General features: G+C 36.3%; 1 long non-coding RNA gene and 1 other non-coding gene across 4 annotated transcripts; both read right to left on the reverse strand.

Annotated features, from left to right (window-relative positions):
- Positions 1-18,926: 18,926 nt before the first annotated feature.
- Positions 18,927-23,628, reverse strand: LOC133823261 (uncharacterized). Of its 3 annotated transcripts, none has more exons than XR_009888212.1 (11): positions 23,321-23,627; positions 21,432-21,484; positions 21,099-21,204; positions 20,678-20,743; positions 20,450-20,571; positions 20,282-20,366; positions 20,004-20,165; positions 19,753-19,923; positions 19,571-19,675; positions 19,319-19,487; positions 18,927-19,231 (listed from the first exon to the last, which is right to left on the reverse strand). It is a non-coding gene; the product is annotated as an uncharacterized LOC133823261 (long non-coding RNA). The 3 variants fall into 3 exon arrangements; XR_009888211.1 differs by having other exon boundaries at positions 23,250-23,627; XR_009888213.1 differs by lacking the exon at positions 19,571-19,675 and having other exon boundaries at positions 23,250-23,628.
- Positions 23,629-30,023: 6,395 nt separating this feature from the next.
- On the reverse strand, positions 30,024-30,131 carry LOC133827818 (small nucleolar RNA R71). The gene has a single exon (XR_009890469.1). It is a non-coding gene; the product is annotated as a small nucleolar RNA R71 (small nucleolar RNA).
- Between the last annotated feature and the right edge of the window lie 41,958 nt (positions 30,132-72,089).

Genomic DNA, 72,089 nt, shown 5'->3' on the forward strand with positions numbered 1-72,089 from the left:
TCCCTTAATTTTGGATGAACGAGTTATAGACATATAAAAAAATATATACAATCAAAATCAAGGACTAATTGAAAAATAGATATTTAAAAGTACAGACGAATGGTTTCGAGGAAAATAACCTCGTGTCAAGCCAAAAATGGCAGGTTACACACAAAAAAGGAAGAGAAAGAGGTTCTTTAAACAAAAATAATAAACTAGGACTCCCTAGAACCCCTCAAAGAGGTCACCTCCTCGGTATCTTGCTCGCCGGCATCAAAGGTCTCCCCAGTCTCAGAAGGTGGCTCCTGTTGAAGACGGGCCTTGAACTTCTCGAGATAAGGCTCCCACACCTCGGGGGCCAGGAAAGAGAAGTTGTTGTCCTGGTTGAAGGTCCAATAGTGGTAGAGCATCGCCTCCATGGAGGAGTTGGAGGACACCTTCTCTGCCTTGGTAACGGCCTCGGCCTCTAGCTGCTTAGCCCTGGCCTCCACGAGCTCAGCCTTCACAGTGGCCAAGGAGGCCTGCGCGGCCTGCTCGCCTTCTTGGGCAGCCATCAAGGCAGCCTTAACATTTTCCTCTTGTTGTTGGGAAGCGGCCAGGGCGGCCTGAGCAATCTAGAGCTCGCCCCTGAGCTCGTCATTCCTGGCCCTGGACCAAGCTACGCTGCGGTGTTGGGCCAAAGCCGCTTGCAAAGAAGTAAAGAAAGTAAGGCACGTGCTAGGAAGAAAGCAAAAGAATAAATTTAACTAAGTAGGCTTACCGTGAGGTTCATCCCCAGCGCGGACTCTATGACATTCTTGGGGCTCCTCGCCTCGATCTCCCTCAAGTCCTTCAGATTAGCCTTGTAATAATGCTCCACCGTATAGCTCGCAGTCTCATAGACCGTTCCCCGGAAGGTGTCCGGGATTTTCTCCAGATCTTGGGCATTAACCAGGATGCACATGGTGGGAGTAGGGACTGGCGGAGTTCCAGCTGGTGCCACCTGTTCCCGGGTAGGGGCTAGGTTTCATGGGGGAGGTTGAGGCATATTCTCCGTGGCTACGGGGGTCTGACTTCTCCCCTTTGGAAGGGATTTGGAGGTTGTCCCAATGGCAGGAGGAGTTTTCTTGGGCAGTCAGGGTCTCTTTACCAGTGGCCCAAATGGCCCAGAGGAAGGGATCCCCCCCTGGAAGATGGAACGCAGATCGTTGTCTCCGAGCTGTGCCATCTCCTCACCTGAAATAGAAGGAAAAGGGCGTTATTATACATGTAAAGTTGTTTTATTACAAGGGAAATCTAAAGGTGTACTGAAAAAGTCCTACCCTCCGAGCTAGAGGAGGAGTCTATTGCCATGACCTCCGGCCTCGGAGGTTCTACAGGGGAGTCTAAGTTTATTACTTCATGAATCAGAAAGGGTTTTGGGTCCGGATCTACCTCAGGACTGGACTCCTCTATGTATTGTCTAAGTCCTGGAGCGACTACACCCTCAAGAAGGGAGGGCCATGACCTAAGGTTGGTCCTGTACTCTTCAAAGAAGGCTGACCTAAAGGACAAGGTGTTGTCTACTACTAAGATACCCCTAGGACGGCCCATGTCCTGGCGTAATACTAGTTGATCTACGCACTGGAGCAAGGTTATGTTACGGTCTGGGTCGTTTTGGGGACGGTGTACGAGCTGGTTGGGGTTAAACCTAACAAGCCTAAGGTCTGTGGCAGCCCTGTCTAGGTCCTTAAAAGGGTATGGGTTACCTTGGCCAAAGGGGCCAGCTACTACCCTCGATTGAGCCCGTTCCACATCGGGGCCTCGAGCAGCCTCAGGAGCTCGCCTTTTTCGCACGAGTGGCACCTCATTTTCTTCATCCTACTCGTCGCCGTCGCCAACTGCGGCGTCTCCCTCGGGGATAGATGCCATCTCGCGAGCTATTGGGTAGCTAGCCCGTGTCCTCCTCAAGGCCATAGTCCGGCCCACATAAATTAACTTACATGCCAACATCTTCTCATCAGACACAAGCTAGCGGTAGTCCTTCTCACTAGGCGGAAGCCCCACCAAAGTGTCATAGTGACCCCCAAGGGTCACTGATTTGGCCGTCCTCGCAAAAATGGCTGCACGGTGATGCTCCAATCAGCATACACGCGAAAAGACAAAGAAAATAAAATAATATACTGATTTTGTACAATGAGAATAGAAAGGAAACTTACGAGGACAGTTGAAATAATGGTAGTCGCAGTTGCGAAACCCATTCGACATAAAGAACTAGTCTTTGAAGTCATTGGGATGGCTGGGCAGTTCGATGACTGCAGGTGAGTTCGGGAAGTGGGTCAGGTAGTAGAACCCGTCACCTCGTCCCCATTGATCTGGGCTTGCCTTAAGGAAAAAGAAGTAGAGGATATCCGCAGGGGTGGGGACCTCCCACATCTGCTTCAGAAAAAGATACCTCAGCCCGGCCAGCCGACGATTCAAATTCGGAGGAAGTTGAAATGGTGCCAACTTCACATAGTTGAGGAAGTCGGCAAAGTATTGGTCGAGGGGGAGGAAGGCCTCGCCCTCAAGTGCTCGTCACTCCAGGCCGCGAAGTCTTCCTCAAGTGGTGCGCAGCTCCGCTCCCCCTCAAAGGGAGGTCAGGCGATAAGAACGCCAGTCCCAATCTCGATGTTATGGGACAGCATAATTTTATTGACCCTCCCTTGGATCGTGATCTTTGAGACTATCCTCTCTGCCTCAAAGTAGGCATCAGGTCCCACCTCGATCTCCCTCTCCACCATGGGACCGAACTGGGGGATGGGGGATTCAGCCGCGACCTCCTTTCCCCTACTGGATTGCTGGGGCGACGAGCCGGCCACACTTTTCTTGGACACACTCCTTTTGGATGCCATCTAATCGCCTAGCGAACAAGAATGATGAAATACTTAGTAGGCGACCTAAAAGTTATGAAAGGGCAAAACTGTAGAAAGGACAAAGGTTTTTATCCATAAGCTGAGGTAATTTCAGCCCACGGTGTGATGCCACGCGCTGTCGTGGGCACGCACCTAGGTTTCCAATAGACTCCTGATGTTCAGGGATCCGTGTGTCAGGAGGGTCACGCCATTGCTTGCCTTGGGGGACAGGTTTTTAGAGGCATACCGCCTAGGAAGTGTGACCCCTAAGCTACCTGGTTTTATACCCTAGAAACCTCTCATCTTCCATATCCCAAATGGGTATTTTCTACACTTACCCAGAAATTTCCTAACCATGAAAATCACAGTCCTAAGCATGCCTTAGTATCTACTAAATAAGCCTAAAATTGAAACTTATGCACCAGAGTTATTTAGAAACATCCTACTGTTTGTTACTATAAAGTTCAGATTCACATGGCAAAGTGATACAATAAAGAAAAACAAAACAAACAAGCCTCGGAACGGCAGGAAACTAACAATACGTTCTTCAAATGAATGATACAAGCGACGTAGAGAAAAGGTTCCGGGAGAAATTCTTGATGCCTGGGTTTCCGAGGGTTTTTTGGGGAAAGATTATGGAGATTTTGGAGTAATTTAATTAGGAAAAGAAGAAGAGTTTTCTAGGCTCAGAAGAGAAAATGGAGAAAAAATTTGAATGAAAGGTGGTGAACACTGAATATTGGCAGCCCTATTTATACGTAAAAGGCATAGGAAAACGAGGGCCGTCCGATCAAGCTGATGCGAGATACGAGGGTCATGATTTGAAAAATGAAACGGCGGCAAAAAGGTGACCAGACCATTTAATGCAATCCTCGAAACCCGAGTAGACGCCAATCACGGCGTCCCACGTGTCCAGTATTCAAGTTATGGGCAAGGTTTGGATGATCACAATGGGAGTTTAAAAGTCCCCACCGTGTGAGTCAGAAGTAATGTCATGAGTAGGGACTTGGGGTGGGGGGGGGGGGGGGGGGGGGGGCAAATGTACGCCCTGAAAATCAGTACGTACCTTTTGAGGCAGCTCGGGTACAGCTGGCAAGCAAAAGGATATGATTAATGTTCCACGTGGTCATCTTTTGTCTGAGGAAGTTTAGCACGATTCCCTTGAAAAATAGCGCGAGATGATGAGTTTGTGGCAACATATTTCTTGGAACCACTTGTGGAATGCAGCATCCATAGGCACGAGCTGGTAGTACGCTAGCTCGTGTTACGTCAGAGGTCTGACGTACCCCAGGATCTTTATAACGTTGACTACGCAACGTAAACGTGCGTGAAGAGACATCACGTGTCTATTCTATCCCGAATACCCGGATACGCAATATAAACGTGCGTGATTAGATGTCATGCGCCTAAATTAGACCATGCGGCCCATGATTCATTTTACCTAATGATTAGACCACACTGTAATATAAAATGTAAATATTAATCATTGATGTAACAGATATGATGTGAGGGATCAAAGGATCATGGGATGACCCCAACACCTACCCAGGGATCATTCTCCTATAAATACCAAGACCCTGGGTAGGGTTGGGGGTTGGATTCTTCTTGTAATGAAAATACCCTGTAAGAAATAGGAAGGATAGATCAATAATATTGACTCGTAGACTAGGGGGATTTTAACCTCCGAACCACGTAAAAAAGGAGTGACCATCTTTCTCTGCAATTAGTTTCCACATTCCCGATTATTATCATTTTCTGATTACAGTTTATCATCCAGTACTAATCCATCCTATTTATTCATATAATTCACTGTTGGCGAAAAACCGCGTCAACATATTTTTACATAATTTCAAAAATTGCACAAATGAAATAATAAATTGTGCAACTTCTATTATTTTGAAATTGCACATTTTATCTCAAAGAATAAATATTCTCTCAAATAGCTCATTCACGGTTTAATCCTTGTATCAACTCTTACCTTGATTAGTGTTGATAGAACTGCCTCGGGGACCTATGGACCAATAATTCCAATCTTCAATAAATAAAAGATTATTAACCAAAACTCTTTGTATCAATAATCATATTTATTAATCTCATTATTATTCCACTATAAATATGAGACTGAACTCTTGAGAATTAAATAAATATATTTACTAAGTACATTATTATAACCATAAAGTGTCCATTGATATAATCATTGCCTACAAAATAATCCTCTATTGATGATTACATAATTAAATGGGAATAAAATTACCATTTTACCCTTTTAATTATATCTTGATTCCTAATGTACCATCGACTTTACTAGTGAAGGTTAATTCATAATCTGATTATGAATTTGATGTCAAGAGCCTTTTCAGTACCGAAACCTAACCCATTAGGGTATCATCATTCAATCTATAAGAAGGTATAGATTCCATATCAGTTATGCTATGTCCCTAGCCATATACATCATTGAGTCCCAAAACAATAGTTCTTAGCCTGATCATTCTAACAAACTGTAACACGTGAATCAAAGAATTAAGTGACATATATGGGAGTTCATAGTAACTTTAGGATTAAGACCAGTTTGTATATGATCATCAATTGATTTGTTTATAATGCTACGAAACGGTATTTAAACAAGTATTATTAAATCACATATGGTTCAGTTCTACATACTCTTAGCATGCAAAGTACCTCCACTAAAGTGTCCTAATACACTAGTAGCCCGGATCTAGGTCGCATGTATTCATAATACTAGTGGACCGTACTAGCAGTAATTAATCTAAAGATTCCATAACTTTATTTTACTGCGAACTATTTAAGTTCATTATCTCAATCTCGATCCTCTCATAACAATATGTGATTGAGACCACATAGATGAACTTGGGAATTTTGTGATATTTACTTAATATTATTAGAAAATATTATATACAATAATTCAATTAATTTATTTATTTCATTAAAACCATTGTCTACTACAAATGGTTCAAGGGCACAATTCCCAACAATTTCCCACTTGTCCTAAAGCAAATGAGGCATTTCCCTTAACCCCATGCTTCTTACATGTCAATGAACATATTTAATAAATAATGTCTTTGTGAACGGATCTGCAAGATTATCTTCAAAGGTAATCTTCAAGACATCAACATCTCCTCGGTTGACTATTTCTCGGAACAAGTGATATTTGTAACGACCCAAATTTACTAATAAGGCTTAAGGGCCTTGATTAGTGTGCCTGGAGGGCATAATGGGAATTATGTGTGATTTTAATGAGTAAGATGCATGATTATGATTTAAAGCATGTTTTGTGACTACCTGAATATTTGAGATGCATGACTATGTGTATTAGTATGCATGTAGGCCCTGATTAGGTTAGAAGGGCATAATCGTAATTTTGGCCATTATGGGCATAACTGCTTTGATATATGTGATAATTGTCGAGGCCACATTATTATGTGGATATATATGTGATCTGTGACTCGAGACGATCCTAGTGAGCAGAGTAGCGAGAAAGTCATGGCAGGGATTTATACTTGGCTCGGGGGGAGCCTAGGGGTATAAATGGGAATTTAGTGAGTATATTGGGGTCTATTTTGACATCAAGGAATATAATTGGTGATTAGTTGGGTATCGGGAATTAAGCGGTAAATATTGGCGACACTCGAGGAATTAGCGTGAATTGGGTAAAATGACTAAAATGCCCTTAAGTGGACTAAAGGGTTAGAAATAAAGGGGAGGGCATTAAGGTAATTTGGCTTGCAAGGGATAGATATGCTGAGGCTTTATGTTAGTGGGAATTGTAGAAAGTAATAGAAGTCTGAAAGAAAGGAAGGAAGGAAAAGAAGGAAAAGGAAGAAAAAGAAAGGGAGAAAACAGAGAGAGTTTTCTAAGGTCGGTTTATGCTTCCTTCATCAGTTTCTTGAGGATTTTTGGAGCAAAGTTCAGAGGAGAGCTGAGTTAGGCAGAGCATCAAGGATCCTAAGCTAGGTTTGAGGAATTGGCAGAGGTTTAGCAAGAACTCACCAACATTTGAGGTAAAATTCTGTAAATTCCTTCAGTTCTGGTTTTGGTGTTTAGCAAAGATATCTAAGCTGTGTTGATGGGGAATTCTAGGGAAGTTGGAGCCAAAGGTTGAGGAAAATCAAGCCAAGGAGGTCTAGAGACAACTTGAGGTCGAAGTTCCATCAAAGGTATAAATTCTAAGCCTCAAACTCTGATGTTTTGACTGGTTTTGCTGAGTTTCTGAGCTTAGGGACAGCTATGGTGAATTTTGGGATTAGAGATGCATGTGATTGGGTTTTGAGTTTTAGGGGTGCTTGGGATGAGTGGAGTATGTTTATAAGGTTGTTTTTGAGGTTGGCAAAGGTTTGGAGAAGTTTTGGTTGAGCTTGGTTCGAGGGAATCGCAGGAAGAGAAATTTGGAGTTGGCATGTCTGTGACTAGCGCTACAGCGCTAGCCTTTGGGCGTTGTAGCGCTAGGCCATGCATGTTGAGGGGATTTTGCTTCTGTTTGTAGCGCTGCCCTGTCTTCAGAAAGGGATTTTAGGGTTGTTTGCAAAGGTTTTTTACCAAGGGTTTGGGGTTTGATTCCACCACCTTGTTTGGTGGAACTAGGACTTCCCGGGGGCTTGGGATTGGCCCCGATGCTAGGTTTTGAACTTGAGGATCGATGATGAATTTGGCCTATGGTTGTGTTTAGGTGAGCGCTAGGGCTCAAGAGGGATCGTGCTCAAGGAGTCGAGTGATCAGAGCTAGAAAATCGAAAGGTAAGAAAACTGCACCCGGTTATATGTTTGTGATGGGACTAAGTGGTCCCGATATTTGTATCGTGTCAATGATGGTATTATGCCATGGGACATGTGAAAGCGGTCTAAGAGTGCCGTACATAATATTTGCGCACAGGGTGCGGCTTGGCCACTGGTAGCCGAGGACAACTTAATATTCACTGAGCTCGGTTTAAGCGGGCCGGAGTCAGTGGGATAATGGAGGGAGCGGCCTGAGGGCGCTAGCCCTAGTTATCATCTGTGAACTAATATATGATATGAGTTGATATGTTTAGTATGTTGAATACTTGATTATACTGAATGATTATATGGCTGAGAATATGTGATGCAATATGAGATATTAATTTGTCTATTGATTGCTTATGCTCTGTTGTTGTGTTTTCTTGCTGGGCCTTGGCTCACGGGTGCTTCGTGGTGCAGGTAAAGGCAAAGGCATGCTGGACCAATCCTGAGGTGGAGAGATGCAGGGTTGAATGAACATAGACAGCTGTTCGATCGCCATGGTCGAGGAGTGGATCAGGACAGGGATTGCCTAACTGTCTATTTTGCCTTAATATGGCTTGTTATTGTATCTAAACCTTATGACTTTTGTAAACGGTCTTTAAACTTGATATTTTTGGGATCCCGTGTAAACAGGAAATGCTTCTTAATGAAAATGTGGCTTTTGAGACCAAAACATTTTTAACCCTAGTTCCTTTATAGTTTCGATGACATGTTTTTCACTGAAGGACTTGATTAGCAAGTCTGACACTTTATAAACGCATAGTGTAACAGTCTTGGCTATCCAGGGCATTACAATATTTCATCTTGATGTGCTTTCCCCTTGTGTGACTTCTTGGTTCCTTTGAATTAGCTACTGCCCCACTGTTATCATAGTATAGAACATGTGGTTGATCCATGGTATGTACAGAACATCCAGATCAATATAGAACATCTTGAGTCGCACAGCCTCTTTAGCTTCTTCACAAGTTGCTATGTATTCAACTTCCATGGTGGAGTCCACAATACTAGATTGTTTAATACTTCTCAAAGCTATAACACCTCCTCCAAGTATGAAAACTGATCCAGATGTCGACTTTCAACTATCTTTGTCTGATTGAAAATCAGAATCAATATATCCAGTGGGGTTCAGGTTGCCGCCTGAATACACAAGCATGTAATCTCAAGTATGTATAAGATACTTGAGAATATTCTTTACTGCTGTCCAATGACTCAATCTAGGATTGGATTGATAATGGATGACTATCCCTACTACATAATAGATGCCAAGCCTGGTGCATAACATTGCATACATTAGATTGCCTACTGTAGAGGCATAGGGATACTGTCTCATGTCCTCCTCTTCCTGAGGTGTTTGTGGACATTGTTCTTTAGATAATTTAACTCCTAACCAGGTAGGCATAGTGTTCTTCTTGGAGTTTTGCATGCTAAAGCGTTCTAGCACTTTATCAATATAAGTTTCTTGAGACAGTGCCAAAATTTTATTCTTTCGATCTCTACATATCTGAATTCCCAAAACATATTTGGCTTCTCCCAAACCTTTCATTTGGAATTGCTCAGCAAACCATTTCTTTACTTTTGATAATGTTTCTATGTCATTCCCAATGAGTAGAATATCATCAACGTAAAGAACGAAGAATACCACAATCTTACCTTTGATCAATTTGTAAACACAAGGTTCATCAACATTTTTTTCAAAACCAAACATTTTGATTTTTTCATCAAATCTAAGATTCCAAGATCTCAAAGCCTGTTTAAGTCCATAAATAGACTTAAGAAGATTGCAAAAAAATTTCTCTTGACCTTTAACTTTGAATCCTTCTGGTTGAGACATGTAAATGGTTTCGTTAAGATAGCCGTTCAAAAAAGTTGTTTAACGTCCATTTGCCAAATCTCAAAATCTATGCATGCAACTATGGATAAGAGTATGCAAATAGATTTGAGCATGGCCACAGGTGAAAAAGTTTCTTCATAATAAACTCCTTCTCTCTTTGTGTAGCCCTTTGCTACTAATGTTTCTTTGAAAGTCTCTACTTTCCCATCTGCTCCTCTCTTCTTATAGAATATCCATTTGCAACTAATTGGTTTAACATTCTCTCGTGGATCATCAAGAGTCCAGACTGAATTGGAATACATCGATTCCATTTCAAGGTCCATGGCGTTTAGCCATTTTTCTTTATCAGAATCTTCCATTGCATCTCTATAAGTCAATGGATCATCTTTGTTTGTGTCAGACACAAGCATCTGAACTTCATGTTCATAGCGTATTGGTTGTTTACCAACCTTCCCACTACAACGAAGCTCTCTATTGTTCTAACTAGAACTAGTGAATTCTTTGGCTGTTTCTCTCTTGCCATTGTTGGTGGTTGGTCTTGTTTATTTGAGACCATTTCCTCAAGTACAACTTTACTTCGAGGTTTGTGCTTATTTATATAGTCATGCTCCAGAAAGGTAGCATTCGTAGATACAAACATTTTTTTATCATTAGGACTATAAAATATACCACCTTTTGTTCATTTGGAATAACCTATAAACATGCACAATTCAATGCGTGATTCCAACTTACCAGTCTTTCCTTTAAGCACGTGTGCAAGACAACCCCATATACGGAAATGGCGTAAACTAGGTTTAGTACCATTCCATAATTCCAATGGTGTTTTCTATATAGACTTAGATTGAACAACATTGAGTATGTATAGAGCACATTTTATTGCATAACCCCAGAATGTCAAAGGCAATGATGAGAAACTAATAATTGACCTAACCATATCAAATAAGGCTATGTTCTGTCTTTCTAAAACACCATTTTTTTGTGGCATTCCAGGTGTAGTGAGTTGGGATTGAATTCCATGCTCATGCAAATGGTACTCAAATTCATAATCTAAGTACTCACCACCTTGATATGATAGAAGTAATTTTAGTGATTTACCTAATTGCTTTTAAGCTTCTGCTCAGAATTCTCTAAACTTATCATAGGTCTCAGATTTCCTTTGCATTAAGTATAGGTAACCATATCTTGAATAATCGTCAATAAAAGTGATGAAACATTCCTAACCTCCTCTAGCTTGGAAATTTAGTGGATCACAAACATTTCTATGTACAAGTTGAAGTGGTTTTGTGGCTCTTGAACCTTTATAAGAGAAAGGTCTCTTGGTCATTTTGCCTTCTAGGAGGATTCATAGACTGACAGAGAACCAATAGATAGTTCTCTTACAGGACCATCCATTGTTAGTCTGTTAATTCTGTCTAGACCAATATGTCCCAATCTCAAATGCCGCATATATGTTTCACTATCAGAATATGTCTTTTGTCTTTTAATATATCTAGGATTTTCAGTTTTAAATAATTCAGAATTATAAACATGCTCGACATTGGACTCCAACTTGTAAAGTCCACCCTTTGACTTTGCAGAACAAATTTCAAAATCATATTTCGAAATAACAATCGCATTATTATTTAAAGAAATATTAAAACCTTGTTCATGCAATTTTGATAAGGAAATTAAATTTCTAGTAAATCCAGCAATAAAATAAATATTTTCCAACACAATAAATTTATTGATATAAAAAACTAGGTGAGCTTTTCCAACTTCTGCTGTCGAGATCTCCTATTCACTTCCAACTCTCATGGTCACCTCTCCATGAGCCAACTTCCTCGAAGTATTAAGACTCTGCGAAGAAAAACAAAGATGATTAGTGGCTTCGAAATCAACTATCCAAGATGAAAAATCACCTTCCACTAAACAATATTCTAAAACAAGCAAATCAAATTTACCCTTCTTTTTTTCTTTCAGTCCAGCCAAGTACTTAGGAAAATTCCTTTTCCAATGAACGTCAACTCCAAAATGAAATCATGCTCCTTTCAGTGCCTTCTTTTTGGAGTTCTTTGCAGAATTATTCTTCTTGGAAGACTTGTTGGTCTTCTCTTGATGTTTGTCCTTTTTCTTGTCCTTTCCTCGGGCACCCTTGCTTTTCTTTGAATTATCATTTGCAGAGGAAGGCTTGGATTAAGAAACATTTTCCTCCTCAACTTTAGTGGAACTTTTGTTTAGAGATTCAAAAGTTTGCAACTCATTCAGCAGTTGGGTCATATTGTACTACAACTTGTTCATAACATAGTTGGTAATGAATGCCACAAAAGCTGGTGTGAGAGATTCAAGTATTAGACTTACTTGTGTTCTCTCATCAATGGTAGCACCATGTATTTCTGTATCGTGCAATATGTTGATCATGTCTAGGACATGTTCTCTGCAGAAAACATTTTTCTTCATTTTCATATTCATGAAGCTTCTAGTAGCATCATGTCTGCACTTATTAGATTGCTGGCCAAACATGCCTTGTAGAGATTCCCAAATCTCATAGGTGTTTCAACAGTTTCAAACTTCTTTCTGAGCACATCGCTCATACTAGCAAGCATATAACATATGTCCTTATTGTTAGATAAGATCCAATTGTCATACTTCTCTCTAGCAGTTTTGGCAGCATTGAGAGCAGGAACCTCAGGACATTCCTCATTAAGTACAAACATGTGATTTTCAAATATCAAAAAAATGTTCATGTTTGATTTTCATTTCATGTAGTCATCACCAATCAATTTCTCATTAACAAGTAAAGCAATAATAGAGTTTGGATTGGACATATTGCTGAAAATTAAATAAATAAAATATAATGAATTAATGCATATAATAAATATCAGTTAATGAAACACATAAAAAATTAATTACTAGTCCACGATAGATTAATTTGAAAATTAATGAACCGCCTTAGGGTAGGTCAGACTAATCACAAATTAACCTTGAGACAAGATCTCAACTCCATTAGTGAAAACTTAAAAACTCCTTTTTCTCTTTTCACCTAGCAATTAACGATATTTTGTTCAAGATGCACTAGTTGTGCTCGAAAGCCTAGATACACCTTCGGAGTGTGACCCATTATTTTTCGATCAATGACTTAACTCAAGAGTGTGCCTTAGGATTAGTCAAACTTGAAATACATCACTAATCTTATTCTCATAAAAGAAGTCAACATTGAGATAAAATAAACATATTCGGAAGCCTTTCCTTAGGGATGCCGCAAACGGAGGCGACACGAGGCCCTTCCTATGCATCTCGGTGTTCAACCGATAATGGAGACCATGAGACTTATTGTCATAATTCCCCCACCCACTCAATATTTTAAAAATTGTGTTTTTCTCAAAATCAATATTTTTTAATTAGGTTGTAAAACTAATTAAATTAATTTTATCAAATGATATTATAATAAATACTAATCATATTATGCAAAATAAATAATCATGCCCTAGATTTTATTTTGCCTTTTTTAATAGAATACCATTTTATTTAATTAAACAATATTATTAAATAGGAAAATAAACAACTTTAAATTCTTTTTACCATCTAAATTAATTAAGACTAAATTAAGTATATGATTATCAAATAAAAAAATATATAATCAATCCTTAGCATGTTTATAAGAAAATACATGCTTAATATGTACTATGTGGGTAATATGTATGTCATGTCATAATGCATGATAAAGTATTAAACAATTTAATCATGTTTAAGTAAATAAATGCGGGTTTGGCGTTTTGGGTATTTCAAGAAAATTACAACACTTGCAAAAAAAATACAAAAATAATTAAACTAACTAAACCCTAATAAAGAGCAACTCCTTTGATCTTGGACCTTCTCTTTTAGTCTTTGGGCCATTACCATTTTAATTAACCATCATGAGTTAAATAACCTTTTAATTATTTTAACAAATTTAAAATAATCAAAATTTAGGTTTTAATACCCAACAAGTTATTGAGGCCCAATTGGAATTTGGACTCACCACAATTAACTCATAATTATAATTCAAACGCTTTTAATTATATTGGGCTTAAGCATGACCAAATGGATAATTACACATTGATTAGGGTTTGCATGACACAAACCCTAATGGGTGTGTCAATGGTGGTTGGCGGCTGGTAGAGGTACGGGTGATTGGCATGGAAGCGACTGGGCGCGGCACCGCAGGGTGCACAGGCACGCTGGAGGCTCAGCGTGGGCACGGGTGCAGGTGCATGGCGTGTTGGGCGCGCTGGGGTGCGCAGGGGCGCTAAGCCCGAGGGTGCTAGGGGTGCTGAGGCCGAGAGGTGCGCATGGCTACAGGGGCAGCAGCTCGGGCCTCAGGTGTTTGGGCCATTGCAAAATTTTTCCAAAATTAAAAAAAAAATTATAAAATTCCTATGCGTCATAATGGCTTACAATTTTTGTATATCTAGAAAATTTAAGAACTTTTCCTAACCCAAAAACATCATGAAAACCAATCCTTAAAAGCATAAACGATTCATACACTAATATCCATCCATTCATATATTACACATAACATAAAAATGCATATGATACCCACATAGTAATTAACATATTCAGGGATTAAAGATTGCTCTGGTACTAATTGCTAGGAACAGTTCCTAGTGCGCAACAGAAATTGTGGTAATGGTATACAACAAAAGAAATTTATATAAACAACTTTATATGAGGATCCTTAAATATGCAATATGTTAATCAATATATAATATGAATATAAAAAATAATACGAAATTTTTTACCTCTTGTAGCCTATCAAGAATCATTGAATCATTTCGTATATATTTCGATCTTCTCATCCTTGTTGGAGTACTCACACCTAGATCTTCGAAGACATTCTATACACCTCAAGACGTGGGTGGCCACATAGAGAACAAGATAAATTTTTTGAATCAAAAGTATTATCAAAACATGAGACTTTTATAGGCTAGAGAGAAAATGCTTTTACTTTGAAAAAGATGATAGTTTTTCTTCTCTGTAAAAACTTGTAAATACTTTTTTTTTTCTATTTTCTATCATATAGAATATACAGACCTTATAACCATAATAATAATAATAAAGAAAATCGATCATCTTTTTATAATAATAATAACAGATAAAGTCTAACATTCTATTTTAAAATATTTTATCAATTAATTAAAAATAAAAATAAAAAGCCAACTTCAGATAACATCAGAAGTGCCACACTCATAGAGCAGTCCAAGCCCTATGCGTGTGGGCTATCTATGAAAAATGAGATTTTGATTTTTTTTCATGTGTTTTTATTTTAATTAATTAATAATTAGATATCCAAATAATGTATCATCTTTTTGAGGAAAATATAACAACTTAAATTTAAAAATTCAAATTTGAATTTCCATTATCATATTATTATTAATTAAATAAATATAATAATCAAAACCAATTTTGACTATCCATATTTATTTATTCACACTTAAAAAAATAATTGATTAAAATCAATTTATTCTATTCGTACACAATTTCAAAAATTGCACAAATGCAATAATAAATTGTGCAACTTCAATTATCACATAATTGCACATTTATCCTGAAGAATAAATATCCTCTCATATAGCTCATTCACAGTTTAGTCCTTGTATCAACTCTTCCATTGATTAGTGTTGGTAGAGCTGCCCCAGGGACCTATGGACCAATAATTCCAAACTCCAATAAATAAAAGATTATTAACCAAAACTATTTGATTCAATAGTCATATTTATTAATATCATGATTATTCCACTATAAATATGAGATTGAACTCTTAATAATTATAGACATATATTTATTGAGTACTTTATTGTAACCATAAAGTGTCCATTGTTATAATCATTACATACAAATTAATTCTATATTGATGATTCACAATTAAGACATAATAAAATTACTGTTTTACCCTTTTAGTTATATCTTCATTCCCAATGTACCATCGACTTTACTAGTGAAGGTTAATTCATAATTTGATTATGAATTTGACGTCAATAACCTTTTCAGTTCTAAAAGCCAATCCAATAGGGAATCATGACTCAATCTATATGAAGTTATAGATTCTATATCTGTTAGGCTATGTCCTCAGTCATATACATCATTGAGTCCCAAAAGCTTTAGTTCTTAGCCTGATCATTCTGACAAACTGTAATGCATGAATAAAAGGATCGAGTGACATATATAGGAGTTCATAGTAACTTCAGGATTAAGCTCAGTTTGTATATGATCATCAGTTGATGTGTTTTGTAATACTACGAAATGGTCTTTAAACAAGTATTATTAAATCACATATGGTTCAGTTCTACATACTCTTAGCATGCAAAGTACCTCCACTAAAATGTCCTACTACACTAGTAACCAGAATCTAGGCCACATGTATTCATAATACTAGTAGACCGTACTAGCAGTAATTAATCTATAGATTACGTAACTTTATTTGAATGCGAACTATTTAAGTTCATTATCTCAATCTCGATCATCTCATATCAATATGATATTGAGACCACATAGATGAACTTGGTAATTTTCTGATATTTACTTAATATTATTAGCGATAATATAGTACATAAGCTACATATAATCAATAATTCAATTCATTTATTTATTTCATTAAAACTATTGTCTACTACAATTGCTTTAAGGGCACAATTCCCAACAACACTGTCTAGTGTGCACAACGTATTTCATATTTCCATGCTGAGGAAGTATGTATCAGATGGGACACATGTGTTGAGTTATGAGGATCTGGAACTGGAGACCGATTTATCCTATGAGGCGCAGCCAATTAAGATTTTAGACAAGAAGGACAAAGTTATGAGGAACATGACTATATCTTTAGTTCAGGTATTATGCAGGAACAACAAGGTCGAGGAAGAAATCTGGGAGCTAGAGTCAGATATGCAGAATCAGTATGCCGAGCTATTCAGGTAAAATTTCGAGAAAGAAATTTCTGTAAGAAGGGGATGGTTGTAACGTCCCAAATTACCTAATAAGGCTTAGGGCCATGATTAGGGGGCCAAGATGACAATTTATGGAAAATTATGTGTTTATGTGATATATATATGTGTGTGTGTCATAATATGATTATGCGAGTTATATTATAATATGACTAGATATGCATGTTTAGGTGTATTAAATATGCACGTGGGCCTATTTCTTATTAGAAGGGCAATTTTTCGTAATTTGTCCTATTACACGTATATTTGGAATATATGTGCATATATGTGTATATGTGTGAGACATCATTATTATGTGGATATATTTGGATTACTCGGCACGATACGATCCTAGGGAGCAAGTTAGCGGGAAAGTCACAACGAGATTACTAGGTTATCGGGTAACGGGAATAAATATTCGAGGATATATTTGGAGTTAGTGAGATTAGGAGGGAATTTCAAGGATTTTGACCATTTTTCCTTCTGGGGCATTTTTGGTACCCCGATCCTAGGGATTTGCTTAAGGTTAATTAGAGTCTAAGTAAACCGCACAAACACTCAAACAGAAGTAAAACATGTTCTCTCTCTCTCTCTCTCTCTCTCTCTCTCTCTCTCTCTCTCTCTCTCTCTCTCTCTCTCTCTCTCTTGTTTACACACACACTCTCTCTCTCAAATTCCTTTGTAATTCTTGCGATTTAGGAGGAATCGAGGCTAACTTAGGCTTGGGATTACTTGGGGAAAATCTTAGCAATGATTGAGGCAACTGAGGTATTGATTTCTAGCCCTAAATCTCTGTGTTTTTCTGGATTTTAGCTGAGTTTTTGGAGTTTTAGAATTTCAATTCTGAGTTGGAGATTTGATGAGGTTTTGGCCAAACTTTGGTTTGGGATATGATGATATTAAGCTGCTGAATCGATTGGGAACATTACTTTTGGGATTTAGATATGTTTGGATAGGTTTTTGGTGAGATTTGGCTTGAAGAAAATAGGGAAAATTCTTGGTTTTCATCTCGAGCCTCGACCCTGCTCTTGGGGTGCCTCGGCTCTCATGAACAAACGAAGAAGGAGGTGTTGGTCTACCATTTTGAGGTACGGCGCCTACAGGGAGCACCGCGACACGTGTGGTCCAGAGGAGAGCCCTTGGGCTCTTTGACTTGAGGTGGGCCGCGACTCTTGGGCCTTGGGCTGCGATGCTTGAAGGGCTTTTGATCCCCGGGAAGGTTTTGAGTGTGGGAACTCAAACCTAAGGGCTTGGGATCGATCCTACTACCCAGATTAGTTACATTCGACGTCTCGGAGGCTAGGAATCGGTCGGGAAGCCTTTATTCTCTCATTTTTTTTACGAGATTCTCTATTGGTTGTGACTAGGTTATCGCTAGGGGCTTGGAACCGGGATCGTGCTCGAGGGTCGTTCTTAATATACATTGCATTTGAACCTAAGGTAAGAAAACTACACCCAATACGCTATATATGTGATTAGGGCTTGACTTGGCTGTTGATTATAATTATGAATAGGACTCAGCACCTGAGAATGAACGTGATTTAGGTTATGCTTGAATGCTCTGTGTCTGGATAATTGTTTAATGAATGCTTGCCTTGTTTGCATAGGTAGGGCTCGACCCCGTTAAGGAACATGGTTATTATCGTGTTTGTGTTTGATTGGTTAAGATACCTTGAATTATATGTATGCATACTTGTATTGTTTGAAGTATACTTATTTGTATTTGTATCTGTTTGTTTGGTTATCTGAATGTCTGATTAAAGCCTCGACTTATTAGTCAATGGCGGCAATAGTGCACTGCGCGCAAGTCGAGAAGCCTAGGCCTAATCATAGATGTACTTTTACATTGGCCGACTCTATGGTCATTGGAAAGTAAAGCGCTTGGCTAGCTCTATGGTTAGTTACTTGGAGCTAAGGGCAAGGGCCCCAAGTGACTCTATGGTCACATAGCTAGGGCATAAGGCCCCAGGTTGACTCTATGGTCATCTATTCAGGGCATCGGGCCCTAGAATGATACAATGATCATTTATTTGTAATTGTCTGCATGCATGCATGAGTAGGTTATTACTGCTGGGCATTCTAGATATGTATTTGGAATCTATATTTACTGTTCATGCACATGTTTAAGTTTTCTTATTAAGCCTTGGCTCACGGGTGCTATGTGCACTACTACAAAAATTACATGATAAGTCGGTTAAAAACTGACATCTGAATGTTCATAAGTCGGTTGGGAACTGACTTCCCATGCAGTGACTTATGATGTAAGAACGTGGTAGATCAGTTGGCACCAAACCGACATCTGGTGTAAGACATGGTACGTCGGTGGAAAACCGACATCTGGTGTAAGAAATGGTATGTCGGTTGCAAACCGACCTCTAGTGTAAGACATGGTAGGTCAGTTGTACACCGACCTCTGGTGTAAAATATGATATGTCGGTTCACAGCCGACTTATGGTGTAGACATCTATTGTTAGTTTTAGTAGAACCGACTTATGGTGTTTTTTTCTTAAAAAGTATATTACGCCCAAAACAAATCATGCTTTTTATACAAACAAACTGAACAAAACAAAACATATATCACAATAATATAAAATACTAGAATTTGAACTAAGTATCTAAAATAACGAGTCTTAAGTTAATTACAAAATGACTCATATAAGCATTGTAAACTATAGTTGGACAACAAAAGTGTGTATATCTTCAAGAAAGTTTAAGTTAACATTGTAAGTATATCTCATTAAAAGTCTAAGTTAACAAAAGTAGGTGGACCTATGTAGTACTCATCAAATCCATAACGCATTGTGCCCATTCTTCACGTACTTCATTGATCTCATCCTTTGTGTAATAGTTCTTCCCGCCACACTAAAACAAAATTCATTGCATGAGTTGAATTAATTTACTTAATCTTAAGGTAAAGCTAGAACTTTAATAATGAATATTTTCACTTACGTTACTAGTTAGCCATCACATTGAAAACTCATTTGTCACGAAGTCCTTCATCATCCTCATAACATAGAACCCACATTGTACTGATTGTAATGGTTGACGAGGACACTTAACTGTTCTCCACGCGACTTCCTTAGTTTTTGCATTAATTGTGCGTAAATGTTGAAAGACACTAAATAATAATAACATAAACATTTAGATGTTGTTAATTTTAAATGAATTAAAGAGTATGCAGTTACTTGGTTAGATTTTTACCGAGAAATGAGAGATTTGATTTCATTTGGTGGAAAATTGTGAAGAGAATCCAGGAAATAGCACAATTGGTGATCAAAATCAATTATTTTAAGCATCCAATGCTTTCTAACATAAACACAAAAATATTTCATTATTAATATTATATATATTCACTAACAAAATACTAAAAGTAAAAAACTTACCCCTTATGATATGGCAACAACCACATCTGACCCGGATTTGAATCAATCATACGCTTTGATACCCATTCAACTCGTTCTTCTTCAGTGGATCCAACATTTGATAACCACATTAGCTCAACAAAACGAAAAAAGTGACTGATCTCTCTTTTCACTAATTGGAAGTATAAAATCCTACATAAAAAATATATCTCTGTTAAATTTATAAAATAAGTTATGAACAAACTTATAATTATTTTAAAAATATTTGATACCTGATATATAACGATACACATGATGCTCCAATCTCTTCCATTAAGCCAACATGGACTATATCTTCTTGTGAGATATATAAATCATTCTCAATTAAAATAAAGAGATATAGGAATGATGGTTGAATATAGAGTAATAAGAGTGAACATAGTAAGAATAGCAACCTGTATACCAATAAACATAATTTAGCAGGCAAAATAGAACAAACTGTCAAGCAAAGTAGCAACTACCAACAAAATATCATTCTATAATATAGTTCATTTCTGTATAAATATGTTACCACAAAATGTTTTTGAGGATTGAACTGATCTTATACACCTTCATTTAGACCCAAGTAGAAGTACTTGCGATTGATGAATACACCGCTGCAGAATATCAAAAGCATACATTTTCAAGCTGGCAACTACATATTAAACAACAATGAAATATAGTCTAGTGGGCATCAAACCTGCCAATAGCTCCAATGAGACACATGAGAAAGAGGGTTCCAAAAAGTGTAAGTATAAGTTTGTCAAGTTTTCTCTCTAGTGTACTTCTTTTGGAAGGAACATTCATGGCATTCATCATTACCTGCAAAAATTCAATTGAAAGGTAAATCAAATTGGCAAGTGACAGAAAAGACGTATAAGGAAGAGGTACCACAGAAAGAAAACAACAGGAATTCTTGGAAACGAACCTTTGTTTCATGACCTGAGAACATAACAGCCCCAACAATATACTCAGTGTTCCTTAGACTGCATCCCTGATTACACATGATAAAGTCCCAATGTCAATTCATAGTAATTATATTAAATTAAACCCGATATGGATAAAACTCTGGGACAAAGAGACCAACAAGGTACTGCTTCCAGATTAATGACTGGCTTATATAAACCAAGATAAAGTATCTTCTACATTCTACCAATATCAAAAAATTTAGAAGAATTTGCGAGCAACATGGTGCTGCTTCATAAATTTTCCTGTCCATCATTCAAATACATTTGCAACAAACATTGATAGAATTGTAAGCAAGGGCAAAAACACAATCTTAATTAACTTTCTAAACCTCATATTGAAAAGAAAAAAAAATGCAAGAGGAGAAATTAATCATGTCTTACTCTCAGCAGGAGTTGGTTTGGGTGAGAGGTATAGTTTGCTTCTGAAAAATGAGATTGCCTGTGAAAGTGTATAATGAATTGTTTGGCTGCTCACACTGCACTTCACCTGCAATTTGGAAAAAATGCTTGTTTAAGTAGGTTGGTTGCACATGACTATAATTAGTTATATATTAAACCACTACAAAAATTAAAATCAATAGTAAAATCTACAGGTCTCATGGTTTTGTGATTGCCATTTTGTTTTTCTTTGTGATCAAGATTTATATAGCTAGTTTTAATGATTTAAGTTTGTAGCAAAATCTGGTACTATTGTCTAATTATGTGGGTACTTACAAATTTGCCAGCATAACAGGCTCCAATATCACAGGTCTTGCTGCTGTATGACACTGGTTTACAAGAAGAAAATTAAAATAAGTACCAATTCAAATTTTAAGCTGGAGGAGAAAGCAAGATAAAATAGAATACAAAATTACATATGGTTGTCACAATCAAAATACAAAGACTGCATATAAAAGAACCTTTCTAAATGCATATATTGCAGCTAACTCTCCATCTGTTAAACATATACAAATATTTTCAACTAGTGTCCAATTAATGACCCCCTGAGCACATAAAAGCAAAGACCAATGTGATCCTTTTTAATATATACTGAATCCTTTTTAATTTAATAGACCACATGCATTAATAGTATTAATCTAATATAATATAGATTTGATAGAACATTTTCTTTCCCATAATTATATTTCTGATGACAGTCATTATCAGCAAGTTTATGAAGAATAAAGTCCACTCTAAATAGTAATCAAGTGGTAAAACAGTCCAAATTCAACATGTTATACATATGATGTAAACTATTGTACTTAAATGTATACTCTTCACTGTTATAACTTTTTGTTTTAGCAGTTATAGGTTTCTAACAATCCATTCTCAATTGGTATATTCAACTGGATTATAAATATAGCAAGCCTTTGCTGTTCAGTGCCGACCGTGTCAGTTTTTTAAAACACTTCATTTTCTCCAGATTAGTCTTCTCTCATTTCTCTGTTTTTCCTCTGTTCTAACATAGGACCACCGTTGAATCTATTAAGTATATATATACTAATTACATTTGCCTTCTCTATATATATATATATACAAAAAGAATATGTGTAGATGTTTGTCCTCATTATTATTATTATTATTAGACATAAAGTGAGCATAAAAAATAGATGTTATAAAGACTCTTCTAGAAGTCTCTACCTTCTTTTCTACGTATAGGTATATAACAACCAACTTTTATGAGTTCTATTAGCTAAATATCTATATCAGTATCTAAGCATATGAATATGTGACTTTGAAAAGATTATTTGAGATTAAAGACAAAGATAATTTGTTAAATAACTAACTAATAATTAATATTTATCCATATATGTTGATAGTTTGTAAACAAAATCCCCTTCTAAAGTTCTAATTATACAAGTAAAATTCTGTAGAGAGAGAGAGTGGAAAAGCTAGAAAGCTTCATTTTCATCACATCTTAACTTTTTTCTATCCTCCATAAGAAAAATAATTTGATCTCTAGATATTAGTGATTTTTATAAAAAAAATAATAATAAAATCTGTGATATTTCTGGTAAAGAACAATCATGCATATCTTACTATACTATATATCGAAATGATTCACATGTTCATATGAATATATTCACATATATATATATAGATTGATATGATAATGATGTGATTCAGTATTGGTTAATTTCGGCACTGAATATCGACCAGTACCACACGTTTTTCTTTCCTAAAGAAACGTCAACATGACTTTTGATCACTACTACTTATCCTTTGGAGGGATCCAAAGGACAAAACTTAATGATGGTAATACATATCCTCACAATCAAAATCAAAATCAAATTCATCTCCATATATATAGACAAATTAAGAACAACCCAGAAATAAAAAACAGAAATAAAATCGATTAATCATTAACATAAATCTCAACATTAAAACTTATTTCACGCTTCCAACACTCTGCAGAATGATAAAAGCAATCAAGAGAAGCTATTTAAACTATCCATTTCAGTATCTAAAAGTTAAAAAGAACCATAATATTGTATATAAAATATAGATCATATAAACATAAATAAATTAAAAACGAATTTAGAACTCACGTACCGAACTCAATCTCTTAATCCAAATCTATGTACCGAACCAACAGATTTTCCAATATCTAAACCCAAGCGCACCTTTACGATTGGCCTTTTGTTATGCCCAAACCCGTGCGATTGCCGAGGATGCCGAAATTTGAAGAAGAAGGAGGCGATTCTAGAGAGGTTACAGTGAGAGTTGATGCCGAAGGGAGCTGAGATGATGAGATCGTGAAGCTGAGTGACCGGAGTTGGGGAGGGAGAGTGTCTGCAGTTTGGGTTGCTGGCGGAATGAAGAAGACGAGAAGAATTTTTTTTCGCGGGGGTGTACAGTGAAGAATAAGAGCGCGGGATCTTAATTTTATTTTCCACCCTAATTTTAACTTGCTATGTCTCCAATACCAAGCGACATATGATGAAGTATCATAAGTCATTTCTAAAATTGAACTTATGATATTAAAACTAAAAATATATAATTTTAACATGGTAAGTCAGTACATTAGCAATTGATATATGATGCAGCATGATATGTCTATTCTAGAACCGACTTATGATGTTAAAATTAATAAATATATAACTTTAATATGTTGATATTTTATTTTAAAATTATAAATCTCCAACTTATTTAGTTTATTTTTTTTCAAATATTTATAAATTAAAATATTTTCTTATTAAAAACTAAATTAAATTTTTTTAATTTCGAATAATTAATTAATTAATATTTAAAAAATTATAATATATGTAATATTAATAAGTATATATTTTTTATACTTATTGCATTCACAAATCAATTACATATATGTATTGTTTAATAAAGTAATATATTTTAAAATTCAAATAATACAAAAACAAATTAGACTATCTTTAATAATATATTTTTATAATGACATGATAGGTCAGTCCATAGAACCGACTTACCATGTCACATGAAAAGTCAGTTCCTACACAACCGACCTTCCATGTCATTTAAAAAAATATTAATTAAATACATTAAAATATTTATAAAGTTTTTTTATTTTAAATTATAAATACTATATTCAATTAAAATATTTTTTCATTATAAAATATAATTATTTTTTATATTATAAATAATTGATTAATCTGATTCATCTATTTATATTTCAAAACATTATAATGTAGATTGACAACTATAAAAATTTTACATTTATTTCATACACTACTAAATAAATTATTGTATTTTAAAATTCAAATACTTTAAAATAAATAAAAATGTGACATGATAAGTCAGTTCATATAGTACCGACATACTATGTTAGAAATGTAGGACATAGTAAGTCGGTTCACACAGAACTGACCTCCCATGATTAACATGGCAGGTCAGTTTTGCAGGAACCGACTTACTATGACATCTTCAAGCATGGGAGGTCGGTTCAATGTGAACCGACCTACCATGTCAACATGGTAAGTCGGTTCTTGCGTAACCGACCTCCCATGCTTACCTTTGTTATACATGATAAGTCGGTTCTGTGTAAACCGACTTATGAACATGTGGTAAGTCAGTTTAAGCAGAACCGACCTCTCATGGCCGATGACTGATGTCCAGATTGTAGTAGTGGTGGTGCAGATAAAGGGAAAGGAAAGCTAGACCAGCCATGAGTTGGAGAGCGTCGGTGGCGGCATGTATATATGCGGTTGCTCATCCACCACAACCGATGATATCTCAGAGGAACATGGGTTGTATCCCTTATTTTGCCACTTAGGCCGCCTGGTTGTAACTTTTGATTGTATATACCTTTTCAAACATCTGTTTGTAACCTTTTGGATCCCATGTATGTATTAAACTTTTAAATGAAATGTTTCCTTTGACCAATATTTTTAACCCTAACTCTTTACATTAACCTTAGTTACACGTTTATAACCAAATGACTTGATTAACAAATCTAACACTATCTAAAGTGCACAGTGTAACGGTCCATGAATAGGAGGACATTACAATTACACTAGGAATGATTCCCGCCATATCTTCGTGCAACCAAGTGAAGACGTCCAAGTTCTTTCTCAAGAATTCGACGAAATCTTTGTTCTTTTCAGCTCCAAGGGTTTTCCCAAACTTTTACAACTCTTGAAGGTGTTTCTGGGTCGATACTAATTTCTTTGAGCCGAGCTCCTCTAGGGCTTGGAGCTAAGAACTGTCTTCACCTAATCATGGATGTCCTCCTATTTGGCAACCTCGTTATTTCCTTCTTGAGGTTCTCCCCCTGGATAACTTCCATCATCCGGGGCTCCTCATTTCCTTCACTTTTGACCATTGCTTGTTGTCCGGGTTGTGATTTTCCCTTCATGGAAATGTTGTAGCATTCTATGGTAGTGAGGTGGTCTCCTCTTACGGTACATATACCTGAGGCTGAGGGAAACTTCATCGCCAGGTGTATGATCGAGGTGATGGCCTCAAAAGTCATCAGCACGAGTCGTCCCAAAATCGCATTATACGCGACCAGATAATATATTAAGATGAACTCAAGTATTTTAAAAACAACTCACGTATCATCTCCTAGGGTGATGATTTGTAATGACCCAACTACTCTAGACTTTGGACCATTAATGAAAACTACACATAGACCATAATCCTTAATAGAACTTACAAGTGAAAAGATCATAACTTTATTAAAAACTTGTAAAAGTAAAGGTTAAACTTACATAAAATTTAAGTTAGGATATGGGATCCCATTGTTTTAAAATCAAAACATAACATAACTATAATTAAAAGAGATTACATAAATAAATGCGGAAAAATACACATAAAACCATAAGTAAAGACTTCATCCTCGAATCAAAACTTTCGGCTCTTTGAATCCATTCAGCCTCAATACACATTTTCCAAGCTTCCAAGAACCTTTCCCGCCACTAAAGCTATTTTCCTGCACATATGAACAAAAAGGAGTGAGCCTAATGCCCAGCAAGGAAAATCTAACACATAAATCGTATACATAAATTTCATAAAGAAACATAAAACATATCATAACACTTATGTCACATACATACTATAATGGCCATTATTACTTGGGGTCCCATAAACTAAACAAGTCATATGCCCATTAGATTAGTGGGGCTTGCTAACTAAGCAAGTCATATGCCCATAATCTATTTGGGGCTTGTTAGTTGTATAGGTCATATGCCCAAGTCTACAAACATACTTAACATAGCATATTACATAACATAAAATCATAAGATAACATATAAAATCATATAACACATAAATCCTATCCTATTTTCCTTACCAAAATTACCGGGATATGAGAATAGATTTGGAACTTTGGAACACTCCTAAAAACCATTTATAACAAGGTGAGTATATTGAAGAAAATGGATGAAAGTGATGAAGGAACTATACCATTAAAATACACTTACCAAGAATCGTATGCTCAAGAACTTAGATTTCCTAACCAAGAATAAAGAATAAGGTTAGAATACTAAGTAGAAGACTATGGGAACTTATAGAAAATAATACAGAAATGGACTAGAGTTTGGAATACCTTGAACCAAAATGTGAATAGAACCTTAATAAATTTATTCCTCAAAATACTTAATCATTATTAAACATATATATGACATGTGCTATTATCTTATTGGGTCTTATCTAAACCTTATAATATAATAAATATTACCCTCAATATCAGTCATATTAATCAAACCTTAGGTTAAAATTAATATTCTTAAACTATAGGTTAAACTTAGAAAATCTACAAGTGTTACGTACTATGAGTGTCCAAATAAATCCCGGTCTAAACCAAAAATCTACAGTCATAAAGATAATACTATTATTACTATTATACTACTATCTAACTTAGCTAAGTAAAGTTCTTTGAACTCTACATGATTAGTGCATGAAAATGCACTTTTGCAAGTAAAAATATCTAAATAAATTACATTTTAATTATATATTTTCATGAAATTAACATAAAATATTTATTTGATATGAAAATTTGTGATTTTAATTAATTTGTTTGATTTTGTTGAAAAATGTGAAAAAATTGCAAAATAATTAAATGAAATGCTCAAAGAAATAAAAGCCAATAAAGAAGAGCCCAAACCATTGCATTAGAGTCTTGTCCTCAAGCTAACAATTGCTACAATGTGACGTTGAGCTTTGCCAGCAGTTAGTGTGCACCGATGATATTGCAAATTGTCTTCACGTGTGACCAAATTCCTAATTCAACATCAATTACTTGATTGATTTCCACGCAATTCAAGGACTACACCACCATATTCACATTTGAAAAATGACAGAAATGAATTTGTTAAATGAGTTTCCAAATCTCTTTTTATTTATATTAAAGGCAAATTAATGAGAATTTTAATTCTAATTAATTAGTATTTCATTTTCCTACTGAGCGGTTTTGGTCTAGTTTTGGCTTGTCAAATACTATATAAAGGGGACCTCTTGTACATATTAGAATGTAATTTTTTATTAGCAAAACTATAGTAGAATTTAGTCTCATTTTGTCTAATTCTTTTCATATTTTTTCTTTAGAATATTGTGAAAACGACTAGCATTCTAGGCTAATTTCCTAAATAAGGTAAAAAATGATCTTATATGTGAGGTAAAGTTTATTTGTGTTTTGTTTCACCAAGTGCCTAAATTATATAAATTTGAGTAATATCTTTTCGTCTATTTTTTTTTCTCAATCTCTATATCAATATATTTATTTATATAGTATTATATAGAAATAGTCATGCTTTTCTATGTGAATATAATTAGTATAAATATATTGACATATATTTTAATTTTATGATTAGTCTTTTATTACATTATTGATAATAATGTATATTATCATTCTTAAATTTTTCATAAGATTATTTTCTATGTTCTTAAGGTGAGAATTTTTATTACTCAAATATATTTTAGTATATATGTTTTTTAAGTTTAATCTTCTAATTAAATTGTTTGGAAGTGAACAATTTAATTGTGTTATATGTGTGAATCAAAACTCAAATAAATGAGCTAAACATATAGGTGATTATTGAAACCTTATCACTTTTGTTATTGAATTTTCCTATCAATTTTATTATCAATATTTTCTCAAAATCTACCAACTATTTCTTTACTTTTGTGCTTTAGTTCTACTAATTATCTTTTGTTTAAGATATCTCTCTGTGGACACGACCGCTCATACTATACTACAACTACCGCTTTGTGAAGACAAGTTTGAGCGTAATCAAAGTTTGGCGCCTTTACCGGAGAGATAGAAATCAAAAGTTTAGTAGAATACACGACCAAGAGGTAAGTAATTTTAGTTTTATTATTTGTTTTCTTTGTATGTAGTATTGTTGTTACCACTTTATTTTATTGTTAGTAGTGTCTTTTATTTGTTTGAATTATTTCTCTTATAAAAAAAGTGCCTAGTGATTCTTTGTTTATTTTGCATTTTTTTCGTCCTTAATATATATAATTACTAGTAATTTTTTTTTAGTCTGTTGGCTTAATAAAAAAAATTCAGTTGCTAGTTTTACGACTACTTGTCTACAATTTTAGTTTGTCTTTAGTTTACATACAAATTTTAGTGATTCTGAAAAAAAAAATGATCACGTATGCTAGTTTAAAAAAAATTGTCAATTACTTGTTTAGTTTTTATGCGTTTTATTTTAGTATATTTTTTATTTTTTTTTAAAATTGATTGCCTCTAAATTATCATTTATAGTTAAAATTGTAACTATTTGCCATTTAATTATTTTGTTTCTATTTTTATATTTTAACTTTAAATTTATAGATTTCAAATTTGTAGATAATAGCTTAGGTCCAATAATTTTTGTAACGTTAGGTTTTAGATTATCTTTAATTAGATTGTTTTTCTTCAACTCTTGTTTTGAAAAAAAAAATCCTCATAAAATTCTTAAAAAAAAGCATAAAACAATTAGTATTGGGAACAATAGTGTAATGCTACAAGTGGTAAAAACTGAGAGTAATTTGTCTAGAAATATTGGCTTTTAAGGTTTGTGATAGCGTACCCTCTACACTTTCTTGGGAACCTTGATTCTGTCTAGAAAAGTGTGGGACGAAGTGGTACCTTGGCAACCTTCCCAATCGGCCTGGGAATTTTTCTTGTGTATGACCTTGTATTATTACATTTTCGAACTTGTTACTATTTAAAAGACCAATCTTGTTCTTTCAAAATAATTAAATTTACTTTACTTATATATGTAATTTCGTTGAAAAGGTTTGAATTTTGATTCTACATACTCATCTAGTAATCTCGGGGAGTTCTGGTGAAACATGTGAGATTATTCTAAAACCTCCAATTCTACCAAGGAACAAGTTTAACAAAAAAAATAATAAAAAATTCTCATTTTTAAAAGTGGATGAATCGTTATAGTGATGAACTAGGGAGATTTGTAAGGAGACCCGACACCCCTAGAGACAACTCTTCCGATACATCCAACACTGCTTTTGCTACTTCAACAATTGCTCATAATCCTTTCGCAATGGCTCATAACGAGGAAATTCAACAGAGAAGTCTTAATGATTATCTCCACCCTTCTTGTATAATCTTTCCGCCTAATATGCCTAACTTTGAATTTAAACCTAGCATGATTCAACTCCTGCTAAATTTCCATGATCTAGAAAATGAAAATCCTTATGTGCATATTAGGAAATTTGAGGAGGTGGTAGCCACTTTCTATAACCAAGCTAATATCACAGATTCTGTGCGATTGAAGTTTTTTCCCTCCCTTAGAAGGATAAGGCTAAAAGCTGGTTATACTATCTGAGACCTAGGTATATTGGAACATGGGATGAAATGACATAGTCATTCTTTCACGAATACTTCCCTAACCACAAGACCAATGGCTTAAAAAGACATATTTCTACCTTTTCCCAAAATGTTAATGAAACTCTCTATCATGTCTGGGAAAGGTTTAAAGAACTCTTGAATCTTTGTCCCCACCATGGCTATGAAAAATGGTGCCTAATCAGCTATTTCTATGAAGGTCTCACTATTCGTGAACGCCAATTTGTAGAAATGATGTGCAACGTTGAACCCCTTCAAAAAGATCCAAAAGAAGCATTTGAATCTCTCAATGATCTTGTTGAAAAATCGCACACCTTGACTGGTCCAAGTGCTACTGAAAGCACCAACAGAAATCGACCAGCACAAATTTACCAATTGAGGGAGGAGGATAGTCTCATGGCCCAAGTTGAGTCCTTAACAAAGCAACTTGAAGCATTTAAGACAAAAGGTTGTCAAGGACAACATATGATTGCCAGTGTAGAAGCACATGAGCCATGTTTTATATGTGGAGGGATGGATCATTTAGCTAAGGACTGCTTAGATTTTAGTGAAATGAAGGGGGTTTATGAAGAGCAATGCAATGCCTTAGGGGCCTATAATAAGACATTCTCTCATACATACAACCTTGGTTGGAGAAACCACCCAAATTTCAGTTGGACAGATCCCAACCAAGCACAATCTTCTGAAGTGCAATGGAGAAATGAGCACCAGTCTCAACCATCAAAAGCTCAGTTCACTCCACAGTACAATGCTCCACCACAGAGGAGTTCTCTTGAGAATACCCTTCACGCATTCATGGAGGAGCGAGCCAAAACAAATTGCCAAATGAAGGAAGAAATCAAGGAAATAAAAAGCCAATTTTGCAAAACTGACTGGATCCTTGGCTATTTCTGAAAGAGGCAAACTTCCTTCTCAGCCTCAATTCAATGCACAAGGGCAGCATATGGCTAAATCCTCCAGCTCTAACAATCAAAACATTAAGGAGGTTAATGCCATCACAAATAGAAGTGGTAAAGCTTTGGAAGATCCACCCATACCAACTACTACTTCAAAATCTCCAAATGTTGTCCCTGAGAGTGTGCCATCCAATGCTTCTGCAAAAATGCCATTTCCCCAGGCTCTAACACCTGCTGGGAAAATTCCTGAAAAATCAAGGAGAAATCCTTGAGCACTTGACACAAGTGAAGATAAATCTTCATTTGCTTCACATCATCAAACAAGTGCCAGCATATGCTAAGATCATCAGGAATCATTGCACTGTAAAAAGGAAGCATCATGTCAAGAAGACTGCTTTCTTGACTGAACAAATATGTGCGGTGATTGAACAAAAGACACCGCCAAAATACAAAGATCCTGGTTGTCCTGCCATTTCTTGCCAAATTGAGACTTATGAATTCAGCCAAGCTTTGCTAGACTTAGGAGCGAGTATCAATCTCATGCCTTATTCTGTCTAGTCGCAACTTGGTCTTGGTGAAATCAAGCCTACTTCTATAGTCTTACATCTGGCTAATCGTTCTATTAAGAAGCCTCAAGGTATTGTTGAGGATGTTCTTGTTCAAGTTGACAAATTCTATTACCTCGATGACTTTCTCATTCTCTATATTCAATCCGTGGTTAACATGGAGTCAAAAATCCCTATCATACTTGGAAGGTCTTTCCTTGCTACATCTAATGCCTTTATAAACTGTTGGAATTGTCTCATGAAAATATATTTTGGGAATATGACTCTCGAGGTCAATGTTTTTCATGTTGCAAAGCAACCACATGATGATGACGAGTGTTATAAGACATTTTTGATTGACACGCTCATTCCTAAGGGGATTCAATTCTAAAGAAAATTTGATGATCTTGATGAACTCCTCTCTGTTCCTGAAAGTTATGGTTTTGATGACTTAATTAATGAAATTGCCAATTACAAAGACTCACAAAATGGAAGAACAAAGTTTTGGAAACCTCACTTCGAAGAGCTACCTAGTGAAAGGGAAAAGCCAAAACCTTCTATTGAAGAAGTTCCCATTGTTAAGTTAGCCCAACTGCCTAAGGGTTTAAAACATGTCTTCCTGGGAGATGGTGATACCTTTCCTGCTTTCATTTCATCCAAACTTGATCCTTCACAAGAAATGTAGTTAGTTAAGCTATTGGAAAAGCTTAAATATGCTTTATGTTGGACAATTCCTAATATTAAAGGTATTAGCCCTCTAATTTTTTCCCATCAAATAAATTTGGAGGACGGGACAATCCCTCAAAGAGATCCTCAAAGAAGACTAAACCTCACAATGAAAGATGTGGTTAAAAATGATGTACTAATACTTCTTAACGCTGACATCAATTATCCAGTTGTTGATAGCAAATGGGCCAGTCCAACTCAAGTAGCACCCAAAAATTCAGGTGTAATTATTGTTGAAAATTAGAAAGGGGCCCTTGTCCCCACAAGAATTGTGACGGGTTGGTGCATGTGCATTGACTATCGAAAGTTGAATTATGCCACCCGCAAAGATCATTTCCCACTTCCATTCATTAACCAAATCCTTGAACGTGTTGCTGGTTATCCTTTCTATTTCTTTGTAGATGGTTATTCAAGCTATTATAAAATTGAGATTGCTTTGGAGGATCAAGATAAGACCACTTTCACATGTCCCTTCAGTACTTATGCTTTTCAGCGTATGCCATTGGACTGTGTAATGCACCAACCACCTTCCAAAGGTGAATGATGAGTATTTTCAACAACATGGTTGAAAAATGTTTGGAAGTATTCATGGATGATTTAACGGTCTTTGGAAACTCTTTTGACACATGCCTTCTTAATTTAGAAGCTATCTTAACAAGAAGCATTGAGAAAGGTCTTGTGCTCAACTGGGAAAAAGGCCATTTCATGGTATCATCAGGCATAGTCTTGGGACACATTGTCTCTAAAAGAAGAATTGAGGTTGATCAATCTAAGATTGATCTCATTTCTAAATTGCCCACTCCCAACACTATCAAAGATGTTAGATCTTTTCTAGGGCATGCTGGTTTTTATGGGAGATTCATTGAAAACTTTTTAGCGATTTCTCGCTCGCTATGTAACCTCCTAGCCAAAGATGCTTCTTTTGAGTGGATGCCTAAGTGTGAGGATGCTTTCTACACACTTGTTTCAAAATTGACTTTCGCTCCTATTATGCAGTCACCTGATTGGAATTTTCCTTTTGAAATCATGTGTGATGCAAGCAATTTTACTGCAGGAGCTGTTTTGGGACAACGAATGGAGGGGAAAACCTTTGTTGTTTATTATGAAAGTCAAACTCTTAATAGTGCTCAAATGAACTATTTTATTCCACTACTGAAAAAGAGTTGCTTGCTGTCGTCTTTGCTCTTGACAAATTATGAGCTTACTTGATTGGCCCACCTATTATGATCTTCACAGATCATACTGCCCTTAAGTACCTCCTTTCTAAAAAGGATGCTAAGGCGCGCTTAATACGGTGGATCCTTCTTTTGCAAGAATTTGACATCACAATCAAAGACAAGAAATGTGTTGAAAATGTCATTGTGGATCACTTGTTCTGACTTGAATTTAGCGATTCTGCTGATGGTCCACCTATTCATGATGATTTCCATAATGAACATCTTCTTGTTGTTACTAAGATACCTTGGTATGCTGATATTGTCAACTACTTAGTAACAGAAAAACTACCTTTTGAGTAGAGTTCACAAGATAGACATAAGTTTCTGGTCAGAGATGTGTAATTTCTACTGCAATGATCCATACTTGTTCAACTATTTCCGCGACCAGATCATGCGAAGATGCATCCTTGATGATGAGATGTCTAGTGTTCTAAACTTCTATCATAATGATGCTTGTGGTGGTCACTTCTCTGTGAAGAAAACTACTGTGAAAATCTTACAATGTGGTCATTATTGGCTTACTTTGTTCAAAGACACCAATCAATTGTGTCGTTCATGTGTGAGGTGCCAGAAGTTAGGTTCTTTGTCCCACTGTCATATGATAACATTGTACCTAATTCTTGTGATCGAGATATTTGATTGTTGGAGCATAGATTTTATGAGACCATTTCCATCTTCTTCTGGTTACCTTTACATTCTCCTTACTGTGGATTATGTTTCCAAATGGGTTGAGGTTGTACCCTGTTGAACCAATAATAATGCAATAGTTTTCAAGTTCTTGAAATATAATATATTGTCAAGGTTCGGTACTCCTCGTGCTATCATTAGTGATCAAGGCACCCATTTTTGCAATAAGTCTTTTGAGGCTCTCATGCGCAAGTACAGTGTACTTCATAAGGTTGCTAATTCCTATAATCTGCAAACCAATGGGCAAGCAGAGTTAGCCAATAAGGAGATAAACAAATTCTGGCCAAAACGGTAAATCCCGACTGAAAAGATTGGTCTTCTCATCTTCTTGACGCACTTTGGGCATACCGTACTGCTTTCAAATCCCCTATTAGGATGTCTCCCTATCGGCTTGTTAATGGGAAAGCATGTCATTTTCCTGTTGAACTTGAGCATAAGGCTTATTGGGTTTTCAAAGCCCTTAACTTTGATCTTAGTACTGCAAGCATTAATTGTAAACTCCAGCTGTCAGAAATTGAGGAGTTGAGAAATGATGCATATGAAAATTCAAGGATCTATAAGGCAAAAATGAAATCTGCTCATGATAATCAGATCCTGCGAAAGCATTTTGAAGTGAATCAAAAGGTGCATCTTTATGATTCTCGGTTGCATTTCCACCCAGGGAAATTGAGATCGCGGTGGACTTTCCCATTTGTGGTAAAACAAGTTTTTCCCAACAGTTCTGTTGAGGTCGAGGACCCAACCTATGGGAGAAATTTTAGAGTCAATGGCCATAGATTGAAGCATTACATCGAGAGTATCAGTCATGTTGAAGAGGTCCTTCTAGAGGACCAAGTTTATACACTCTAAATGGTTTGTTTTTCCTTGTTTTTATTTTATTTTATTTTTCTATCTTTCCTTTATTTTTGTGTGTTTTCGTTTTTTGTTGTTTTGGTGTTGTGTTATTAGGTTGTTTCAAATATCACCCCATGGATATTGTCATCTTCCAGGTATTCTCTTTCCCTATCTTTTTCATTGCATTTTTTTTTTTACATTGAGGACACTATCTGATTTTTGGTTGGGGTGGTGAGCTTTGGTGAGCATTCAATTGGAGAATTGCATGGTTGTGTTAAATTTTTATGTCAAATTTTCTCAAATATTTTTTAGCATGATTGAAAAATCTTTGGTTTGAGTTGTTTTTTTGCTATGTTTAGCTATTACAAAGTGATTTCTAGAGTTCTTTAATGCACTTTCCAAACATGTGGTAAGATGGTTGTTAACGCGAATAGTTGAGAAAAAAATTTCAAGCTTAAAGTTTTCCATTTCTTGGTGAGTTGTGAGAGTTGATAAAACTACTTTTCGAACTTTTATTGATCATTTGAGTTGGTAAAATCAGATTTTGGGAATTTAAAGCATGACATGCACTAGAGGGATATTCAATTTGTTCAAAAGAGCCTTTGTTGTAATTTTATTGTCTTGCTTCTTTTTGTTTATGTATTTATGTGTTGCCTCTTGTCAAAAAAATATAAAATAATAATAATAAAAAAAGAGAAAAAAATAGAGAATAAGAGCACCATTTCCTTTATAATATTATTTTTTTAATGTTATTGTTAGAATTTTTTTTTTTTTTGCTATTTAAAAAAAATTGAAAGAAAGAAACATCACCTCTTATGTTTCTAAAAAAAAAAAAGAAAGGTGTTCTTTTCTTTATTTATAATTCAATTTTAGTTTGCTCTTTATTCTTCAAGTTTCTTTTGTAAATCCCAAAGGTTGTTTGTCATTTGTTGTAACGACCTGGATTTTTAAGACTCGATAATGCGGAAATATAAATGTTTTCATTTGTTCAAATGTCTCAAAAACCCGTATAAAAAAAAAAACTTTTTAAAAGTCGTATGACCATACTTAACATTTAAATACAAACATATTTTATAAAGAGTAGAGTGACCTAGTTTATAAAAATAACACAACATTTCCAAAAATAAAATGACTTCCCAAAAGGTTGGTCCACATGTATATTCGCAAGGTAGACTCCAGCGCTCACTGCTCTGCCTTGCCCTTGTTCTTACCTACAATAGGAAACAACTAGGTAAGCGAAAATTCTTAGTAAGTTCAACTTTAAAACAAAAGCATGTAGAGAATTAGGGTTCTGGATTCATCCGGACCCTACACAATCAATTTCAAGAACGCAAAAGCGTCCTGACAAACTTATGGTCATGCCTGATAACCAATGACAAATTATTTCATATAAACTGATAAATTCATGCACTCAGAAAATCCCAGAACAAGCAGATATATTATATCACAACTATTTCTTATCAACAAATAAATCCCTGCACTCAGAAAATCCCAGAGCAAGCAGATATAATATATCACAATATAATTCGAGACCAAAGCTTGATAACTTCGAACAATTTGGGCATAACACACCCTCCAACATAAATGCTAATCTGTAAGAGAGGACTGAGTCTCAACACTAAGAACTAGCCAATAAATATCCCCATCAAGGGTAACTATCGTGTTACCTAGGGCATCACTACTTATCCAAGGTAAAAATATCACAAGGATAACCATCAAGTTACCTAGGGCATCACTACTTATCCAAGAGTGTAATCTAAGTTACATGGTTTTACAGAGACTTCTATGTTAATCAGTGATGCTGGTGAGCAGTTTCCCCTAGGGTGTTCAGTCTCACTCAAACTTGGCAACCCCTAGTATCTCTAGGCACTCTCACTGAATGGCCAATATTCATGGCTACTATCTGGGAATAACTTATCAGAGCACTTTCTCGGGTTCTAACCGTTCACTGATTAAGTAAGCATGAGGGCCCCTAGGTCCCATTCATTTTTGGCGTCTCTAGGTTTAAACCAGAAATCCTCACCTCATGGCCACTCATCACAGTAATGAACTGGACATAATAAAATCAAGCAGTGTGACAGGGATCAGCCGTCTAGGATATGACAGATATCTACCGTTCATATTTTCTAAATCAGCACCCACTAGACTAACGTCTCTAAGAAACTTTCTACGACAGTGTATATATGTGCATGTGTCTCTATACTAACATACAATATAATAGTCGTTTCATGTTGCAGCAATACAATAGAAGTTGACTTACTTTGAGTCCCTAGCTCTCAGCAGGATTTCACCCTCCAATGTATAGTCTAGTTATTCTTAGCCAGTACTGTAATTATCCATACAATATACTCAGATTAATTATGGCACTTCATAATTCATTATTATTATTATTGGCAGTTTGGTCATTTTAAAAATCATTTGTAAGGATTAATGATACTTATTTGGTTTTAAGCGCATTCAAGAAATCCATACTCAAAAATTTGAGACTAAACCCTAAGTCTCAGGGAGACCTATCCTATTGTCTCGACACCTAGGCTTGGCTATCACAATAGTATTTTCCCACAATCCGCTAAAAATCTTAAGTATCGCTATTAACCCATACTTTCACAAGTCGGTTAACCCATACTTTCACAAGTCGGTTAATTATATAAAAGATTTTAGCCGGTATTATATCCAGAAAATACTAATTAAATTCCTTAATTATTTTTCAAGAAAATAATCTCTTAATTTTCCTTTTATTTTTCTTAAGGTTTTAATCTCTAAAAACTGTTTTAAGAAAGTAGCCTAATTTTATCTTAATTAGGAAAACTATTAAAAATTTCTCATCTTGACTAGTTAATTTTTTCGAAGTCAATTAATCAAGTTTACTTACTACAAAAATAATTCACTTAATTATTTTATCAAAATATAGGGTTTTAAACCCTCTTTTCATTTATTAACTTATTAATAAATTAATTCTTTTATTTTTAGAAAGAATAAAAATTCTTTAATAAAAATAATTATCACTAAACTCAAAGTGGTATTTTAGGTCAAAATATGTTTTCAAGACTTACCATTTTTTTATCTCGCAATAAGCAAAATTTTACTTTTTACCGTAAGTTCCAAAATCTCATTTTTACACTAAGTGTGAAAATCTTATTTTTCACATTTTGAACTACATACTTTGTTAGGTCATAACTTGAAATTTACTTACCCAGTTGTTACCAAAATTTCCCAATTCCATTTTTGGTATGCCATTTAGTTCTTTGTAAAATCTTAGGTCAAAAGGAACATTTTTTATTGGTGAAATTATTTTCCAACAATAAGGTAAAAATGACCTTATTTTCAAGTCCTTAATTTTTCCAAAATTTGGCACTTAATAACTTTCAAACTGTTTATTATTTTGTTATCAAATTTTATAGTGGAATACTAAGTTATGCTAACCTTATGTCCACCAAATTTTAGAAAAAACTAGATTCATTTTCCCTATAAAGTGGCTGTCCAAACTTGGTCCCGAAATTAAGAATACGAAAAAACAGTTTTTTACCTAAATTTTGAAATAGCGTAACTCACTCATTTTTAAACATTTTTGAGTGTTTCAAAAGCTCAATTTTATGTACTCAATCTCAAAAACATCATAGTACAATTAAATTTTACAAAATCAATATACAGTGGATGCTTGACCCCTTAGAAGTCACAGCTCAAAACTTGTATTTAGTTTTAGGGTTCTCACTAGAACCCTTAGGGATTTTGGTCCCTATTTTAAAAAATTAACACACAAGCATCATAAAAATTATAGAGAAACTACCATAGCCTTATTACATCACCAATAAGAAACTTTAAGCATTAAATATACAAAATAATGCTCAAAAATAAAAACCATACAATAACAACCATAAAAAGTAAACTTTTTACCTTTTGTTGTTCTTGCTCTAGGTTTTGATGTTCCTACTAGCTTTGAGTCCTTAAAAAATCTCTCAATAGCTTAACCAAATCCCCCAACAACATAGATAGTTAGCTATTGAAAGACCTATTGTTAAAAACTTTACAAAGTCAAGTTTTTTGAAACTTTACCTTAGGGAAACCATTCCTAGGCCAAAGCTTAATGCTTCCAAGCCTTCTTAGTGTTCTTGAGGTTGAAGATGGAGAGAAAACTTGAGTGAGAGTTTTCAATAAAAGATGAGTGTGAAAGTGAGAGAGAGTGGTCGGCTTCGGGGGGTTAGGTGGGTTTAGACTTCTCTAAAATATCCTTAAAACACTTGAGTGTTTTACTATCAACTTGTCTATTTACCCTAATATTTAAAAATGAGATTAAACTTAATTAATTTGGTCTACCTAATATTTTTCCCTCACATGGCCGGCCACCCTTTATTTATATATGTGATTATATTTTTTTATATATATACGAAGGTTAATAATTATTTCTTAAGAAGAAAAATTCAATTTGACTTCCTATAACCTTTTTCATTCGTATTAAGTTTTTAAAACAAAACTTAACACATAATAATTAAATTAAATGTCTCTCACATTTAATTTAATTAATCACACAATAAATTTTAACCTAAGGTCCATTCATAGAATAAAATTCCCTAATTCGGTAAAATTAAGCATTTAACACAAAAATGCCCTAAAATTTCCATTTTCTCTTTGGTTATTATTTTTGACCAAAATTTAATTTTTATGAATGTATTTTATGCTCAAAATATATTTTCCATAGTTTTTCATTTTATTTTCTGAGATTTTTACCCGATTAGGGTTTTTGTGTCGGTCCAAGACCGAAAGTCTTATCTTGACTTTTAAACACAAATTCATAATTTGGCTAGCAATAACTCATGGAAATAAATTCCAAACAAATATAATATTATTTAAAATAATATTCTTAACTCGGGGAAAACAATCCCGACCCGAGTCGTTTCAAGGTACCCAAAACGCAGGACGTTACATTTGAATTCTAATTATGTGATTTGCCTATCTTGTGATCAATATTTGTTCAGATTGTTTGTCCTAAAAAGTCTATCCTCTCTCATTTGAGCTTTAATTGTTACAATTGCAACTCCAAGAGTGTCATCTCTCCCATAAAAATACTTTCAATACATGTGAGAAATTTGGAGTTGAGGCCTTTATGATTTTGAGATTTTTCAATACTATTTGTGTTATGGTTTGTGGTAAGAAATGGATATGGTTTGGTGCACACACACAACTCTGGAAGTACATTTGAAGTAGTTTGCATAGTAATATCTGATTCTTAGTGAGATTTTGAAAATTCTTGGATATTTTTTATTGGTTTGACTTGATTATTCAACTTGATAATTTTATTCTCCACTTGAATTTCTAGGGACTAGCAATAAGTTAGTTGGGGGTTGTTATTAGTGCATGAAAATGCACTTTTGCAAGTAAAAATGTCTAAAAAATTACATTTTAATTATGTATTTACATGAAATTAACATAAAATATTTATTTGATATGAAAATATGTGATTTTAATTTTTTTTTTTGACTTTGTAGAAAAATGTGGAAAATTGAAAAAGAATTAAATAAAATGCTCAAAGAAAGAAAAGCTTATAAAGAAGAGCCCAACTCATTGCATTAGAGCCTTGTCCGCCAGCTAACAATTGCTACAGCGTGACGTTGAGCTTTGCTAGTAGTTAGTGTGCACCAATGATATTGCAAATGGTCTTCACGTGTGACCAAATTCCTAATTCACCATCATTTACTTAATTGATTTGCGCGCAATTCAAGGAGTACACCAACATATTCACATTTGACAATTGACAGAAATGAATTTGTTAAATTAGTTTCTAAATCTCTTTTTCATTTATATTAAAGGAAAATTAATGAGAATTTCAATTCTAATTAATTAGTATTTCATTTTCCTACTGAGCCGTTTAGTCTAGTTTTGGCTTGTCTAATACTATATAAAGGGACCTCTTGTACATATTGAAATGTAATTTTTTATTAGCAAAACTATAGTAAAATTTAGTCTCATTTTGTCTATTTCTTCACATATTTTCTCTTTATAATATTGTGAGAATGACTAGCATTCTAGGCTAATTTCCTAGATAAGGTAAAATATGATCCTATGTGTTAGGTAAAGTTTATTTGTGTTTGGATTCACTAAGTGCCTAAAGTTTATTCATTTAAGTAATATCTTTTCTATTTTTTTCTCCATCTCTATATCAATATATTTATCTATTTAGTATTATATAGAAATAGTCATGCTTTTTCTATGTGAATATAATTAGTACAAATATATTGATATATATTTTAATTTTATGATTAGTCTTTTATTGCATTATTGCCAATAATGTATATTGTCATTCTTAGATTTTTCATAAGATTATTTTCTATGTTCAAAATGTGAGAATTTTTATTACTCAAATATATTTTAGTATATATGTTCTTCAAGTTTAATCTTGCAATTAAATTGTTGGGAAGTGAAAAGTTTAATTATGTTATATGTGTGAATAAAAACCCAAATAAATGAGCTAAAAATATAGGTGATTCTTGAAACCTTATCACTTTTGTTATTGAATTTTCCTACAAATTTTATTTACTTTAATTTTATTATCAATATTTTCTCAAAAACCACCAACGATTTCTTTACATTTTGTGCTTTGGTTCTACTAATCATCTTTTGATTAAGATATCTCTATGTGGACATGACTGCTCATGCTATACTACAACAACTGCTTTGTGAAGACAAGTTTGGGCGTAATCAAGTGACTACTAATTCGATCGTCCCTATGGTTGTTGTTCCTTCACCTAAGAGTCCATACATTGTCATTGAGGTCGCCTTAAGATCAGTTACGGACAATCCTATCATTTCTAAGGTGGACCTAAATAGCACGTTTACCGAGCTCCCATTATCAACCAATATCCTTCTTACTCTTTATTTGGTGAATGGTTACTACCGGTGGATCATTATGCGGGAACTGAATGTAACCAGCGTCCTCTTCTGTGAAAATGATTGGTTGTTTCTCCAAACATTGTTGTTTTGATAATTGTTGGTCTAGGGAAATTCAACATCGTTGTGGGTCTTCAGCTCCTATATATACCTTTTTTGGGCCCCATTGCTCGTGCCTACCAAAATGGGGTCCTCTGACAATAGTAGTTATGTCCCATCCTACTATTGAAGGAGGATCAACTTGATTCCCCTGATCTGTCTGAGCTCTGGGTTGGTCGACCGCTATTTTCGGAGCTAGATGAGCATTCTGCCAGGTTGATTGATTAGGAAAAACTTGATTTCAAGCATATTGGGCTAACGGTCCAGCTCGAATGAGAGTTTCAATCACATCATTCAATTTTCGGCAATAATCAGTGTTATGGCCGATGTCACTGCAATATTGGAAAAAATTAGAGGGATCTGACTTCGCCCTATGGTGCCTCAATGGCTCTGGTTTTGTTCCACAGAAGGCGATTAGAGTTCGCCAGGAAAATAAGTTCCTGTGTATCGGTCAGATTAGTGTAGGTGGCATAGATGGGCTTTAATTTATCCCTGGACATGTTCTTCTTTGTGCCACTCTGGTCGCCCTCCCCATTCCCTTTCCTTTTATTGTTTCCCACTTGGTTATTGTGGGTAGTAGATTGAGTTGTAGCTGCAACATCTGTCACCGCTCCAGCAGGCTGAATGAGGACCTGGCTGGTTCCTACGACAACAAATCGCGCCTCCTCCAAATTTATCCATTCCTAAGCTCAGGCCAAGAACTCATCTACACTTTTAACTCATTTTCTCTGGAGCTCCTGCCATAAATCACCTCCTACTGTGATTCCCATCCTCATTTCCATGAGCATGGAGTGATCATCAGCATCTCTAGCTCGTGCTGCAGCGTTGGTGAACCTGCTCAGATTTTCTTTCAAGGACTCACCAGGTTGTTGTTTTTTGTTGGCCAATGAGGTAGCCTCAATATGGGTTTCCTTCAAAGCCCGTAATGATCTCTTAAATTCAGAAGACAATTTCTTTCACGAGGTGATCAAATGTCTTTTGTATTTATTGAACCACTATCTGGCAGGTCCGGTCAAAGTTGCAAGGAACAAAATACATTCTAGGTCTAGCCCGACATTGTGGGCCATCATTAGCGTATTGAATGTCCCAAGGTGGTTGGATGGATTTCAGTTTCCATCAAACCCAAGCATGGTTGACATCCTAAATCCCACAGGATATGGAGCTATTGCAATGTTTGCAGTGAAAGGCTAGAGCTCCTCATTGGAATCACAATCATCTAGTCCTTTTCTAGATACAAGTTTCTTCATCTGCTCCTCCATCAATGCTAGTCTCTCAAGGGTTGGATCTTTAGTCTCTAGGTTTGCTGAGAGCTGATCGCCAGCCCCCATCCTATTCTATGCATTAGAAGGGTTGTTTTCCCTCAAAGTTTGAGCTTGGTTAGGTGGGACATTCCCATTGTCGTGCATGATAGACAGACCTCCCTCGTGCTGAGTATAACTCATATCATCATAGCGAGATGGATACCTCCTTTGTGAATTCAAATTATCACGCAGATCAGGATGTGGATCAGAATGAGGATTTTGTGTGGAACTCAAATGACTCCTCAGGTCACTTTAAGACCTGCCTCCAAGCTGGCTCCCGTCCAGTAAATTCCGTTAGCGAAACTTATGACCTAGGCTGAGATCGAGGACTTGGATTATCAGCGTGAGATCGTGGGACATAGATGGCCTCTGACGGGGGAGGATTCCTCCTACTATCTCCTTGAATTGGAGTGTTTCTTTGTGGGCATGGTGGTAATGGATGTCTAACCAGTGATGGTGGGTGCCTTATCAACGAGCCTATCCTTTTCCCATTAGGTCATACTAAGTTAGCACGTCTCGGTTCTAAACCAATCTCTCAAGTCCTCTATGCGTCTGGCTTGGATCGCAGTACAGATGGATTTTTTGGGGCATTTTGTCTCTGTGAATTGGTCCTAGCTCTCCCTGTTGGGTTGTTGTGAACATTCCTTGGAATTTGTTCGTAATGCACAGAGCTGGGGGTTACATTTTTAACCGATCGTCGAACATGGGGATGATGGTTCCTGTGATGATTAGCAAGTTAAGCACTTTGTTGATTTTGCTCTGAAGGTACAGAGCTCAGAGTTGCGGTTCTGACAGAATAGCTGGGATTGGATCGGTTATTCCTATGGGACCTATGGGACCCACTTTGCCTCTTTCCAACATTGATGTCGGTTGCAAGAGGGGGTAAATGAGCCAGGACCTGCTCGATCTGCCTGTTAGCTCAAGCGAGATGGCTCCTAAATTAGGAATTCTCCATATCAATGGCTGTTAGATGTCCTTGATTAGGCTTTGGTGGGCGTGATTGTGAACTCCTAGTATCGTCTTGGCCCACATGTTGATTTCTAGGGAGTTGCTGAACATCTAGGCCTTTTTCAGTGGGAACGCCCATATGATGCGCCTCTTGGTCACCGGGCTGCTCCATTTCATTGTCGTGCATTGATCAGGTTACCACCATGATAAATGTTGAGTGAAACTTGTAAGGGATTAAGCACTAATGAACTCTCAACGAAAACACCAAACTGTTGACGCGGTTTTTCGCCAACAATGGATTAAGAAATTCGATAACAAAGATATTAATGCTCTTTTCTAAACCATAGTTAACTAGATGAACAATTTCTCACACTCACACTTTTACGTTTTTCAGTGGTTAAAACCCCACCTAGTCCACAAGGCAATATTATTGATCTCTTACAATTTCTACAGAGTTTTTGTATCATAAAAAAAGTAGCCCCTTTTCCTGTCCATTGTCCTTGATATTTATAGTGTATATTCTTGGACAGGTTTGGGTAACCGTGTGCATAAATATGGTAAACAATCAATCAAGATAATTCCCATTTACATAGGGATACAATTGCCTATGGAAATTAGTCTAGTTATATCGAGCAATAAATATGTAATACAGCCTGGGCATTAATCAGCGTATAAGGAACCTCCAAGTCTTTCAGGATCCTTCACTGTGCGTCATGACCAGGTTTCCACGAACTAAACATATTCCTCGAGCTGGAGATAGAAGAGTGAACAAACTTTAGTTCAGAACAAGTTCAAAGTATCTGGAAGGCAGCCTAATAACCATTACAAGTCTCGAATTAGGTTATTGTCCTGAGAGGCAATCTGGACTATCTGCATGGTGCACTATCAAGTCTTATTTCGAGCTACTTACATCAAAGTTAGCTAGATATTTTACTCTCCTACATTCTCCATGTGTTTATTCGCCAGCTGTACCCCCTAGCTGAATGATTTAATCCACACTTATTTTGGGGTAAAACATGTAGCAAGAGCTCTTTCTTTTCAATCAACTCTTCCTCTAATTTATTGGAGTTTTTTTTTTATTAAAACAGCAATATATTTGATCAATTGCATTCCTTCAAAGGTGGTAAAACATAAAACTCCCATTGAGTTATTAAATAACAAGCTGCCTCATTATGGCCATCTAAAATCATATGGCTGTTTAGCATATGCTTCAACCTTAGTAGATCAAAGGCACAAATTTACATCTCTTTCAAGAGCTTGTGTATTCATTGGATATCCTGAAGGCATGAAAGCATATACATTGCTTAACCTTCAATCCAATAAGATATCTCATTCTCGTGATGTTCAATTCTACGAACACATTCTACCTCTACAAGGCACTAATCAGTCCTCCACGTCCGGAAACATTTTTTCGTCTACTATATTACCTAACCATGTTTCTAATGAAGGGAAACTACTCATAATATTGATTCATCTCATCACCAAAATACTACTCCCATTTTTTCTATACAAGAATCATCTATACAGCCAGCCACCGAACCTATATTTACCAAAACAGGTCGACATGTAACAAAACCCTCCCACCAGCAAGATTATGTTTGTACCTATACAACTGCCTCATCTTCCACATCCCACCCTATAGCAAACTATCTTTCATATTCCAAGTGCACACCTACTTTCCGAGATGCTATTTTAGCAACAACCACTTCTACACCAACAAGTTGCTCTCAAGCTTCACAAATATCTGAGTGGAAATCAGCCTTGAACACAAGAATTTCAAGCCTTAGAGGACAACCATACTTGGGACATAGTATCATTAACAAATGGTGAACATGTTGTAGGTAATAAGTGTTGAGAATTTACGGCTTTACATGATATTAATTAACAATGCATAATAGGAAAAGTTCAATATTATAAACCCTAGATGCTAATCAAGAACCTTATTCAGAGTATGAATGGAAATATTGATAATAAAAGAACCATGCTCATGGTATGAATGCAAATCTTGATTATAAAAGATTAAGAGATTAAATGATTATAAGATAAAGTTAGAAACATTTAATCATCAATACTAACAACATAAGCACAAAAGAATGACAAAATACAAATTAGGGTTAGAGAGATACAACCTTTTGTATTGAGCAACTTGAATCTTCAACTTGGGGAACTTCTAAGGCTTATACTCAATAAGAATATTGTTGTCCAAAATCTCTATTCCAAGTCTTCCCTTATTGCTTGAAGCTTCAACCAAGATAGAATGAGATTTGGGATTGAACAAGCCTTTGAAACTCACAAATTCAAGCAATACTTATTGAGTTTCTTGGTGAAAACTTACGCTCTTTGAAAGCTAGAGAGAGAGTTGAAAAGTGTGATTCAAGCTTTACAACTCAAATAACCATTAGTTATAGTGTAGGCACTGTCATTAAGTCCAACCAATAGGATTAGAGCTTTCGAACACATCATTTGAAGCTAAGTCACGCAACTGTACGGTCCTGTACGGACCGCCCATGCGATGTGCCGCCTACTAGGTGGCGATGCATCGTCTGCTGAGGGGTTTTTCCTTCTAGGCCCTTTTAGGTGATGTGTCACCTCCCACAGGCGAGGCAACGCATATGACTTTGTAATAATGCGCTACGCATGACCCCAAAATATGTCCAAATGTCTCCAAATTTTTTGGGAATGGTTAAATACCTCATTGTATCATTTTAGACCCATAAAAGTCAACTTTAGTTGCCTACTACAAAATCTCATGTTTTCACTTCAACTTAAGTGAAAATTGTTAAGTGTTTTGTACCTTATCGTGTAAACAACTTAACTATTATGTTTAACAAATCTCTACATTCACACACTTGGTTAAATATAATCCTCTCTTCTTAACACATACAATATTGATGCATAAAATAAAGTATCTTTCGATTTTAACTTTACCTTAGTGAAAATATTACAAAGCCTTATCGAAGTCATTGGTGTCTTAAAGATTGAACCAAGTACTCCTTAGTGATAAAACCAATAAGACCTCACACACTTCCACTTTATCATTAATTTTCCCACTTTTCTCGCTTATCACTCATTGATCATGTGCTCATCCATTTCATGAACTTTCTAGGAAGAAACTCCAACTCCCATGAGAGGTGGCACCACCTCTAATTTCATATAGGTGAAGTTATTAAAACATCTTTGCTACCTTTAGAGATGCTTGTTGTACACAATTGATTTCATTATAAGCCCTAGGCTTAACCCTCAATGGGTAGCAACCAACACTAGCCATCTTTGGATGGAACTCATGATTATGTTAGTGTTGAAACTGTTCACTCAATGACATGTTCTTACCCATTGAACTCTTGCCCTTGATGTTTACAAGTTTGGAGTTGGGTTGCCATTATTGATGAATATATTATTCTAGGAGTTTCAGTCTCATCCCTTTTGAAGTGGAACTTACTAACCTTTTCGCAAAAGGTTTTGTAAATGGACCTGCCAAGTTCTCTCTTGTCTTAACATATGAGAGTGATATGATTCCATCTTGAATCAATTGTCTCACATACTCATGAATGATCATAATACTAACTATTCAAAAAAAGCGAAACAAAGTAATAAAATAGAGAATATACATACGACACGGTGAGGTGAGGTTTTCCTAGTCTTTAGCATGTATGCGGAGGGGTTCTTTGAAACATGAACGATCGGCTTTGATACCATTTGTAAAATGCCCTATTCTACTATACTTTGCAAACGATAACTAATCGATATTTATTTAGAAAAATACCACATTTGTTTAAAAAGTTCAGCGAGGCCTTATTAAAACATGCATTATGGGCCCATTTGTTAAAATCAAAATGTAAAGTCTTTCATGAAAAATTTTAAATAAAAATAGTAAAATCTCATTGAAAATATAATTAAACAGGATAAACTCATAAAAATGTTCTTTGGTGTTGCTAGATCATTTTTTGTTCATCAGCACCCCACAAAATACATACTTAGGCCATGGAACGCCCCACATCACCATGCGTGCCAATGCAAAAACCAAATGCCTACCTGAAAAGGGGAAAAGTAAGGGCATGAGCAATAAACCTAATAAGGAAGTACAAACAAGAAACAACAAGTCACTTAATTATAATACAAAATTATTCTCATCGTACAAAAGTTTAAAATGGCATATCATAGACACATCATAATTTCATACACTTTATCTTAAAAATTCATCATAACAAATAAAGCAAATAATTCTATGAGGTAACAAAAAAAGCATAACCCGGTAAAACCTCCTCTTGCCCTCGTGGGCCTCTTTGGCGCGTCTGCCCTATGAGTTACGTCATACCTTAGTAACTCCTTTCTTGTGTCGCATTTCAGCACGCTAACAACACTTTGCTTTTCATACATTCAGACAGTACATATATAGATATTAACTTATCTCACAACTGATATCTCATACAGTTCATCATAATAGCATAAGAATTCTAGCTAACTTCCTTACCTCAGTCCAAGCTACAAAAAAGTGAGATGGATTTCACGGCGAGCCTAGAAAGTCAATCAAATACTCGTCTTAATACCAAATAAAACCAAACACACCTTATAGACATACTCCACATGTGCATGGGCCATGCACACATGGTACAACTTGCATCTCAATTCATCCATACAATAATCTCACATAAACTCATAAAGAATAACATCATTTCTTCTAAGAAAATCTCAATAGTTTCAAAACAAGGATCGTGCACTTAATCAAATAGCGTATATTTGAACATAAAAATAAACTTGCATGTAACATGCATACGTAAGAAGGTTCTTAAAACCCACTTTGAAGTTGGTAAATTGTATTCCTTTATCTTCTTATTACTTTCATAAAAGAATTTACCAACTTTATTAATATTACTATATTATTTCTTTAAATCACAAAATTTCATTCTTAAATTTTATTACGAAAAGTTATCTTATTAAACTAGTTCTTTCGCTATATCTGTACCAAATAATAATAAACCCATTTATAATTTAATAAAATGTGACAACATTGATTATTTCTCATAACATATTTAAATATTTGACAACATTAATAAATTTCATAAAAAATAATCTATTTAATTTGGCAAAAAAATTAATTAAATAATACAAAAACGTGACATAGTTTAACCCAATACAAATACAACCCTAGCATGCATTCTATTAATACAACATAACCATACACCCAATTCTGTAAGCATGTTTATCAACATCCAAAAGAAGCAACAACAAGAACCTTAAAACATGTACTAGGCCGAAACATACACCATATCCCATTCTTATTTCCATTTTCCAATTCAAACCCAACATGCCTTTATTCACATTATCTTGCCAATGTATGATATCAACATCGCAACATAAAAAAAAATAAACTAGAACCTCTACACATGTTGTCTGAAACCCACCATCAAAACAACCCATCAAGACTACCAAAATCAACATATAACCATATATCATAATCATGTATTCTCCACACAACAAAAAGCACCATAAATCATAAACAAAGAAATTATAACAACAATAACGCTAGAGATTTCGATTACCTCCTTTCATAGAGATCAAAACTCAAAAAAAAAAAAAAAAACTATGGTCACCCTCTTTGATAAACCTACGGTTTTCGAATACCACAACAAAGAAAAAGAAAAAAAAAATATTCCTAGCATCAAGAAGATGAGAATATATCTTAGACGATTGAAACCACTAATTCAAGAACACATACTTAGGTTTCGAAATCCTCCTCCTCTTCTCCTCCTTCTTTCTCTCTCCCTTTCTCCCCTTCTCTCTTTCTTTTCGTTTTCTCTCTCTCTCTCTCTCTCTCTAGTGTAGTTGGCCAGCCCCAAGAATGAGTCTCCAAGGATCATTATTTTCCTACTTAACGTGGCAAATCCCTAAGATAAATTACCCAAATCAATCTTATCCTTTCTTTTAATTCCTCTCCCAAAATCAAGCCTTTGACCTCAAAGAAATGGAAACTCACTCTTCCCTCTTTGATAGCCGACCGCCACTCTCTCTCTCTCTCTACTCAGCCACCAAGGCCTCATCACACCCTTCAAATTCATTTCTTCACTTTCCCAAAATATCTCAAGTCAACCAATCAATCCCTTACCTCTTTCTTCTATTATTTTCTTTTAATTTTTCTCTATCAAGTTAAATTAAATAAAATGAAAAAATCTTTCCCATTTACACTTGTGTGAGCATAAGTGTTCTCGAAATATCTCATTTTTAATTAAATAATAGAAGCTAAAATGTATGGTAGTTTATTGCATGCTCACCATGCATACCATGTACATGCACACACACAAGTACACAAGTCTATCACTACTAACCATGCACTCTCATGCACACAATCAAAACTCATGCATAAAATTTACAAAATAATTTAAATAACTAAAATAAATTAAAAATATGTAACGACCCCAAATTCGCTAATGAGGCTTAAAGGCCTTGATTAGTGTGCCGGGAGGGCATAATTGGGTTAAATACGGTTTGCATGAATATATTGATTTAAATGAATAATTGTATGATTAAAATGCTTGTATGATTATATTGGTGTTAATATGATATATATATATGGTATTTGTGAGAACCACATTATTATGTGGGTAGGTTTGCAGAGCACAACTCGAGGCGATCCTAGGGCTAGATAGCGGGAAAAGTCACAATGGGGCTTAGCAGTTGACTTTGGATAAGTCAGCGGTATTTTAGGTACCGGGTAGTTATTTAGATTATTGGGTTATGAAAATAAATATATGGAGATATATTTGAGGTTAGGGAGTCTAGGCGGGAATATTGGGGAATTTTACTGTTTTGCCCTCGGGGACGTTTCCGGCACCCCGAGCCTCGGGATTGACTTAACGGGATAAGGTTAGGCTAAATTTGAAGGAAAAGCGTAGAACAAAAAATTAGACCGACCCTTTATTCTCAGCCTTGTCTTCTATTCTCTCTCAAGGAAAACACAAGGAAAAAAACACTGAAAATCTTAGGGGAAATTCAGTTGGAAATCAGTGGATTGAAGGAGTGATTTAGAGGCTTAGCTCAAGAATCAACCAAGGAACTTAATCAGTACTAAGGCAAGCATTGAATTTCCTTCTTTGTGGTTAGAAATTCTGAGTTTTGGCTGGGTATTGAGATAATTGTAATTTTGATGTTAAGGGCAGAATTAAGGTGGAAAAGCTTGGGAATTGACCTAGATTCTCCTTAGAGAAGTGGTTCAGCAGAAGAGGTAAGATCTAATTCATGATTTAGAGGTTTCAATCTGAGTTTGTATGGCTGGTTTTGTTGTTTGAAGTTCTTGAGTTTCAGAAATTGAAAATGGGATTCTAGTGGGTTTTTGGGCAGGATTTTTGTTGGGATGTGTTGTTAGAGTCATGATAAAAGTGTTGTGATTAATGGGTTTTGAATTAGGGAGCTTTGGGATGGCTTTGGATGAGGTTTAGATGTTGGAAATGGTGGGTTTTCTGGGCACGAAGGGAAGGGCCGCGACTATGTTCTAGAGCGCTGCGGCCTTAGGATGAAGATGAGCCAAGAGGGCTCGGCCAGGGGTGAGCGTCGCGGCGCCCAAAGCAAGGGCCGCGATGTGTGTCTTCTTCCAGGGATGCCTTAGGTTCTATTTTGGGGCAGGGCCACGGCTAGGATTCAAGGGCCACATCCCTTAGGTGTGTACTTGAACGTTTAGGGTTTTAAAGCACGGGAATCTAACCTAGAGTGCTCGGGATCAATTTCACCACCATGCTTGGTGGAATTCGGATTCCTAGAAGTTAGTTTTGTATCCGGAAACCCTTATTTGAATATTAATGGAACCATATACCTTGGTTGTGACTAGGTGATAAAAGCTAGAGCTCGGGAACGGATCGTGCTTGAGGAGCGTTGCTCGTAATCAATAACCGCAAAGATCAAAGGTAAGAAAACCGCACCTGGTTGTATATCTGTAATGGGACTAAGGGTTCCATATTGTGAATGCTTGACAGTATGGTATTATGCCATGCAAGTTAATCAGTGAACCAACGGCCTAAGAGTGCCAAGGGTTACACTAGCGCACAGGGCGCGGCTTGGCCACTGGTAGCCGAGGACAGCTTAATATGCACTGAGCTCGGTTTAAGCGGGCCAGAGTCAGTGGGATAAACAGAGAATGCAGCCTAAGTTGTCGACCCTGATTATTATGTGATATGAATGTTATAAGTAGTTAATTGCATCCTTGATTCTGAATATATGTTGAATGGTTAATGTGGATTACTTGATGAGAGTTCATGCTTGGTGAAATTACTATCTGTTATTATAGTTTGTGTTGCACGTCATGTTTTCTTGCTGGGCCTTGGCTCACGGGTGCTACGTGGTGCAGGTAAAGGCAAGAGCAAACTTGATCAGCCTTGATTTGGAGAGCTCTATGAGCAGAATGTACATGGCCAGCTGCTCATCCGCCACGGTTGAGGTTTAGGCGGGAACGCGAGACCCAGAAATTGTTCATTTTGCCTTAGTATGGCTGAAAGTTATTTGTATTATTTTGGGAGTCTGTAATCCAACTTTTAAACTCTGTTTCTTTTGGGATCCCATGTATATAACTGCTTAATTATATAAAATGAAACTTTTGGAATCAAAACCTTTTTAACCTTAGGTCATACATGTTTAATGACACATTTTTAAATTAATGACATGATTAGCAAGTCTTGCACCTTTATAAGTACATAGTGTAGCGGTCTTGGCTATCCAGGGCGTTACAACTTGGTATCAGAGCATCCTAGGTTTATGGTTTAATGAAGACCGGCTGGACATGTACATTCGCTGCTAGAGACAAGCTCAAATCAGGGTTCGGTATTGTGTATATGTGTTTATATGCTTATATGCCTGAAATGAGTTATGAATGCTGTTATTTATTGGATTAATAGGAAACATGAGATGCTGATGGGGCCTGGCCCTTGACTGTTGTGTGAGAATATTGAGGCATGTTTATTAGCATTGCCGTGCATGTAAATGAATATTTGGGTGATTAATTGTATATTATGCATGGATGAATGCCTGTTTTATTGCTATTGTGTAATGAGATTGGAGGTTTTCTTATTAGCAGCCAGTGCGTGAGGATGGATGCCTATATGTTGATTGTATGTGATTGGTTATGTTCTATTGGTGGATCTTGGAGAAGTTTTTACCCTGTCATCATGGTCTGACTGTCGAGTCGTTATTTGCAGATTGACTTGGATATATATGCGACCAAGAAAATCTACGCGACTAGCCGGCACTAGGTCTGGGACCGGGGGTGATGACCAGGGCCAGATTCCTCCGCCAATCCCTGAGAACTGGCAACAACTTAAGGCCGATATGCAAGTTCGATTACAGAGCCAGGATGAGCAGATCCGTATTCTGCGACAGCAGGCTCCATCAGGGAGTGCTGTCCCTATTGTACCACCTATAGTGGTACCAGTTGTGCAGTCAGGGGAGGTTGGAAATAGGTGAGAGCCATTGTATGAACGGTTCAGGGAGCAGCAACCTCCAATCTTTGAGGGTGGACTGGATCCATTAAGAGTCGAGCAATGGCTGACCATGATTACTACAATTCTGGATTTCATAAGAGTAGAGGGGCATGATAAAGTGGTCTGTGCCATGTATATGTTGAGAGAAGATGCCCGCATTTGGTGGGAAGTGGCATCGCAGACCAGGGATGTTACTGCTTTGAGTTGGGAAGGTTTCAGAGACCTGTTCAGTCAGAAGTACTACAATGTTGCCATCAGGGCAGCAAAAGTCAATGAGTTCGTGAGTCTGGTGCAGGGCAATATGACTGTTACTGAATATGCCCTAAAATTTGATAGGCTTGCAAAGTTTGCACTAGATCTTGTGCCTAGTGATGCTGCTAGGCAAGATAGGTTCATCAGGGGGCTTAATGCTATGATAACCCGGGACGTCAGGATCACAACGGTACCTGGAGGAACAACTTATGCCCAGGCCGTTGAGAAGGCTTTTACCGCTGAGGAAGCAGAGAACAAGATATGGAGGGAAAGTGCAGTGAGGCGTGAGGGTCGTAGAGTGGTGCCTCCTTTTTCAAGGATAGGTAGGGGCGGGGGCCCCAGTGACTTCAAGAGAAAGGCTCCTGACACTTTGACCGCTGTTGGTCCTGATAGGAGGGGTCGGGGTGGTCAGGGTGGCCGTCAGGGTGGCAGCGAGGCATGGCGGACCTATCCAGAGTACCCGAGGTGTAGAAGACGCCATCTGGGAGAGTGTCGGGCCAAGGCTTGCTTTATGTGCGGAACAGTGGGGCATCTCAGGAAAGACTGCCCAACGGTAAAGAAAGGTGATGCAGGGAAGGTGGATAGCTTAACTCTAGCTCGAGTATTCACCTTGACTCAGGCAGAGGCCGAGGCTAGTCCCTCGGTAGTGACAGGTCAGCTTTCTAGCACTGGCTCTCCTTTTATAGTATTGATTGATTCTGGTGCTACACATTCCTTTGTTTCTAGTAGAGTGATTGATAGATTGTGTAGACCTAGTGAGTATCGGACTGTAGGGTTTGGGACTTTATTACCCACAGGGGAACTGGTAGTTTCTAGGAGATGGATTAGGGCACTGCCAGTGATGGTTGATAGTAGGGAACTTTCGGTAGATCTGATTGAATTAGATATGGAGGATTTTGACATGATTCTGGGGATGAACTGGTTGGTCAGATTTGGGGCTACGATCGACTGCAGGACGAAGATGGTTACTTTTGAGCCTGAGGGCGAGGACCCTTTTGTTTTTGTGGGTGCGGTATGTGGACCCTGCGTACCCATGATTTCAGCATTGTGAGCCAGAGACTTGTTGTGGGGAGGATGCATAGGTTTTCTGCCCAGTGTAGTGGATACTACTAGGGCTATGCCAGCAGGGCCGGGAGAGACCAGATTGTTGTGTGAGTTTTTAGATGTATTTCCTGAGGATCTTCCAGGGTTTCCGCCGCGCAGAGGGATTCAGTTTGAGATTGAGTTAGCATCGGGGACAGAACCAGTATCAAGGACACCATATAGGATGGCTCCAGCTGAGTTGAAGTAACTAAAGATACAGTTGCAAGAACTTCTGGATTTGGGGTTCATCAGGCCTAGTTATTCTCCATGGGGCGCTCCAGTGCTGTTTGTTAAGAAGAAAGACGGGACTCTGAGGATGTGTATAGACTATAGAGAATTGAACAAGTTGACTATCAAGAATAAGTACCCTCTACCAAGGATTGATGACTTGTCCGATCAGCTGCAGGGAAAGACGGTGTTCTCAAAGATTGATCTTCGATCTGGTTATCACCAGCTGAGGATCAAAGATGAGGATATACTGAAGACGACCTTCCGGACACGGTATGGGCATTATGAGTTCTTGGTCATGTCTTTTGGTTTGACCAATGCCCCAGTAGCCTTCATGGACCTAATGAACAGGGTGTTCAAGGACTTTCTGGATCAATTCGTTATCGTTTTCTTCGACGACATTCTAGTGTACTCCAGTTCAGAGGCAGAGCATGAGCTTCGTCTCCGACAGGTTTTTCAGAGGTTGAGGGAGCATCAGTTGTATGCCAAGTTTAAGAAGTGTGAGTTTTGGTTGCCAGAGGTGACTTTTCTTGGGCATATAGTTGGTGCAGAAGGGATTAAAGTGGACCCGTCCAAGGTGGAAGCAGTAAGGGATTGGCCGAGGCCAAGAAACGCCTCGGAGGTGCGAAGTTTCCTTGGATTGGCAGGTTATTACAGACGGTTCGTAGAGGGGTTCTCAAAGATTTCTTCACCAATGACAGAATTGACGAGGAAGAATCAGAAGTTTGTTTGGTCAGAGAAGTGTGAGAATAGCTTTCAAGAGTTGAAGCGATCACTTATTTCTGCACCTGTGCTGAGTCTTCCTTCGGAGGAAGGAAAGTTTGTAGTCTATTGTGATGCATAGAGGATGGGTTTAGGCTGTGTGTTGATGTAGAATGGGAAAGTTATAGCTTATGCATCGCGGCAGCTGAAGGAGTATGAGCAGCGGTATCCGACTCATGATTTGGAACTAGTAGCAGTGGTGTTCGCACTGAAGGTGTGGCGTCATTACTTGTATGGGGAGAAGTGCGAAATATACACTGGCCATAAGAGTTTGAAGTATTTCTTTACTCATAAGGATCTGAACATGAGGCAGAGACGTTGGTTGGAGATGGTTAAGGATTATGATTATGATATCCTTTACCACCCTGGGAAGGCTAATGTGGTGTCAGATGCTTTGAGCCAGAGGGGCCCAGGGCAGTTGTATAGTTCCACCCAGATCTTGAGAAAATTAACTGATGAAAATTAGCTGGTGGTAGGCCAGTTAGCTAATATTACCTTGCAGTCAACCCTGTTAGAGCGGGTCAAGGATGGTCAGTTGGTGGATGCGCAGTTGTAGGAAGTTAGGCAGCATATTTTAGCAGGGACAGCTAAGGATTATTCTGCTTCCAAGACAGGTATGCTTCGATATCAAGGGCGGATTTGTGTTCCAGCAGATGAAGGGATCATACATGAGTTACTGGATGAGTCTCACACTACACCGTACTCACTTCATCCGGGTACCAAGAAGATGTATCAGGATCTACAGAAATTATATTGGTGGCCCGGGATGAAGAAGGATGTGGTAGAGTATGTGTCTAGATGTTTGACATGTCAACAGGTAAAGGCTGAGCATCAGTGACCTGCAGGATTGCTTCAGCCTTTGGGTATCCCAAAGTGGAAGTGGGAGGATATCACGATGGATTTTGTGGGAGGATTATCCAGGACAGTGGGACTTTATGACTCGGTGTGGGTGATAGTAGACAGGTACACCAAGTCAGCTCATTTTCTTCCAGTGAAGGCGACCTATACAGTGGAACAGTATGCAGAATTGTATGTGAGGGAGATAGTTCATCTCCATGGGGTTCCAAAGTCTATTGTATCTGATCGAGACCCTATCTTTACCTCCAAGTTTTGGGGAGCTCTGCAGAGAGCCATGGGGACTCAGCTGAAGTTTAGCAAAGCTTTTCATCCTCAGACTGACGAACAGTCTGAGAGGACGATTCAAGTATTGGAGGACATGCTTAGGGCGTGTATGATTGATTTCGAGGGGTCTTGGAGTAAGTATTTGCCGTTGATTGAATTTTCATATAACAACAATTATCAGTCCACGATTGGATTGGCTCCTTACGAAATGTTATATGGGAGGAAGTGTAGATCACCCATTCATTGGGATGAGATGGGGGAGAGGAAATACTTGGGGCCAAACATGGTTCAGAAGACCAATGAGGCTATTGAGAAGATTTGAGCTAGAATGCTTGCTTCGCAGAGTAGACAGAAAAGCTACGCTGAGCCTAAGAGTAGGGACGTGGAGTTCAAAGTTGGGGACCACGTGTTTTTGCGAGTTTCACCATTGAGAGGAGTGAGGAGGTTTAGAGCGAAGGGCAAGCTGAGCCCTCGGTTTGTTGGACCTTTTGAGATCCTACAGAGGATTGGACAGGTGGCTTATAGGTTGGCCTTGCCACCGCCGCTGTTAGGAGTTCATGATGTATTCCATGTCTCCATGTTGCGAAAGTATGTTTCTAATACAACACATGTATTATAGTAGGAGGACTTAGAGCTACACACAGATTTGTCCTATGAAGAGCGACCAGTTCAGATTTTGGATCGGAAGGACAAAGTCTTACGGAATAAGACAATTCCGTTGGTGAAAGTGTTGTGGAGAAATAGTAAGGTCGAGGAAGTGAACTGGGAGTTAGAGACAGTGATGCGGGATCAGCATCCCGAGCTATTCAGGAAAATTTCGAGGACGAAATTCTCATTAGGAGGGGATAGTTGTAACGACCCCAAATTTGCTAATGAGGCTTAAGGGCCTTGATTAGTGTGCCGGGAGGGCATAATTGGGTTAAATACGGTTAGCATGAATATATTGATTTAAATGCATAATTGTATGATTAAAATGCTTGTATGAATATATTGGTGTTAATATGATATATATATGGTATTTGTGAGAACCACATTATTATGTGGGTAGGTTTGCAGAGCACAATTCCAGGCGATCCTAGGGCTAGATAGCGGGAAAAGTCACAATGGGGCTTAGCAGTTGACTTTGGATGAGTCAGGGGTATTTTAGGTACCGAGTAGTTATTTACATTATTGGGTTATGAAAATAAATATATGGAAATATATTTGAGGTTAGGGAGTCTAGGCGGGAATATTGGGGAATTTTACCGTTTTGCCCTCAGGGGCGTTTCCGGCACCCTGAGCCTCGGGATTGACTTAACGGGATAAGGTTAGGCTAACTTTTAAGGAAAACAGTAGAACAGAAAATTAGACCGACCCTTTATTCTCAGCCTTATCTCTCTATTCTCTCTCAAGGAAAACACAAGGAAAAAAAACACTGAAAATCTTAAGGGAAATTCAATTGGAATTCAGTGGATTGAAGGAGTGAGTTAGAGGCTTAGCTCAAGAATCAACCAGGGAACTTAATCAGTACTAAGGTAAGCATTGAATTCTCTTCTTTTTGGTTAGAAATTCTGAGTTTTGGCTGGGTATTGAGATAATTGTAATTTTGATGTTAAGGCCAGAATTAAGGTGGAAAAGCTTGGGAATTGACCTGGATTCTCCTTAGAGAAGTGGTTCAGCAGAAGAGATAAGCTCTAATTCATGATTTAGAGGTTTCAATCTGAGTTTGTATGGCTGGTTTTGGTGTTTGAAGTTCTTGAGTTTCAATTGAAAATGGGATTCTAGTGGGTTTTTGGGCTGGATTTCTATTGGGATGTGTTGTTAGAGTCATGATAAAAGTGTTGTGATTAATGGGTTTTGAATTAGGGAGATTTGGGATGGCTTTGGATGAGGTTTAGATGTTGGAAATGGTGGGTTTTCTGGGCACGAAGAGAAGGGTCGCAGCTCTGTTCTTGAGCGTCGCGGCCCTAGGATGAAGATGAGCCAGGAGGGCTCGGCCAGGGGTGAGCGCCGCGGTGCCCAAAGCAAGGGCCACGGTGCGTGTCTTCTTCCAGGGATGCCTTAGGTTCTGTTTTGGGGCAGGGCCACGGCTAGGCTTCAAGGGCCGCAGCCCTTAGGTGTGTACTTGAACGTTTAGGGTTTTAAAGCACCAGAATCTAACCTAGAGTGCTCGGGATCGATTTCACCACTTTGCTTGGTGGAATTCGGATTCCCGGAAGTTATTTTTGTATCCGGAAACCCTTATTTGAATATTAATGGAACCGTACACCTTGGTTATGACTAGGTGATAAATGCTAGGGCTCAGGAATGGATCGTGATTGAGGAGCGTTGCTCGTAATCAATAACCGCAAAGATCAAAGGTAAGAAAACTGCACCTGGTTGTATATCTGTAATGGGACTAAGGGTTCCCTATTTTGAATGCTTGAAAGGATGGTATTATGCCATGCAAGCTAATCAGTGAACCAACGGCCTAAGAGTGCCAAGGGTTACACTAGCGCACAGGGCGCGACTTGGCCACTGGTAGCCGAGGACAACTTAATATGCACTGAGCTCGGTTTAAGCGGGCCGGAGTCAGTGGGATAAACAGAGGGTGCGACCTAAGTTGTTGGCCCTGATTATTATGTGATATGAATGTTATAAGTAATTAATTGCATCCTTGATTCTGAATATATGTTGAATGGTTAATGTGGATTACTTGATGAGAGTTCATGCTTGGTGAAATTACTATCTGTTATTATTGTTTGTGCTGCACGTCATGTTTTCTTGCTGGGCCTTGGCTCACGGGTACTACGTGGTGCAGGTAAAGGCAAGAGCAAACTTGATCAACCTTGATTTGGAGAGCTCTGCGAGCGGAATGTACATGGCCAGCTACTCAGCCGCCACGGTTGAGGTTTAGGCCGGAACGTGAGACCCAGAAATTGTTCATTTTGCCTTAGTATGGTTGACAGTTGTTTGTATTATTTTGGGAGTCTGTAATCCAACTTTTAAACTTTGTTTCTTTTGGGATCCCATGTATATAACTGCTTAATTATATAAAATGAAGCTTTTGGAACCAAAACCTTTTTAGCCCTAACTCATACATGTTTAGTGACACATTTTTAAATTAATGACTTGATTAGCAAGTCTTGCACATTTATAAGTACATAGTGTAGCGGTCTTGGCTATCCAGGGCGTTACAAATTAAATTCACACAATTAACACCTAACACTTAAATAATGAAAATTTAAATAAATTAAAAATTAAAGAATTAATAATAAAATTAATTAAAAAAATTGGTCTGCTACAACTTATATATCTAGACTTCCCATTATATATGTCATTATAAGCTCTAGCAAATGTGACTTGACTATCACAATATATCGAGATTATTAATACCTCATCTACTGTGATTGAGATATCTAACATGAGATCTCTAAACCATTTGGCCTCCTTGCCAGTTACATCTAGAGCTTTAAACTCGGCCTCCATGGTTGAGTGTAAAATGCATGTTTGTTTCTGTGAACCCCAAGAAATCGCTCCTCCTCCGAGCATAAACACCCAACCGGTTGTGGAGAGATTATCTCCCACACTTGATATCCATCTTGCGTCAGAATATCCCTCAAGTATCTTCGAGAACTTTGAATATTGGAGGCTTAGCTTCTTGGTCCTCTCAAGGTACCCATAGAACTCTCTCAATTGTCTTCCAATGTCCAATACTTGGATATTGCTAGTAAACCTACTTAGTTTACTAACAACTCTACCATTGTTCTTTTCAAGCTTTATGCTTGAATCAAATGGTGTATTTGCCTCTTTTATTTTGAGATGACTAAACTTGTCAAGAATTTTATCAACAAAGTGAGATTGACTTAAGGCATAACCTCCATTATTTCTTCTCACTGTTATACCTAAAATGGCATTGACCTCTCCAAGATCCTTCTTTTTAAAAGTGAAAGATAGAAACCTCTTCGTTTCTATTATGCCTTTCATCTCATTTCTCAAAATCAACAATCATCATTATATAGACACACCAAGATGACACAGTCATCACAAGTTTTAGAGTATAAGAAATTGTCCACATTATTGTGTCTAAACCCATAAAAAAATATGGATTCTGTTGCCATTGTTTCGGTGCTTGTTTTAATCCATACAATTATTAAAGAAGCATACACACTTTATGCTCATTTCCCCTTAGAAAAAAAGCATCCGGTTGTTCCATATAGATCTCCTCTTCGAGTTCTCCATTTAGGAATGTCATTTTGACATCCATTTAATGAACATAAAGGTTATATATTGATGATAAGGCAAACACAACTCTTATTGTGGTTGTCCTAGCAACTGGTGCATACGTGTCAAAATAATCAATTCCTTTATTTTGTTTGAACACTTTAGCTACTCATCTAGCTTTGAAGGTTTGTATGTACCATCGATGTGATATTTCCTTCGAAATTTCCACTTGCACCCAATTGGTTTTGAACCTTGTGGAAGGTCTACCGACTCCCATGAGTGGTTTGACATAATTGAATCCGTGTCATCATTTATTACCTCATTCCAAGAAAGCGAAGTCTCTTGAAGACATTTCTTCTTGAATTTTTTTTGGATCATCCTCAACTTAAAGAATCATAAGAGATTTCCATGTGACTTCTTCATGTTTACCATAGAATTTCTCTTCTTGAAAACATTTCTCATTTGATCTTGAGTGTTTAAGCCTTTGTCTTCTTCGAGGCAATATAGGTTGCTCATCAACCTTTGGATCTTTCTCTTTACAAGATTCTTCAACACTTGTGGGTTCTTGAGAGTTGTTATCACAATATAACATGTTATCAAATAACTCCACTTCTCTTGATTCAATTATCACATTAGAATCCAAGAATAATAACCTATAGGCCTTGCTATTTGAGGCATAGCTTACAAATGGACACTTTACGACCCTTGGACCCAACTTGGCCCTTTTAGGCTCTATGCTCTTGCAATAAGCAAGGCACCCCCACACTTCAAGATAGTCTATGTTAGACTTCTTTCCCCTCCATAACTCATATGGAGACACATTGTTCTTATTCATAGGAATTCAATTCAATATATGACACGCAACAAGCAAAGCTTCACCCCACAAATGATAACACAATTTAGCATGTAAAAGCATAGAGTTTATCATCTCAAGATAAGTCCTATTCTTTCTTTCAACTATCCCATTTTTTTGTGGAGTGTATGGTGTAGTGCATTCATGTATAATTCCATGTTGTTCACAAAACTCAATGAAATCATTTGAAAAGTATTCACCCCCTCTATCACTTCTAAGAGTCTTTATTTTCCTTTCCAATTGATTTTCTACTTCAGCTTTATAGATTTTAAATGTATTAAATGCCTCATCCTTACTCTTAAGAAAATACACATAAATATACCTAGAGCAATCATCTATAAAAGTCATGAAGTATTAATTTCTGCCTCTATTCAACATATCATTCAATTCACATAAATCACTATGTATTAAATCTAGAAGGTTTGAACATCTATCAGCACTTGGAAAATGTTTCTTTACCATTTTAGATTTAACACATAATTCACATATATCATGATCATTCACATCACAATCAATTAATCCACATTTAACAACTCTCTTAATTGTGTTATAACCTATGTGACCAAGTCTATTATGCCACAAAGTAATATAATAGAATCAATCAAATTACAAGATATAAATGCCATATTATTATTGTCATTATCAAGAGTACAAAGTTTGATCATCCCATCACATGAGTAACCATTTCCTACAAAAGTGTCCAATTTAGTCAAATTAAGTTTACCCGATTCAAACTCCATTTTGATACCAGATTTACTCATTAGTCATATCGGGAACATAGAAAACATTAGTTAAGGTCACTTTCTTTCCATTTGTGAAGAACACGTCATTGCAGCTCTTTCCAAGTACCTTGGATCTCTTTTCATTTCCCATTTGGACTTCAAGTCCCACCTTTGCACATTCAAAGGTTTTGAAAATAGTTTTATCGTAGGTTGCATGAATAATGGCAAAAAGTATCATACTACCATCCTTGCATCTTTCTTTTGGTTTCTTTAACTTCACTCAAGGTTACAATGATCTCAACATCAAATACATTGGCCTTTGTATTCTTACTTAGGTTTGGATTGATCTCAACATCAAATGCACTGACCTTAGTATCTTCGCTTTCTTTTGCAATGATCTCATCATCAATTGTAATGACATGTTCACCTTCTCTTATGGTTGCATTAGTCTCATCACTACATGCATGAACTATGTCAATTCTCTATAGGGTTATCATACATTCCTCATCAAGTGCACTAAATTCAATTAAGGTTACAAAGATTTCATCATCCATTAAAGTAACCCAATTAAATTCTTTTAGAAGAGCAATGATCTCACCATCATTTGCCTTAATCCTAATCACATTATGGTTAATTTTACAATTACCATATCTCACACAATGATCAATAATTTTACAAAAAAAAAAACAAGTATAACAATAATGTAATGCCTCGACTAATTCTAAGACCTCGGGCAATTAAAACTACTAACACATAACTATTACTTTGGAATACATACATAATAACACTTTATTATAAAAATCCAAAAATACAGAATCACATTGTTATTACATAAAAACATAAAGAAAACTTAAACATTTAATTAATTGTTCAAATACTAAATGTGGAAAAATAAATACATAAATTAGAAAAAATCAAAATATTAACTTCATCCTCAATCTTTTCCAGTAGTCGATCCATTCAGTCCTCTCCCAATACACATGCCAAAGCTGCCATGAATCCATCCCGCCTTCCAAGCTAATATTCATGCACCATCTAAAATAAAAAGGAATGAGCCTAATGCCCAAAAAGGAAAATCTACTAAAACATATCATACATCATAAGACTTAAAACATAAATCATAAAATAGATGACGTAAAAACGTAAATCATAAAACATAGGACTACAATATTAATGGTCATTAACTCATTACCGTAGTATGTGATAGAAATCATCTAGGACCTCTTGCTACTAATCGAGGTAGGTTAAATCATAACTATAGTATACGATAATGATAAAAATCTTGGGATTTATTTGCTATCTAAGCAACTATATTTCCCAAGTGACTACAACATAAAACATATACATATATATATACATAGCACATAAACATAACATAGCATATAGACATATCATAACACATACAGTTTAACCTATTTTCCTTACCAAAAATTGGGATATTGGAGACAAGAATGGGATTGAAAACTCCTAAAATCAAACAATAAGAATCATAAGTTTCTAAAGAAATGGAGATGAAAAGGAGATCTAAACCATCCAGATAGAAACTTACCGAAAATCTTAAGTTTCAAGAAACTTAAACACCTAACAAAAGGCATAATAACAAGTCAGGATCTAAAAGAAAATAAAAGAACTATAATGAACTAAACATGAAGATAAGAATACCTTGGATAGACTAGAACTTCAATCTACACCTCAATATTGAAATATCACTCTATCTTACTTCCCAAGTGTTTAGAAAAGCTTAGATTGGAAAGCTTTTAATCCCAAAACCCTAGTGTTTTCTCTTTATACTAAACTTAGTAGCTTCGAGGCTCTGAAGAATGCTTGAATGATGAATAAAATGGTTGAGTGAAAGGTCTTATTTATAGAGTTCAAGGAGTGAAATAAACCCCTTTTAAAAAGAATAAATAATTGAATAAATTTGAATTTTTTGTTCAACAGATGCTCAGAACTCGTCATAAACGTTTAGGAGCAAATCTAAGTTGTTGCGAGTTGTTTCTAATTTGATTCCACGAAATTTCAAAAACACAAAAGGCATCCGATATATTGCCCCATATAGGCGATATATCGCCTGTCCCTATATCCCGAGCCTTCGTGGTTTTGTTTGTGCGAAGTCAACGTATTTTCCGTATCACTCATAGGCGATATATCAGCCCCTATAGCTGCGATATATCGACATACACTGATATTTTAAAACGTTTTTGCACACTTTCAGCACACTTGAAGTTTATTTAAACAACTTTGACTGGGTAAAACATGATCCTAACAGCTGCTGGAAGGTTCTAGACTTTCTAGATCTATCCTTTATTAATTTATTCATCTAAAATCCTTAAATCCTTAATAATCATGCATGTGACAAGTGCCACATTCTTAATTATTCTATCTAAACCATAGGTTATAGTAAACAATATTTATAGGACAAGCTATATTAATCAAACCTTATGTTAAATTAATATTTCTAAACTATAGGTTAAACTTATAAAATCCATAACTATTTCTACAAGTTTCCAACTAAATCCCGGCTTGAACCAATAACCATGAAAACTAACATACTACAAGCTACAACTACTACTACTATCTAGCTAAGTAAAATTTTGAGACGCTACAAATAACCCTTGAATTGTTCATTAACATTCACCATTGTACTCTTCATATAAGAAATAAACTCAAACTCACAAAAATATGGCAACAGACACATTTCATTCAAATTCTTGAAATCAACACATTTAAAAATAACGAATTTGATGATACCAATATCCTTAAATATGTAATCCCATTACGTAATAAGGCTTAGGGCCTTGATTAGGGGGCCATAATGGCAATTTATGGAAATTATATGTTTATGTGATATATATGTGTGTAATTATGTGACTATGTGAGTTATTTGATAATATGACTAGATATGCATGTGGGCCCGTTTCTAATTAGAAGGGAAATTTTCGTAATTTGGCCCGTTATGGGTATATTTGGAATATATGTGCATATATGTGATATATGTCTGAGACCACATTATTATGTTTATATATTTGGGTTACTCGGTACGAGACGATCCTAGGGAGCAAGCTAGTGGGAAAGTCACAACAGGACGTAATACCCAACTCGGGCCGAGTCAAGAGGTATTTTGGGTCTCTAGTACATTACCGGGTTATTGGGTAATGGGAATAAATATTCGAGGATATATTTGGATTTAGTGAGAATAGGAGGGAATTTTTGGGATTTTGACAATTTTGCCCTCAGGGACATTTTTGGGTATCCCAAGCCTTGGGATTTAGTTAAGGTTACTTGAAACATAAGTAAACCACACAAAAGAAAAATACAAACACTCATATCCCTCTTTCTCTCTCAACCGACTCTCTCCCTCTCTCTTAACTTTTGGTGTGGATTTCTTGGGGAATGGAAGGCTTGAATCTAAGATTGGATTGTTTGCAACTAGAGGATCATTTAAACACACATGAGGTAAGCTTTAGTCCCTGTTAAGTTTAATTCTGTCATGATTTTCTAGAGTTCTTAAGGTGTTCTTGAGCTTTGTGGCTCAAGCGGTTAATTGTAAGTTTTGGTGAGTTTTTAGTCAAGTTTTAGGTTGGGTTTTGTTGATGGTATTATGTTGATATTGTTCTAAGGATTGAATTGTGGTTATAGGAATTATTTTTTAGGATTATAGTGGGTTTTTGGCTAAGAAAAAATAGAGGAATTTTGTGTTCGTTAGGTTGCACTGCGACCCATGTGAACCCAGGGCCAGGTGGGGTTTCTATCTCAGAGGCGTGTCGCAACTCTTAGGGGAAAGTCACGGCCCGTGTCTGGATTTCAAGACAGAGGGCGTTCTGTTCTGGGAGGTGTGTCGTGACCCTTAGGGGCAAGTCGTTGCTCGCCTGGGCAACTTTAGCCACCTTAGGTCTTAAGTAATGGGAGCTCAAACCTAAGGGCTCAGGATCAATTCTACTACCCATTATAGCATAATTTGACATCCTGGAGGCTAGGACTCGTTCCGGAAGCCTTTATTTGCTCGTTATTGACGGGATCCTATATTATGGTTGTGACTAGGTGATCGCTTGAGGGTCGTTCTTATTATACTTTGCACTCGGACTTGAGATAAGAAAACTTCACCCAATACGTGATGTGTGTGATCAGGTTTTGACCCAGTTGTTGATTATAAATATGATTAGGGCTCGACCCCTGGTAGTAAAGCGATTTAGGTTATGCTAGAATGCTTTATGTCCTTATAATTATTTAATGAATGCTTTCCTTGTTTCCATAGGTTGGGCTCGACCCCTTTAAGGAAGATAGTTATTACTATGTTTATGTTTGATTGGTTAAGATACCATGGTTTATATGTATGCATACTTGTATTGTCTGAAGTATGCTTACCTGTATCTATATCTGTATTGTCTGGTTATCTGAATGTCTGATTAAAGCCTTGACTTATTAGTCAAACACGGCAATAACGCGTTGTGCACTGGTAGAGAGGCTTAGGCCCAATCAGAGACTTACTATTACGTTGGTCGATCCTATGCTAGTTGGAAAACAAAGCGCTTGGCTAGATCTATGGCTAGTTACTCAGAGCTATGGGCAAGGGCCCTAGGGGACTCTATGGTCACATAGCTATGGCATAGGGCCCTAAGTTGACTCTATGGTCAACTATTTAGGGCAGCGGGCCCTAGAATGATCTAATGATCATTTATTTGCAATTGTATGCATGCATGAGTAGGTTACTACTGTCGGGCATGATAGATATGTACTTGGAATCTGTATTTACTATTCATGCACATGCTTAAGTTTTCTTGCTGAGCCTTGGCTCACGGGTGTTATGTGGTGCAGGTAAGAGAAAATGAAAGCTAGACTAGCCATGAGTTAAAGAGCTTCGATGGCGGCGTGTACATATGCGGTTGCTCGACCACCACGACCGAGGATATCTCAGAGGAACTAGTGTCGTATCCCTTATTTCGCTGCTTATGCCGGCTGGTTGTAACTTTTGACTTGTATATACCATTTGAAACATCTGTTTGTAATATTTTGGGATCCCATGTTTGTATGAAACTTTTAAATGAAAAGTCAACTGTTCCTTTGACCAAAAATTTTAAACCTAACCCTTGACATTAACCTTAGCTACACATTTATAACCAAATGACACGATTAGTAAGTCTGACACTATGTAAGGTACACAGTGTAGCAGTCTTGGATTAGGAGGATGTTACAACTTGGTATCAGAGCTGGCAAGGTTTAAGGGTTCTTGAAGACTAGCCGGGCACGTACACTCGCCACCAAAGACAAGCTCAACTCATGGTTTGGTAACAACTTATATGATTAAGTAGTTAACTGCTTAAAATTAATGTATATGCCTTATCTGCATGCCTGACTAGGGAGCATGTGATATTCTGATAGGGTCTGGCCCTTGATTGTTGCATGAATGATAAAGAACATTCATATTAACAATTTTATTGCCTGTGATTGCAAAAGAACCACTTATTACCGTTATTATATGGACATGCAGGTCAGGACATGCTTATTAGCATTGTTGTTTGCATATAGGCCAGGAAATGCTTATTAGCATTGTTAATGCTGGCAGGGATTAAAGAACATGCTTATGAGCATTGCTATATGTGTATAACTGCTTGAATATGCTTATTTGCATCGTTAATTGTTTATGAATGCCAGAAATTCTTACTAGCATTGTTAATTGCTGATGAATATCAGGAAGTACTTATTAGCACCATGATTGAATGTATTATATGTTTGAATGCTTATTAGATGCAGCATCTCAGAATTTTACTTAGCTAGATAGTAGTAGTAATAGTAGTAGTTGTAGTATTTTACTTTTAGTGGATATTGGTTCAAGCCGGAATTTTTTTGGAAACTCATAGAAATAGTTATGGATTTTATAAGTTCAACCTATAGTTTAGAAATATTAATTATAACATAAGGTTTGATTAATATAGCTGGTCCTAGACATATTATTTATTATAACCTAAGGTTTAGATAGAATAATTAAGAGCATGACACTTGTCACATGCTGGATTATTTAAGGATTTAAGGATTTTAGATGAATAAATAAATAATGGATGAATATAGAAGCTCTAGAACTTTCCAGCAGCAGTTAGGATCATATTTTACTCAGTCAAAGCCGTTTAAACAAATTCAAAATATGCTGAAAGAGTGCAAAAACATGTTTAAAATATTAGTGTATGACGATATTGTTGGAAATGTGCCCTGAAAGCATATGTAGTATACATTGTTTTTATGAAATAAATAAATGAATTGAATTTGTTATGCATATATTTTATGGACTATATTATTTTGTAATAATATTAAGTAAATATCAGGAACATTCCTAAGTTCATATATGTGATCTCAAACACGTATTGGTACGGGAGGATTGTGTTTGAGATAAATGAACTTGAATAGTTCGCAGTAAAATAAAGTTATGGAATTTTGAGATTAATTACCGCAAGTACGGTCCACTAGTATTATGAATACATGTGATCTAGATCCGGATCACTAGTGTGGTAGGACACTTTAGTGGAGGTGCTTTATATATTAGAGAATATATAGAACTGGACCAGATATGTTTATTAATACTTAGTTAAATACCGTTTCGAAGTATTAATTAAATATATCAACTGATGATCATATACAAATAGATCTTAATCCTGAAGTTACCATGAACTCTTGTTTATGTTATATGAGTTCTTTGATTCACTTGTTAGGGTCTGCCAGAATGATTAGGCTAGAAACTTTTGTTTTGGGAACTCATTAATGTAGATGGCTGGGGACATAGAATACAGATATGGAATCTATGCCTTCTCAGAAGAGATTGAATGATGGTTCTCTTAAGGGTAGACTTTTGGGACTGAAAGGTTATTGAGCTCAAATTCATAATTTAGTTATGAATTAACCTTCACTAGTAGAGTCAATGGTACTTAAGGAAACAAGAGATAATTAAAAGGGTAAAACGGTAACTTTATTCCCGATTAATTATGAACCATTATTAGAGGGAAAAGTTGTATGTAATGATTATATCAATGGACGCTTATTGATTATAAAGTACTCAGTAAATGAAATGTCTATAATTACAAGAGTGTAGTCTCATATTTATAGTGGAATAATCATGAGATTAATAAATTAAGATTATTTTATTAAAGAGTTTAATTAATAATCTCAAATTTATTGGAGCTTGGAATTATAGGTCCATAGGTCCCCATAGCGGCTCTATCAACACTGTTCAAGGTAAGAGTTGATATGAAGGGAAAATAGTTTAAAGACATATTTAAGAAGAAATTTATTTTTCAGGCCAAATATGCAATTATATGATAATAGTGATTAATTAATTAATTACAAATTAGTTGTAGTTAACAAAATGAATTAATATTTAATTATTGTATAATTTTCGAAATTATATTAAATAATTAAATTAATTTCGAAATTTAATTAAATAATTAATTAATTATAAATTTCGAAATTATAATAAATTAAATATTTATTTTCAAAAATTTTGGATTTAATTAATTGGTAGAATTAATTAAATATCTTTATTTGAGTGGGAGAAAATAATCTAATAAGTTCAAATTGGATTTGAATTTAAAAGATTAATATTTATTCAAATAATTAATTATATTTAATAATTAATTAAAAAGATAATTAATTTGAATTCAAATTTGAATTAGTTATCAGATTGTTAGATCTTATCTGACAAAGTAGTTTGACTAAATAATTAAATAAAAATTAAAAAACAAACAACCCTAAAATTAGGGAAGCCATACGTGCACACACAGTCCATGGACTGTGTGTGGCGTGTAGGACAATTTTCAGGATGGAATTTTAATTTTTATTTAATTAATTAATTAATTAATGGATAATTCAAGAATTGGTTGTTGGATTTTTTCATTGATAGAATAATTAATTAATTAAAAAGTAAATTGTAAAATGGTTACAGATTTATTTTTTTAAATTTGAATATTTTCTTTTAAGTATGACTAATCAGAAAAATATTTAGATAGAGGTGTGAGACAACTCTGAACATTCGCTCTGTGAAAAATAGAATGATAGTTTTCTCTCCCTGAAAATAAAGAACCAATTCTCAAGCCTATTCTCTTGATCTCATGTGTTGAGTACATCAAGTAGAATCACAAATAAACTATCCTTCATTCTCTAAGTGCCCACACATTTCTTGAGGTGTAGAGAACGCTTTGGAAGATCTTGGTGTGAGTATGTGGGAGCGGCATGGATAGGAAGATCGTTCTAAATACGAAAAGATAGCAAGGACACTTGATAGGCTTCAAGAGGTATGATTTCTATTATTATCTTGCTTATGATTGATTTATGTATATTAATGGATCCGCATAATTAAAGGTAGTTTAAATATGTTACAAAATTTTTTTTGTACAATGGGCCAACACACAACCATTCCGCTACGTATTAGGAAACTCGTTCCTAACAGATATATCGAGCTATAGAGGCCGATATGTCGCCTACGGGAGATATGGAAAACACGTCGACTTCGCACGAACGAAACCACGAAGGCTCTGGGAATAGGCTTAGGCAATATATCGCCTAGAGTAGGGCGATATATCGGCCCTTGGGTCAGCTTTTTAAAACTTTGTGGAATCCGAGCTAGAAACAGCCCTCAACCACTTGGACTTGCTCTTGAGCGTTTTTGACTGAGTTCTAGGCGTCTGTTGAGACGAAAATTCAAATATTTTCAAATTATATTCATTTATTTATTCAATTTAAAAGGGGTTAGTTTCACTCCTTGAACTATATAAATAGGACCTAGTACTCAGCTGTTTCACTCATCATTCAAGCATTCTTCAGAGCCTCCAAGCTGCTAAGTTTATTCTAGGGAGAAACACTAGGGTTTGGGATTTAAAAGCTTTTCAATCTAAGCCTTATAAACACTTGGGAAGTAAGATAGAGTGTCATTTCGGTATTGAGGTGTAGATCGAAGTCATAGTCCATTCAAGGTATTCTTACCCTCAGGTTAAATCTATCATAGTTCTCTTATTTTCTTTCATTTTCTTTCAGATCCTAACTTGATTTTATGACTTCTTGGTTAGGTATTTAAGTTCTTGAAAGGTTCTTTGGTAAGCTTCTACTTTTATGGTTTAGTTCTCTTTTTCATCTCCTTCTCTTTAGAAACTCATGATTTTTACTGTTGGTTTTAGGAGTGTTCCAATCTCATTCTAGTCTCCAATATCCCAGTTTTTTGTAAGGAAAATAGGTTAGATATATGTGTTATGATACCTTTATGTGATATGATATGCTATGTTGATATGTTATATGTATGAATATGTTTTTAGTCGCTTGGGGCTTATAGTTTCTTAGATAGCAA

The sequence above is a fragment of the Humulus lupulus genome, chromosome 3 (genome assembly GCF_963169125.1).
Source record: "Humulus lupulus chromosome 3, drHumLupu1.1, whole genome shotgun sequence".
Classification (NCBI taxonomy): Eukaryota; Viridiplantae; Streptophyta; class Magnoliopsida; order Rosales; family Cannabaceae; genus Humulus; species Humulus lupulus.